The sequence below is a fragment of the Delphinapterus leucas genome, chromosome 1 (genome assembly GCF_059928025.1).
Source record: "Delphinapterus leucas isolate spDelLeu-1000000601 "Yukka" chromosome 1, BTC_Dleu_Yukka2, whole genome shotgun sequence".
In the NCBI taxonomy this organism is placed as follows: Eukaryota; Metazoa; Chordata; class Mammalia; order Artiodactyla; family Monodontidae; genus Delphinapterus; species Delphinapterus leucas.
Window position 1 is genome coordinate 180,606,048 of NC_143129.1, and position 71,716 is coordinate 180,677,763.

The 71,716-nt window shown below is 43.2% G+C and overlaps 3 protein-coding genes and 1 pseudogene across 3 annotated transcripts; all 4 read right to left on the reverse strand.

Moving 5' to 3' along the window:
- Positions 1 to 10,150: 10,150 nt before the first annotated feature.
- LOC111171254 (PRAME family member 8-like) lies at positions 10,151 to 13,132 on the reverse strand. The gene is made up of 2 exons (XM_089900947.1): positions 12,699 to 13,132; positions 10,151 to 10,674 (listed from the first exon to the last, which is right to left on the reverse strand). The coding sequence occupies exons 1-2, from the start codon at positions 12,983 to 12,985 to the stop codon at positions 10,344 to 10,346; spliced, it is 618 nt and encodes a 205-aa protein (XP_089757073.1). The 5' UTR covers positions 12,986 to 13,132; the 3' UTR covers positions 10,151 to 10,343.
- LOC149750832 (PRAME family member 15 pseudogene) lies at positions 11,631 to 12,694 on the reverse strand (annotated as a pseudogene).
- Positions 13,133 to 32,995: 19,863 nt separating the features above from the next.
- On the reverse strand, positions 32,996 to 35,864 carry LOC111171263 (melanoma antigen preferentially expressed in tumors-like). Its single transcript, XM_089900961.1, has 3 exons — positions 35,558 to 35,864; positions 34,567 to 35,136; positions 32,996 to 33,554 (listed from the first exon to the last, which is right to left on the reverse strand). The coding sequence occupies exons 1-3, from the start codon at positions 35,842 to 35,844 to the stop codon at positions 32,996 to 32,998; spliced, it is 1,416 nt and encodes a 471-aa protein (XP_089757087.1). The 5' UTR covers positions 35,845 to 35,864.
- A 15,303-nt stretch (positions 35,865 to 51,167) lies between these two features.
- On the reverse strand, positions 51,168 to 54,283 carry LOC111187067 (PRAME family member 27-like). Its single transcript, XM_022598353.2, has 3 exons — positions 53,789 to 54,283; positions 52,765 to 53,337; positions 51,168 to 51,748 (listed from the first exon to the last, which is right to left on the reverse strand). The coding sequence occupies exons 1-3, from the start codon at positions 54,073 to 54,075 to the stop codon at positions 51,175 to 51,177; spliced, it is 1,434 nt and encodes a 477-aa protein (XP_022454061.1). The 5' UTR covers positions 54,076 to 54,283; the 3' UTR covers positions 51,168 to 51,174.
- Between the last annotated feature and the right edge of the window lie 17,433 nt (positions 54,284 to 71,716).

Sequence of the window (71,716 nt, forward strand, 5' to 3'; positions counted from 1 at the left end):
ACACCAGCCATTTTACAGGGGCCTTGGATGTGGAACCAAAATCCAATTGGCCCCTTTCCAAGTGTATTTTGATAATTACTGTTTCCTCAAACTTAGGTAAATTCAGTACAGATATTGATCAAGGTGACGCCGTTAGGCACAGAAATAGAATTCTGTTTCCCCTTCATATTAAGCACTGTTCACAAATACCAACACTTTTCCCACACAAAATTCAGAAGTTATATTTGATGTTTAATGGTCTGCCATGTTGAGGGATGTCCCCCACCCTGGACTGGATCACATGGAGCTTTTTTGAAGTTCAGGACCCTAAGAAAGTAAGACCCTCCCTCTATCCCCAGGATTTATTATGCTTCTCTCTCCCCGCTCTATTCAATGTGATGCCCAAACAATTTTTATATACCACTGGTCACCAAGACTAGGATTCTTTGAAGGTGTTCTCCATCTTGATATCTTTCTGGAAGATTCCTTTCACCACATTTCTAACCCTTGTAGGGCCTTTGCGTAAAATTGGGTTAAACTGAATTGCACTCAATAGGTATTTTAACTCCAAGGCCACCAAACACCTTTATTAATAAGCTGCAATAGAGTGAGATTAGTAACAATGAGAATCATCAACATCTCTGTTTATTGAACACCAACTGGGTGAGCAATGGTGCCAGTACATTTTTTTAACACTACCTCAAATAACCTTCACAGAAAATGTAAAGTTCTCTGCTTTTTTCCCAATTGTTAGGTTGGTGGATTCAGGGATGGCCTTGGGAGAGGAACCTGCCCACTTCCACCCAGTGAATAACTGGTAGATTCCCTCAGGTGAGGGGTTCAGAAGGTCACCGGAATTGTCAGACAACTTAAGTGTTAGGAAGGACTGAAAGATAGACTTCACATGATGTCAGTGGAAATGGGGAAACTGCAGACTCCAAGCTGGGGATGTTTCTATGGGATCCCAGCTTCCATGAGATCCAACTAGGTAAGAAGGGTCAAAGTGTTGGAATGTTCTAGAAGTTATAAAAACCCAGCAACCTCCCTTCCCCCTGAGGGTGGGGACCACCTCTCTCCTCCTTCACTGAGAGCCTGTTTGCTCTGGGGACACACTGGGTTTCCAGGAGGAGGGAGCACGTGTGCACAGAGGTGACATCCTTCCTGCCCAATTCTGGGCCAGCAGGACTCCCAGGGTCAGGTGAGAAGCCTGGGTTTGGCATTTCTACCCTGTCCTGATTCCCTGTCCTCATGACCTCATTTGCTGCCCAGGTCAGAGCAGCTGTCTGAGCCCACCAGCGGGACATCCTGATCCCCTTCTCCAGTCAAAGGGTCTCAAGTGAGATTCCAAAACGTCTGCTCCTGGGTCCCTGCTTTGGGTTTTAGAATATTTCTGTGCATCCAGTTTCCTCTTCCAGCATGAACTGACTCAGTAGCCCTCTCTTTCTGCAGCCCACCAACATCACCTCTCCTGGAACCTGAAGCCTGGCTTCAGTGTTAGGACACCCTTCCACTGGGATCAGCAGAAATCAAGGAATTCTTCTCAAGTTCTACTGAGCTATTGTGGAAATATGACTAACCCCAAGGCATAGAGTTTCCCTGCTGCATTTCTGGATCAACTGAAGCACCCAGGAATGCTGGAGGTTGACCCCTCTTGGGTTACAGAGGTGGACCCTGACTCCTCTGGTCTTCCTGGGGGTGACAGCTGATGGGAGAACCTGGGGACCAGTCCCTTACAGAGGTTCTCCCCTCTGTGGCTCTCTTGAGCCAGTCCTTGAGCTGACAAAGTTCTCCTCAGGCCCAGTAAGCCTTTTTTCTTTCCCAAGTTAGATCCCTGCTGGCCCTGAAATATCTTGCCCTCTGTGCCTTTTAAAATGTCCAGGTCCCTGTGTTGACCATCCTTGCCCCCTCCAGTACTTAACAAGGTCTGGCTACACTTCAGATCCACTGTCTTGCTATAAACAAGGAGCTGTTGATCTTTCTTCCTCATCAATAAAGATTTGATTATGACATCACCCTGAGTCCAGACAATCCCAAAGGACAGGCTTGTAGATACATGGTGGGTGGGGAGGATGTCTGTGACTCTCTCCAGGCAGGACTGGGCCACAGAGAATGAAGGAACGGAGAGGTGTTAGTGAGTCAAAGCTCATACTGCTCACCGCCTGACAGGCTAGAAAATTGAGAGACAAGTTGCTGGGGCAAGGAATAGTGACTTTATTGGGAAAGCTGGCTGACAGAGAAGCTGGTGGACTCATGTCCCAAAGAACCATCTTACCTGAGTTAGAATTCAGGCTTCTTTTATATTAAGGGGAGGCAATAAAGTCGAACATTTCCTGGTTCTGTTCAGACTCTGGAGGGAATGTATTAATTTCTTCCTTCCTGTAGTCATTCACAGGTGGGCCTGGTCAGGATGTTTCCTGTGAGCTAAACAAATGTATTTTAGCTTAATGCTCACTACCGGGGAGACAGGGTCCCCAGAGATGTGCCATTATGTATAATTTAAGTTTATAGGCAACATCACTTTAGTGATTCACTTGTAATAGAATACAAAGCTTCCACCCTGTTACAGAGGGACAAGAGGAGAGAATGTCCATAGGAGCTGGTGTGTTGCCCAGAATAAGGGGGAAGGAGAGAAATCACAGACCACCTAGAGACCATGTCCTCTGGCTGTCACAGAGCTGTGTCCTTTCAAGCCTTGGGACTTGTGTCTAGATCACTGGGGGGTCACTGAGGGCCTGTATTTGGGGCTGTGAGTTCCCAATGAACTGGATTTGCTTGCCCTGACCTGCATTAGGCTCCAGTGGCTGCCCCCACCCCCTGCCCAAGGGCATGGAGTCTGGCCAATGGACAGTCTGGAAAGAGAGAGAGAGCGAATAGCATCCATTGTGGATGAAAAGATGAGGGGCAGGTTAGGTGGGAAGTGGAGGGTCCCCATCTTGGCATTCAGGCCAGGAAAGGATGCTCTTTGGAAATTTTTCAGTTTAGTCTCCTTACTCATCACAGCCTCCAGACTTTGAGAATTGTGCTTTTTAGGAGGATGTCTTTCTCATCCAAGTGACACCAGATTGCCTACTTTGATCCGTAGAAAGGTCATGGGAGATGAAAGTCAAACCAAGACCTATTGGTTGCCTGGCACAAATGAAGGAGGAGCACAGCGGCCTCAGGGGCACTGGCCTTTTGTGGGAAAAATCTTCTAATGTCAGGGTTGAGGACTTGCAGAACCCCCTGGGGGCAGGGACTCTGTGGACCAGTTCCCTGGGATGTCCCCAAAACATGTGACACCCCCTAGTACTCAATATCCAATAATGCCCCCTCACCTCTCTCTCCTTGATTCATTTAAAGATTTTATTTATTATTTTTATAACTGAAAATTGTACCATTTGGATCTATATCATCCCATTTCTCCCTTCTCCAGCCCCTAGCAACCACCATTATATTCTGCTTCTGAGAAATTTCTTTTCTTTTCTTTTCTTTCTTTCTTTTTTTTTAGATTGTACTCATAAGTGATACCATATAGTATTTGCCTTTCTCTCTCTGGCTTACTTCTCTTAGCATAAAATCCTCCAGATCCAAACATAATTTTACAAATGGCAGGCTTTCCTTCTTTTCATGGATGAATAATATACCATTATGTATATATACCACTTTTTCTTTATCCATTCATCCATCAAAGGACATTTAGGTTGTTTCCATATCTCGGCTATTGTGAATAATGCTGCAGTGAACATGGGTGTTCAGATATCTATCTCTTCAAGTACCTAATACACCCGCAGTGACTATAGCTATTAATATAATATTGTATAGTTGAAATTTGCTGACAGTGGATCTTAAGCATCCTCACCCTCCCCCCGCCAACACACACACACACACACACATAACCTCCCCACCCACCATGTATCTACAAAAAGAGTCAACTATGTGGTGATGGATATCTTAATTATCCTGATCTTGGTAATCATTTCACAATGTATATGTATATCACATCATCACATTCCACATTTGATTTATCTACAATTATATTTGTCAGTTATTACTCAATTAGAAAAATGCATTTACTGAGTAGCTAGGGTGTGCCAACTGCTATTCTGGGTGATGGGGAAACATCCAATGAATATAACATGGTCCTGCTCTCATGTTATCCCATATGTACAAACCTTACATTCTACTGAGGCAGACAAAAAATACCACATAATCAGAAAAATAAATTTAACACAGGCAGACCTGTACCTAGACTATAGTAGTTCAGAATGAGCCCCTCCACCCCCAAAATGTGCTACTTTGGTATGCATATTATTTTGAGCTATAGGCAATCAAGACCCAGCAGACTGAAACAAACAAAGAAAACCTTTTACCTCTCTCTGAACTACCTAAATAAATTTAGAAGGGGAGTCTGGGCCAGAGAGAGAGCTATTACCAAGAGATAACTTTATCTGAATGAAGTACCTATATGGCAGGACAACTATCTAATTACCAAACACCTGCTCTTCTGTGAATCACCTTCCTGCCCTTTGAAGCCCAGGCCCCCTCTCCCATTCCGTGTCCTGAGATCACACATAAGCCTCAACTGCTTGGCTTCTCCTCGGTCTTACTGTGCTGAACATTCCCATTTAAACTTCTTTTTTTCTCCTGTTAATCTGTCCTATGTCAACTTGATTATTAGACCAGTTGAAGAACGTTTAAGGGTAGAGGAAACGTGTCTCCTCCTGGACAATGACAAAAATGAATGTGCAAACTGAAACTACAACCCAATCTTAATAATCAAAAAGAAAAACTATGGTTATCCTGTGGCCTTTAAAAAATTAAAGAACTTTCTTGCTGTGGTTATAAATATATAGGTAAATTCAAACTAGCACTTAGTACACTGTAATTTAAAACATTTAGAGCTAAAGTATTTTGTTTCTTTGTGAGAAAATTACCAAGAGTAGTGTGAAAGGGTGACTGCCTTCTTCTTATGGCATACCTGATGACAGGGAGCCAACATCTCTTCTCTACTTTGGAAATTGTCATCCTCCTTTCTAAGTCTGGATCAGCCTCCCACCTTTGGTCTTTCGTCCATCTGATATCATGGGTTCTGTGAGTGTGAAGGACAACTATTCCTTAAAAGGCTAAATTCCCTAATTACTTTCAGGGAAAGTCTTTCAAAGACAGGAGAGTGTTGTGGGGTGTATGATTAGCTCCTGGACATTCTTCTGATTGGCTGATGGTGACGTAATTGGGAGTCAGCATCATCAACCTTCTGGTTCCGACTGGTCTGTGGTGTATGTGCTTGTGGTCTGGATACAATTAACTTCTTCCACCTGATGGGAGGTTCTGTATCTGCAAAACAGCTCAAAGGCTATGGCTCAGAATATGATCTATATCTTGTGAGGAGGAACTAAATGTTCTATACTTTGTTTAATGGCTGAAGTGTTATTATTTTGTCTTGCTTGACTGTTTTCCTTTGTTTCTGCATTTTCTCATATTTTGTTATTCAATGTATTCTTTGTAACTTGGGGAAGCGCTAGGAGGCTAAAGATTCTCTGCAAACAAGAGGCAGGAGGAGAATATGGTGGGGATCTGCCCCGGGAAGGCCCAGAGAGTCCTGCTTGGTTACACGTTCATGTACAATTTATAGGTTCAAATAGAACACAAGTGCTATTCCTTCCATATCCAACTTGCTTATGTTAACAGTTGCCTGCTAATGCTGACTTTCCCCAGATGTGCACTGCAGTACAAAATAACATTTGGCTATAAACTGATGTTAAAATGTTCCATGCACCTGCAGTTATAGACATTTACTGCCTCACTGGGCTTCTTGTTCAGTTGTGGGACCACAAGGTGATAAAGACACAGTCCCTTCCCTTTATGAGATAATCTCTAACGGGTAAGATTGTCAAGGTAGAAAAACAATTGTAACACATAACTTTTTCATATGATCCAGCAATCTTGCTCCTTGGTATCTACCCAAATGAGTGGAAAACTTATGTCCACACCATTGTGCACATAGATACTCATGGTGGCAAACCAAGAAAGCAACCAAGATGTTGTTCAGTAGATGACTAAATAAACTCTGGTATGTTTAGACAGTGGAATGTTATCAAAACATGAAAAGACATGGAGGAAGCTTACATGTATATCATTAACTGAGAAGCCAATCTGAAAAGTCTACATACTGGATGATTCCAATTATATAACATTTTGGATAAAGCAAAGCTCTAGGGAAATAAAAACTATAAGTGGTTGCCAGGGTTGCAGGAATGGAGAGATAAATAGCAGAGTAAAGAGGATTTTTACGGCAGTAAAACTACTCTGTAGGGTATACAATTATGTATTTGCCAAAACTCAGAGAATACACAATACCAAGGTTGAACCTTAGTGTAAACTATGAAATTTGGGTGATAATGATGTCTCAGTGTAGACTCATGATTTATAGTAAATCTTCTACTCTGGTGGAGATGTTGATAGAGTGGCAGTGCATATGGTGGGGGCATGAGTTAAATGAGAACTCTCTGTACTTTCTGCTGTTTTACTATGAATCAAAAATTGCTCTAAGAAATAAAATCTGGGGCTTCCCTGGTGGCGCAGTGGTTGGGAGTCCACCTGCCAGTGCAGGGGACACAGGTTCGAGCCCTGGTCCGGGAGGATCCCAGATGCCGCGGAGCAACTAGGCTCGTGTGCCACAACTACTGAAGCCTGTGCGCCTAGAGCCTGTGCTCCGCGACGGGAGAGGCCGCCGTAGTGAGGGGCCCGCGCGCCGCAGCGAGGAGTGGCCCCCGTTCGCCGCAGCTAGAGGGAGCCCGCGTGCAGCAACGAAGACCCAACGCAGTCAAAAACAAATTTTAAAACTTAAAATAAAATAAATAAATAAAATCTATTATTATAAATATAATTGTAATCCTTCTAGCTCTAAAATTTTATTTTAAATGTGTTCTAAAGGAGAAAAAAATTAATGCTCATTGTTTGTTTGTTTTTGGCTGCGTCAGGTCTTAGTTGCGGCACTTGGGATCTTCCTTGAGGCACGCGGGATCTTTTGCTGCAGCGCAGGCTCTTTGTTGTGGCACACGGGCTTCTCTCTAGTTGTGGTGTTCAGGTTTTCCCTCTCTAGTTGTGGCCCGTGGGCTTAGTTGCCCTGTGGCATGTGGGTGGGATCTTAGTTCCCCAACCAGGGATCAAACACGTGTCCCCTGAATTGGAAGGAGGATTCTTTACCACTGGACCACCAGGGAAGTCCCAATGCTCATTGATTTTTAAAATCAGTTTTTAAGTCCTATTTGTTTTGAGACTCCAAACCAAGTTAAACATTTTTTTAAAACCCACATGCATTCTTTAAAATACTAAATTTCCTTTATAGTTTTATTAGAACATTTATATCTTTAATATTTAAATGATTCACAGCACAATTATTTAGTCAACTAGCATTTACATAACAGCAGATTTTTTAAAAAATACTGAACCGTGCTGTCCTGTCTGCCAAACAGGCCAAATTTATATCTTCTGGCCTGATCAACAGCAGGTGGCCTACAAGACTTGAGGCTCAGAATGTCTATAACTAGAGATGAATCCAATCACTCCTATGTCCACGCCCAACCCTCCCTGCACTGGCTACTAGAGCAGCTTGGTAAATCATGATTCATTGGTGGCCACATGTAAATGCTGAGACACATTTCATGTCCTGGGTTTGTTCTCCTCCCCTGTTGTAAGGAATAGAGGGTAAGCTAGAGGGATAAAGAACCCTGGGGGCTTCTGCTATGAAGGAAAAGACTCATTTAATAATGTCTTACTGTTTGTCAGGTTGGGTGCCAAGCCCCCAAGTGCATCACCTCATTGGATCCTACAAAAATCCCAGAAACTAAAAAAAAAAAAAAATCCCAGAAACTAGGTTTGTAACATTGTCTTTCTTTCACAAGAAAACTGAGCTTTTACCTAAGGTCCCCCAACCCTATATCCCCTCCCTTACTGAGTCAACAACACCAGACCCTGAATCCTCAGCAGGGAGCTTTGCTGTGAATGCCCTTTGTTAGGGTCACTATGATGGTTAAATTTTTTGTGTATGAATATTGCTGTGCAAAAAAATGATGGTAAAGAATGAATTCTGGATGAGGGTGTTTCTAGAAGAAATTAACATTGGAAACAGTAGACTGAGTGAAGAGATTTGCCCTCATCAATATGGGTGGGCATCATGCAATCCTTGGGTTCTGCATGCAACAGAGAGGACAAATTCTCTCCTCCTCTCTCTTCTCACCCATGAATATCAAAGCTTCTGGCTCTCAAGCTTCCATACTGTGAAACTTAAACCAGTGTCCCCTGGTTCTCAGGTCTTTGGCCTCAGACTTGGAGTAACACCATCAGCTTACCTGATTCTCAGCCTTAATCCTCAGTCTGAGTTATACCACTGGCTTTGTTGAATCTCTAGTTTACAGATAGCAAGCTGTGGGACTTCTCAGCCTCTGTAATCATGTAAGCCCATTCCCATAATAAATCTCCTTTAATATATATACAGGTGACCCTGGAAAACACTGGTTTGAAATGATCAGCTTCACTTACACACAGTTTTTCAGGAGTGAATATAGTTCTACAGGATCTAGTTAGTGGAACCAAGGATGTGGGAATGAGGCTATGGAGGGCAGATGATAAGTTATATGGGGATTTTTCAACTGAGAAGGGGGTGGTAACCCTCACTGACACATTGCTCAGCAATCAGACGTACCCTGTTGGTTACTCAGGAGAACCCTGACAAATACAGTCTTACCACAGGCAAGGAGGTCACCTACACCCACAAGTGTTTTGTTATACATTATACGTCCTGATTATTTGATGGCAAAACATGCTATTCTAGTCTTCCCTGTTGGTGAGAAATAGGTTTTATGGGAATAAATTCAATCTCTCATTGATATAATCTAACCCCTGAAAGGATATAATTTTTTTAAATAAATTTATTTATTTTTGGCTGTGTTGAGTCTTCGTTGCTGCTCTCGGGCTTTCTCTAGTTGCAGCGAGCGGGGCTTCTCATTGTGGTGGCTTCTCTTGTTGTGGAGCTCGGGCTCTAGGTGCACAGGCTTCAATAGTTGTGGCACACGGGCTCAGTAGTTATGGCTCACAGGCTCTCGAGTGCAGGCTCAGTAGTTGTGGTGCACAGGCTTAGTTGCTCCACGGCATGTGGGATCTTCCCGGACCAGGGCTCGAACCCGTGTCCCCTGCATTGTCAGGAGGATTCTAAACCACTGCTCCACCAGGGAAGTCCTGAAAGGATATAATTTTTAATGAGGTATAAAAACACTAAAACCATGTTACATGCCTGTATGATTTTAGTAGTTAGCTAAAAAAAATTTGTATAACTTCCCTGGTCCAACTGGATTAATTCAGGAAGGACCATTACTCACCATGGGTCCAGAGGTTCAGCTTATCTGCAGTGTGGATGACCCCTTCCAGAACTGGGAGCCATGCCTTGTGCAGTAAAGCCCATTCCCCCCACACTGAAAAGTCAAGAACTGAGAGTTATGGACCCACCAGGAGAACCGTGAGGACTGCTCATGTCCAGGGTCATGGCCTGAGCCAGCAGTGAGGGCCCTGCCAAGAACTCTTCACTCCAGTGGTTCACTGACCATGAGTATGTTCCCCTTTGTGTGTATTAACCCACTGAACAGCCACAGAAATAAGCAAGGAAGTATGAGATGCTCCATACTAAAGAACTGGTGGGAATGGTAAGATCAGAGATCATAGACAATTCAGAGCCATTGTTTTCTTCCATCAGTAACTGGATTCCTGCGGTATAAACTGAGAAATCAGGATAATACAGCATGGAGGGCAGCAGTCAGTTTACACTGAGGGTCTCTTTATTTCTGACCATTCGTTTACAACCATCTACCCAGGGATAACTCCAACACGTGGGTCTCAAGACTCAACCCGCCTCCAGAAATTTAGGTTCATATTTCTGACTCTATAAGACACATGTCCCCAAAAGGCCTGTTACCTGTCAGAGTCAACTTTTCCCTCTGCATTCCTGCACCCTCGCTTAATCACTTTTTCTTCTCCCATTCACACTGAGCAGATGTCTGAAACCATGGGTCCGTTTTCCCTTTACGATTCAACTATGTCCTAGATATCAGTTTCCAAGGGCTCAGAAGAAAGCTTTTAGACATACCCAAGTAGTTAGGGGTATTTCAGCGGTATACGATGGGCTGGGGATGAGAGAATGTGTTATCTCCACAGTGCAGACAGGGGCTGGAACTAATCCAAATGATCCTGGGATGTCCTAAGACTCTCAGAATCTCAAACAGTTCAGCCCGACACTGTGCAAGTCTCCCAGGTTGGAGGATTCGCTGAGAGCTGTAACTCTCCTGAGGGACAGGATACAGCTCTTGACTTAAACTGGGCAGCCCGGAGGTGTGTCACAGCAGCTTCTCCATGACGGCCATGGAGATGAGGTTTCCCCGCAGGCTAAAGAACATGAGCTGGGAGCAGTGGCTCAGGGGCTGCAGGATGGTCTCGAGGTGAGAGTCCATGATCCCACATTGCTCTAAATACAGTTCCTGGAGGGTGGCTGCAACTTTCTCCAACAGAACCGGGAGGAGCTCAGGACTAGAGTAGGTCAGGGTGATGCCACTCAGATCCAGGCCCTTTAGCTGACTGATGTTCGGACACTGGGACAGATGGCTCAAGTCTGAATCCGAAAGGAGGCAGTGAGTTATTGCAAGGTTGTCCAAGGGGGTTGTCAGACACCTGGGGAGAAACAGAGCAATTAGGTCTTGGAAACCGAGGTGGAAGTTGACCTCAAGTAGGGAGACAACTGATTTGCCCAGCCCCAAGTTTAATCTGATCATCTGATAACGATCAATACCCAGAATGCCCAGTCTCATTTTATCCTGAGTCCTTTCACCTTCCTGTGTGACTGAGTCAAGTTGAAAGCTCTCTTTCCTCATGAGTCAAGCAGACAAAAACTTACTACACTTCTTATGAGGATGAACGAAGATAATGGAGTACGCTAGAACACGCTCAGGGGAGAGCCTGACACTTTGTCTCAGTAAAGAGTGGGCATCACTGAATTTTAATAGTAAGATACATGCATAAAATGCTTCCTACTCAGGTTTCCTTCAGCCCACGTTTGGGTCACAGGCACGCATATCTCAGGCCAGGTAAGGCTTCTGGGTGATGTGCATAGTGGACCCACCAGGGCAAGATCTCAGGACATCAATTGAGGTTGCCAGTCTGCAGGGGCTCAGTTACATTCCTGCATCTGCAAACCATCTACCAGTTTTTATTCTGCTTTAGGCTCCTGCTCTATTACCAGCATCTCCAGAACCACGCATTATCCATATATTAATTACCTTATCAGGAGGAAAAAACAACCTTTTGCAAACAGGGAATTTGAGATAGGCTCATTGTGGTCACAACGCTGGTGAGCACAGAGCTTCCATTTAGAAATGCTAAGGCCTGATGGAGTTTTCCCTCTTCAATGCCCCCTTCCCTTAGTTATTTTCTTAATTCATCTAAACCAAGCTATCTCTTCCTAAAGAAGAAATCATATACCCACACCACTAGATCCTAACCCCTAGTCCATAGCTTCCTAGCAGGGTGTCCCTTTCTAGAGGCTCTATCCCAGTTTGGGCCCCTACCTTGATTTGCATGGTTATGTGATACCACAGTTCAGGATAGACAAGCAAAAGGGACAGTGCTTTGGATATTCTAGTGTTGTGTTTGCTGTTACCTGAACAATGGTGCACACTCACCTGAGCATCTGGTCCAGGCATCCTTCAAGGAAGGAGTGAGATTCCAGATGGAGATCCCGGAGGTGGTGCAGCCTGAGGAACTGAGAGGTAATTTGGACAACGTGCTGCTGTTCCTGCCTCTCAAGTGCAGAGACGTGGATGTGGGAGAGAAGGAGTCTCTGCACTTTATTCATCTGGCCCAGGAGAGGAGCAAACATGGCCAGGGTGGACAGATGCCAGGTGCAGTTCACTTGCACCTCCTGGATACAGTCCAACTGTACCATACTCAGGACCTTCATAATATTTTCCATGGGAAATGAAAGAATCCTCAGCTTCTTACAGCACAGGTGTATGGAAGCTTTTCTCTGCTCCACCCACCTGATGAGGTAGGTGAGGAATCCATCCAAGGTCCTTTCCTTGAGATGAAGTTCTATGAATACCTCCAAGGGAGCCCTGGGCTGTTTTGTCCTTGACCTGTCCTCAGCCACTTGTGCCATCAGTGAGCTTGAACATCCATGGACCCTGTATCCAGACCACATTCTCCAGAAGTCCTGGCTGGTATTTCTTAAATCCAGCACCCGCAGTTTGCACCTCCTGTGGGAAAACAGCAGATTGGCAGCTATGGCTTAAGATCCACACATAATGAAACCACAGTCTCAGCATTTAGGCAACACTCAGACTACCCACCCGAGCTTTTACTTCTCATCCCTGACATCACCTGCTGTCTTGCCCTCTTCTTCCCTCTCTGCTTCACATTCCTCCATCTCCTTTCCCCTTCCATCCTTCCTGGCTTTCTACACCTATTACCCTTACGCATCCCTGGCTGAGACATGTAATTTCAGGCTCCCCTGCATCTTAGGCACTCATACACTGCTGGAAGGCATTTCCCCAAATGAGCTCAGCAATGGCCAAGTCTCTGTGTCTCTTCATTGGCATCATCGAAGCCTCTGTTCCATCCCTTGTCCATCCACTCTCCTGACTTCAGCTTTCTCTTCAGAGCTGCCCAAAACCTTACTAGGCTCCCTTGATCAGACTCACCTGGGATGATCTTTCTGTGCAAGCAGGATATCAAGCCCAGCCAGCACTGCTTGTAAGGTTCCCAGATGAGGCACCTTCATCAGGCCCCCCAGAGGCAGGCGTACAAAGGGCCAGGCTTGCACCATGGCCTTCAGGGTCTCGCTGTATCTCCCATAGAAGGCCTCCATGAACACTGGGGGGAAGAGCTCTGTGGGCAGATCCTTCAGAGCCGTGATGGTCGAGGCCTCATCCCTCAGCAAGCTCATTCCCGCCAGGTCCAGGAGTCTCAGGGGGTTCTGGACACTCATCGTGACTCTGCTCCTAAAGGAGTCCTGTGGAAACTTTCAGGGAACAAGGAATCTTTCTCAGGTTAAGCATGAGCACCCCTTACTCGGTCTCCCCACCCTTCAGAAGAACCAACTCAGAGCCAAAGTCACTGCTCTGGCAGTGGTGGAAGAGCCTCAGTTTCGCAGAATTCCACTCTGGGCTCAGTGGGCCCAAAAGCCATAGCTTTGCCCTTGTGGGCACCAGAACAAGCTTCTCACAAGTACCAAGGAGGAAGAAACCCAACCACTCGTCCATCCATTTCCATTCACTGCTTTGCTCAATTAGGTTGCACTGGGAAGTGGGTACCATGAGCCTGAAGGCTGACCCCAGTCTTTTTTGGGGGAAACCTTTCAGACCACCACTTGGGACCCTAAAACTATGGGAATAGGAGCATCTTGTGGCCCAACACAGTCTCCAATCTCAGTTTCCACAGTTAACTGCACTGGGGAAGATGAAGCAGATATGCCTAAAATGAATGCCATTTGTGCAAACTAAATGTTTTTGTTTTTTTTTTTAATCTTTTGGCCGCACCACAAGGCATAGGGATCTTAGTTCCCCAGCCAGGGATTGAACCCGTACCCCCTGCATTGGGGGCGTGGAGTCTTAACCACTGGACCACCAGGGAAGTCCCTGTGCAAACTAAGGCTTTTTAATGTAAAAAAATAAAATTCCAAACAGATGTTTTCATTAAAAAATAAAATCTGGTTGGTTAAGAGATTTTTAAATGATATAAACCAAAGTACAAATCAAGATGTTTGGGATTAAGGCAAAATTACACTTAGAGGCAAAATCAAAGCCTTACATTTGTACATCTGAAGAGAAAGAAAAATCTCCCTGCCATCCATAGCTACATGCCATCATTCAAAACCTGCTGACCATAGATAAGATGAGAGTGTCTTTAGCTGAGGTCTGTAACTTACCAGCTCTGATGTGACAGGGTGCTCAGACCTCAGATGGGGTGGAGAACCCAGGCAGTGACTCCAGAGAAAGAAGTTTCTGCATATCTTCTTTGGTGCCTGAGGCTTTTATAGGCCTTTTTAATCACATCTTCCCCCTTTGCAACTACTGCCATCCAATCAGAATGCGATGCCTGGTTGGATTCCAGACTGTCCATCAGGTTAATCCTGATTGGATCTTTGCCTATAACCAGGTGAATTGATTGAATCTGGTATTCATTCAGGAGGGAATAAATGGGGGGAGGGGATTGGAGGAGTCAATCATTGATTCACTGCACAAACACTGATTGAGTTTTACTAATAGGGTCAGTTATAGCCAAGGGTGTGTGACAGGGAAGAGATAATTGGTTCCTGACATTGAAAAGATAAAACAAAACTTGAAAGCATCATTGTTGGGGAATCTTTGGTCAGATCAACTTGATCAAAATGTCCCACAATTAAAGCGACTTCAAAAACACATTGGGGTCATTCCCAAAGGAAACAACATAAACTCCTGTCTGTATCAAGTTGTCACTTAGATTTTACATCAGAAACATAACAAATCATGAACCTATTCAGGGAGCAAGGGAAATGCAATTGGAGATGTTCACGATCCCCCAGGCTAAAGTCAGGGCTCCTCTGAAAGAAGTCAGGTCAAAATCACAATAAGGAGGAAGGGTGGGGACTGAGCAGTGTGGAGTAGGCCATTCTTAAAGGCACCCTTTGAATGACCCAAACAGTGTGAAATATTTTTTTTTCTCTTGGGGAAGAGGGAGACTAAATGACTTTTCTCTTGGTGGAGTTTAGCAATTAAAAAGGGAAACAGTGTCATGTTTGGGGTGTTTCCTTACAGAAAGATGGGCTCAGCACAGCAAACTGGCATGAAAAGATTAAATATGAGAATGTGAGCAGAGGCAGAGGCTGGGAGCCCTGGGAAGTCAGACATTTCCAAGACTGAGACCCCTGAGGATGGGCACTGTGGGCTGTTCGGGAGCTTGGATACAAGGGGAGACATGAACGTGGATAAGGTGCACCAAACCCTGTCCTCATCGTGGTGGCTGCTACCAGTAAACATTTTCTTTTAGGTTCTTCCCACAGAGGACGCTCCCCAATGGCAATTAACCACAGCCTTTGTCCAGGACCTCTGGCAGCTGAACCACCACCCCACTGGCTCCTGTCCGAGTATATGTTGATAATTACTATTTCCTCAAAATTAAGAAAATTCAACACAAGTTCTGATCAAAGTGACACCATTAGGCACAGAAATAAAATTCTGCTCTTCTCATATTAAGCACTCTTCACAAATACCAACACCTTTCCCTACAAAGTTCAGAAGCTATATTTGGTGTTTAAGGATCTGCCACAGTCAGGGATGACTCCCACCTCGGGTTTCATCACATGGAGATTGTTTTGCAGTTTCAGGATGCAAAGAAAGTGTGACCCTCCCTCCACCCCTAAGAGTTCTTCTTGCCTTCCTTTCCTCCATTCACTGCGATGTCCAAGTAATTCAATTATAAAACTGCCAAAGAAGGCTAAGAGTTTTGAAGAGTGTTCGCCACCTTGGTATCTTTCCGGAAGATTCCTTTCACCACATTCCTGCTATGGGTATAAATGCCTTGTGCATAAAATTAGGTTAAACTGGATTGCACTCGATAGGTATTTTAACTCCCAGGCCACCAAACCCTTTTATTAATAAGCTGCAATAGAGCGAGATTAGTAACAATGAGAATCGTAAACCTCTCTGTTTATTGAACACAACGTGGTGAGCAATGATGTCAGCACTGTTTATCCACTACCTCGATTAACCTTCACAGGAAATGAAAGGTTCACTGCTCTTTCTCCATTTTTAGCCTGATGGACCTGGGTCTGGGCTTGGGATAGAAACCTGCCCACTTCCATCCACTGAATAATTGGTAGATTCCCTCATGTGAGGGGTTCAGAAGGCCCCCCGAGTTGTCAGACAACCTAAGTGGTAGGAAGGACTGACTGACGGACTTTAGGTTATGTCAGTGTAAATGGGCAAATAGCAGAGTCCAAGCCGGGGATGTCTCTATAGGATCATAGCTTCTGTGAGATCCAAGGAGCTATGAGGGGTCAAAGTGTTGGAATGTTCTAGAAAAAAGCCCAGACCTCTCCCTTCCCCCTGGGTAGAGTGTAACCTCCTCTGTCCACCTCCACTCAGAGCCTGTTTGCTCAGGGGACACACTGAGCATCGAGGAGGAGGGAGCACAGGTGCATAGAGGTGCCGTCCTTCCCGCCCAATTCTGGGCCCAGCAGGACTCCCAGGGTCAGGTGAGGAGCCTGGATTTCGCATTTCTACCCTGTCTTCATGACCTCATTTGCAGCCCAGGTCAGAGCAGCCCTCTGAACCCATCAGGGGCACGTCCTGTCCTGCTTTTCCAGTCACAGGATCTCAAGTGAGATTCCAAAACATTGCTCCAGGGTCTTTGTTCAGGGGTTTAGAATGTTTCTGTGCATCCAGTTCCCTTTCCAGGATGAAGCAACTCGGCAGTCCTCTCTTTCTGCAGCCCACCAACATCACCTCTTCTAGAAACTGGAGGCTGGCTACAATGCTGGGACACCCTTCCGCTGGGATCAGCAGAAATCCAGGAATTCTGCTTTAATTCCTCTGAGTTATTTTGGAGTTTATGACTAACCCCAAGGCATAGAGTTCCCCTCTGGATCCATTGAGGCACCCAGGAATGCTGGGGGGAGACCCCCCCCAGGTTACAGAGGAGGATCTTGACTCTTCTGGTCTTCCTAGAGATGACAGCTGATGGGAGGCCCTGGGGACCAGTCCCCTGCAGAGGCTCTCCCCTCCGTGGCTCTCTTGTTCCAGCCCTTGAGCTGACAAAGTTCTCCTCAAGCCCAGTAAGTCTTTTTTCTCTCCCAACTCAGATCCCTTCTTGCCCTGAGATGTCTTGTCCCCTGTGCCTTTTTAAAAGTTCAGGTCTCTGTGTTGGCCTTCCTTGCCCCCTCTAGTTCTCAACAGGCTCTGGTTCCACTCTAGATCCACTAATATCTTGCTATAAACAAGGAGCTGTTGCTCTTTCTTCCTCATCAATAAAGGTTTGATGAGAACATCACCCTGGGTCCAGGCAATTAATCCCGAGGGACAGGTTTGTAGAGACATGGTGGGTGGGGAGGATGTCTGGGACCCTCTCCAGGAGGGATTGGACCATAGGGACTGAAGGAAGGAAGAGGGAGAGGGCAGAGAATTTCCAGAGGACCTGCTGTAGGGCCCAGAATGAGGGAGGGAAAAGAGAAATGGCAGCTGAGCAGGAGACCATGCCCTCAGCACTCACAGGGCTGTGTCCCTTCAAGACTGGGGACTTGTGTCTGAGGCCACTGGGAGCACTGAGGGCCAGTGCTTGGGACTGGGAGTTCCCAAGAGACTGGATTTGCTTGGCCTGACCTGCCTTAGGCTCCAGTGGCTACCCCTACCCCCAGCCCAAAGTCACAGGGTCTGTCCAATGGGCAGTCTGGAGAGAGCGGGTAAATAGCAACCATTCTTGATGTAAAGATGACGAGCAAGTTAGGTGGGAAGTGGAGGGTCCCCGTCTTGGTATTTAGGCCAAGGAAAGGGATGCTCTTTGGAAATTTTGCCATTTAGTGTCGTCACACAACACAGCGTCCATACTTTGAGAATTGTGCTTTTCAGGAGGAAATGAGAAAGGAAGTCTGACACTGTCTTTGTCATCCAAGTGACACCAGATTGTCTACTTTGACCCATAGAAAGGTCATGGGAAATAAAAGTCAAACCAGGATCCATTGCTTGCCCAGCACAAATGAAGGAGGAGCGCAGGGACGACCTGCAATGGCCTCAGGGTCACTGGCCTCCCGTGTGTGGGAAAACTCCTCTAATGACTGGGTTGAGGACAGCAGGAACCCATCGAGGTGGGGACCCTGTGGGCACTTTCACTAGGAAGTATCTAGCACACATGACACCCCCTAATACCCAATACTGCCTCCTCACTGCTTTCTACTTGATCCATTTAAATGTACTTACTTATTCTTCATATAACTGAAAATTGTTACCCTTCTCCCCATTCCCCCTGGCCGAGGGCCTGGCAACCACCATCCTATTCTATTTCTGTGAAATTGTTCTTTTCTTTTTTGATTCTACATATAAAGATTCCATATAATCGTAGTCTTTTGGCAGGATTTCCTTCTTTTTATGGCTGAATAATATACCATTATGTACATATACCGCCTTTTCTTTATTCATTCATCCATCAAAGGACATTTAGGTGTTTCCATGTTGTGGCTATTATGAATAATGCTGCAATAAACATGGGTGTTCAGTTATCTCTTCAAAAATCTAAGACACACACAGTGACTATAGTTAATATAATATTGTATACTTGAAATTGCTGAGAGTAGACCTTAAGCATTCTCACTCCACACACAAAAAGAGTTAACTATTAGGTGATGGATGTCTTAATTATCCTGATCTTGGTAACCTTTTCACAATGTATATGTGCAATATATCACATCATCATCATTGTGCAATTTAAATATCTACGATTGTATTTGTCAATCATTACTCAATTAGAAAAATGTATTTACTTAGTATCTAGAGTGTGCCAGCTGCTACTCTGGATGTCGGGGAAGCATCCAATGAATGTGACCCACTCTTATGTTAGGTCACATGTACAGACCTTACATTCTATTGAGGTAGGCAAAAAACACATAACCTGAAAACATAAATTTAATACAAGCAGAGCTGTACCTAGACCACAGTAGTGCAGGAGGGTGAAGGGATTAAAAACGCCACCCCCAAAATGTGCCACGTTGTTATGCATATTTTTGGAGCTATAGGCGATCAAGACACAGCCAATTGAAACAAAGAAAACCTTTTCCCTCTCTCTGCACTACCTAAAAGAATTTAGAAAGGGGGCCTGGCCAGAGAGAGAGAGTTATTATCAAGAGATAACTTTAACTGAATGAGGTACCTGTATGGCTGGACAAACATCTAATTACCAAACACCTGCTCTTCTGTGAATCACCCTCTCCCCTTTGAAGCCTGGGGCCCCTCTCGCATTCTGTGTCATGAGATCACACATAAGCCTCCATTGCTTGGCTTCTCCTGGGGTCTCACTGTGCTTGTGGGACTCCTGAACTTTCCCAATTAAACTTCTTTTTCTCTTGTGTTAATCTGTCTTATGTCAACTTGATTATTAGATGAGTTGAAGAAAGTAGAAGGTTAGAGGAATTATTCTTCCCCAACAATAATAAAAATGAATGTGCAAACTGAAACTACAACACAATCTTAATAATCAGAAGAAAAAATTATGATTATCCCCTGACCTTTAAAAAAGTTAAGAACACTTGGGCTTCCCTGGTGGTGCAGTGGTTGAGAATCCACCTGCCGATGCAGGGGACACGGGTTCGCGCCCCGGTCCGGGAAGATCCACATGCCGCGGTGCGGCTGGGCCCGTGAGCCATGGCCGCTGAGCCTGCGCGTCCAGAGCCTGTGCTGCGCAACGGGAGAGGCCACAACAGTGAGAGGCCCGCGTACCGCAAAAAAAAACAAAAAAAAATTAAGAACTCTTTTGCTGTGATTATAAATATACAGATAAATAAAAACTAGTCAACTACCATTGACTTAGCACACTGTAATTTAAGATGTTGAGAATTAAAGTGTTTTATTTCCTTGTGAGAAACTCATCAGGAGTAGTATGAGCAGTGGCTGCCTCCTTCTCATAACTGATGACAGGACATCTGCATCTTCTCTATGCTTTGTAAATTGTCATCCTCCTTACTAAGTTGGTATCAGCCTCCCACATTTGATCCTTTGGACTTCCAATGTCATGAAATTCCCCCAGAGTTCTGTGAGTGTGAACTTTCTGACCAGTGTCACCTCGTCTGGAGCTTCTTCATTCTTTTCTTCACACACTTTCCTCTTTCCTGCATCTCTGGGAGATACCGGCTGTGAGCCTGAGAGGAACAGAGACCATGGAGAGAGGGGATCCCTTGACTGGTTCAAGGTCACACATGGGAAAATGGAGGGAGAAGGGTCTGGATTTACCTGCATTTTATCCACATGAGGCACCTCACCAGTGCAGGTTGGCTCCATTTGAAGGAGAAAGGTCCTGGATCAGCAAGTCCCTGGAACAGCAGATGGGAAATATTCCTAACAGTATTAATATTGTGTACCTGATCAAAGCTGGTTTCTGTTTCCCGGCGGAAACTCAGGACCATGGGGATCAAGGACCAGATTGACCAGGGAGCTGGGAGGAGTTTGTTCTCCTTGGGCTGGGAACCCAGGGGATCGGGGTAAGGTTTGAGGCCACACCCACTGGACTCTGGATCTCGGGAAGGGAGAGGATGAGACGCTGAGACCAGGACCCACACCGGGGCCTGCGGTGCAGGTGAGCCCTTTCCCTCTATCAGGTGCAGAGTCAGGGAACAGCTGGCTCTGGGTTCCTCACATATTCCTGTGTCCCTCCTCTAGAGAAGTCTCAGCTGCAGGACAGCTGCACCTGTCCCTGTGCAGGAGAGGACCCCAGCACCCACCTGGGTGCAAAGCCCATAAGGGGACCAGAGGCATTTGGCAGTGGGTGGGGGAGTGTGGGAGAGGTTGTCTCCCTGGCGCTTCCCCCTCCCTTGAGTTCACGGCAGGTTTCCTTCCCTCCAAGTCCTCCTGGGATACTTGCACCTGGAAGTCAGGCAAGGGTCAGCCAAGGTCCAGTGTGGAGGAGAACTCTACTCAATATTCTTTCATAACCTATATGGGAAAAGAATCTGAAGAAGAATGGATGTATGTATATGTGTAACTGAATCACTTTGCTGTACACCTGAAACTAGCACAACATTGTAAATCAACCATACTCCAATATAAAATAAAAATTAAATTACCAAAAAAGATGAACTGCATAGTAGTAAATTATGTCCCAATAAAGAGTTTATATTTTTTAAATAAGACACTTCACATTACTTTAAAAAAATTTTTTATTTATAGTTTTGGAAAACATAACAACTTATGGTAAAAATGTGTTATTTATGTCACAGGTTGGTATTGTTATGCATAATTGAATTGATAAATGAGTTTTAAATATTTTCCCATTGTAACTAGATGACAAATATTGATAAATATAACCCAGATACTCAAAAGCTCTTTAGGATCATCGATATATTTTTAAAATATAAAGGCATCTTGAGACTGAAAATTTGAGAACAGTGGCTCTAGGAAGAAAATTTACCAATAATGAAAGCAGTGGTTTTTCCCTACTGGTGAGAAAAGTGAAGTTTCTTTCCCCCTTATACTGTTATTTAATCCTGCACACACCATCCAAACATGCGAGTTATGGTCTGTGTGGTGAGGGTGAGCACAGGGTGGTACAGCCACACTCTCTCTACTGCTTCTCCGCTGGCTATCATAGTTCACACAGCTAAGCCAGTCAGACATGCAAATATTTGTGGTTTTTTTTCTTTTTCACTGTAAAAGCCCTGTCTCCTTATTTTTTTTTCATTTTTCTTTTGGCATATTTTCCTAGAAGAATTTTTCCAGTTTTATTGAGGTATAATTGACCTATAACATTGTATTCCTTTTCCAGTGTACAACATAACGATGTGACATGTATACATTGTGAAATGATCACCACAAGAAGTTTAGTTATCATACATCACATCACATAAATATGTTTTTTTCTCATGATGAGAATTTTAAAGATCTACTCTCTTAGCAATTTTCATACACAACACACAATGTTTTTAACTTTTGTCACTGTGCTATGACAGACACATTCCATCCCCTTGACTTATTTATTTTGTGACTGGAAGTTTGCACCTTTTAACCACTTTATGTCTTTCCCCATAGGTCTTTCTTTACTTATTTCACTTAGCACAATGCCGTCATGGTCCATCCATGTTACCGAAAGTGGCAGGACTTCTTTCTTTTTTATGGATTTATGGCTGAATAATATTCATATATATATATAAATATATACATTCATATTTTCTCCATCATCCATTGATGGACCCTTAGATTGTTTACATGTCTTGCTACTGTAAACAATGCTTCAGTGAAACTGTGGCTGCAGATTTTTTTTGAGATACCGATTTCATTTCACTCATATATATACCCAGAAGTGGAATAGCTGGATTATACGGTAGTTGTATATTTAATTTTTTGAGGAACCTCCGTACTGTTTTCCACAGTGGCTGCATCAACTTACATTCCCAGCAACAGTTTCAAGGGCTCCCTTTTCTCCACGTCCTCATCAACACTTGTTATCTCTTGTCTTTATAACAGCCATACTAAATGTTCCGAGGTGATATCTCCTTGTGGAGTTTTTTCTCTTTTTTTAAATTTTTATTGGAGTAGAGTTGATTTACAATGTTGTGTTAGTTTCAGGTGTACAGCAAAGTGATTCAGTTATACATATACATATACATATGTCCATTCTTTTTCAGATTCTTTTCCCATATAGGTCATTACAGAGTATTGAGTAGAGTTCCCTGTGTTATACAGTAGGTTCTTATTAGTTATCTTTTTTATATATAGTAGTGTGTATATGTCAATCCCAAACTTCTAATTTATCCCTCCCTATCCCTTTCCTCCTTGGCAACCATAAGTTTGTTTTCTACATCTATAACTCTATTTCTGTTTTTAAAGTAAGTTCATTTGTACCATTTTTTTTAGATTCCACATATAAGTGATATCATATGATATTGGTCTTTCTCTGTCTGACTTACTTCACTCAGTATGACAATCTCTAGGTCTATCCATGTTGCTGCAAATGACATTATTTCATTCTTTTTTATGGCTGAGTAATATTCCACTGTATATATGTACCACATCTTCTTTATCCATTCCTTTATCAATGGACATTTAGGTTGCCTCCAGGTCCTGGCTATTGTAAATAGTGTTGCAATGAACACTGGGGTACATGTATCTTTTCAAATTATGGTTTTCTGCAGATATATGCCCAGGAGTGGGCTTGCTGGATCATATGGTAGCTCTATTTTGAGTTTTTAAGAAACTTTTATGCTGTTCTCCATAGTGGCTATGCCAATTTACATTCCCACCAACAGTGTAAGAGGGCTCCCTTTTTTCCACATCCCCTCCAGCATTTATCGTTTGTAGATTTTTTTGATGATGGCCATTCTGACTGGTGTGAGGTGATACCTCATTGTAGTTTTGATTTGCATTTCTCTAATAATTAGTGATGTTGAGCAGCTTTTCGTGTGCTTCTTGGCCATCTGTATGTCTTCTTTGGAGAAATGTCTATTTAGGTCTTCTGTGCATTTTTTGATTCAGTGATTTGTTTTTTTGATATTGAGCTGCATGAGCTCTTTGTATATTTTGGAGATTAATCCCTTATTGGTTTCTTCATTTGCAAATATTTTCTCCTATTCTGTGGGTTGTCTTTTCATTTTGTTTATGGTTTCCTTTGCCGTGCAAAAGCTTTTAAGTTTAATTAGGTCTCATTTCTTTATTTTTGCTCTTATTTTCATTACTTCATGAGGTGCATCAAAAAGATCTTGCTGTTATTTATGTCAGAGGGTGTTCTACCTGTTTTCCTCTAAGAGCTTTATAGTATCCAGCCTTACATTTAGTTCTTTAATCCATTCTGAATTTATTTTTGTGTATGGTATTAGGGAATGTTCTAATTTCATTCTTTTACATGGAGCTGTCCAGTTTTCCCAGCACCACTTACTGAAGAGACTGTCTTCTCTCCATTGTGTCGATATACTCTTGCCTCCTTTGTCATAGCTTAGGTGACCATTGGCACATGGGTTTATCTCAGGACTTTCTATCTTGTTCCATGGTTCTATATTTCTGATTTTGTGCCAGTACCATACTGTCTTGATTACTGTACCTTTGTGTATAGTCTGAAGTCAGGGAGCCTGTTTCCTCCAGCTCCGTTTTTCTTTCTCAGGGCTGCTTTGGTGATTCGGGGTCTTTTGAGTTTCTATACAAATTGTAAGATATTTTGTTCTAAATCTGTGAAAAATGTCATTGGTAATTTGATAGGGATTGCATTAAATCTGTAGGTTCCTTTGTGTAGTATAGTCGTTTTCACAATATGGATTCTTCCAATCCAAGAACATGGTATATCTCTCTATCTGCTTGATTTCTTTCATCAGTATCTTATAGTTTTCTGAGTACAGGTCTTTTGCCTCCTTAAGTAGATTTATTCCTAGGTATTTTATTATTTTTGTTGTGATGGTAAATGGGATTGTTTCCTTAATTTCTCTTTCTGATATTTTGTTGTTAGTGTATAGGAATGCAACAGATCTCTGTGCATTAATTTTGTATCCTGCAACCTTACCAAATTCATTGATTAGTTCTAGTAGTTTTCTGGTGGCATCTTTAGGATTCTCTATGTATAGTATCATGTCACCTGCAAACAGTGACAGTTTTACTTCTTCTTTTCCAATTTGTATTCCTTTTATTTCCTTTTCTTCTCTGATTGCCGTGGCTAACACTTCCAAAACTATGTTGAATAATAGTGGTGAGAGTGGACATCCTTGTCTTGTTCCTGATCTTAGAGGAAATGCTTTCAGTTTTTCAGCATTGAGAATGATGTTTGCTGTGGGTTTCTCGCATATGGCCTTTATTATGTTGAGGTAGTTTCCCTCTATGCCCATTTTCTGGAGAGTTTTTACCATAAATGGGTGTTGAATTTTATCAAAAGATTTTTCTGCATCTATTGAGATGATCGTATGGTTTTAATTCTTTAATTTGTTAATATGGTATATCACATTGATTGATTTGCATATACTGAAGAATCCTTGCATCCCTGGGATAAATCCCACTTGATCATGGTGTATGATGCTTTTAATGTGTTGTTGGATTCTGTTTGCTAGGATTCTATTTTGTTGAGGATTTCTGCGTTTATGTTCAACAGTGATGTTCATCTGTAATTTTCTTCTTTTCGTGCTATCACCGGTTTTGGTATCAGGATGATGGTGCATTGTAGAATGAACTTGGGAGTGTTTCTTCCTCTGCAGCTTTGTGGAATAGTTTCAGAAGGATAAGTGTTAACTCTTCTCTAAATGTTTGATAGAACTCGCCTGTGAAGCCATATGGTCCTGGAGTTTTGTTTGTTGGAAGCTTTTTATTATTATTATTTGTATGCTCTTATTTATTTATTTTTTGTATTGAACAAATATTTACTTTAAAAATGGTGCTAACCATTTTTTAACATCTTTATTGGACTATAATTGCTTTACAATGGTGTGTTAGTTTCTGCTTTATAACAAAGTGAATCAGTTATACATATACATATGTTCCCATAGCTCTTCCCTCTTGCGTCTCGCTCCCTCCCACCCTCCCTGTTGGAAGCTTTTTAATCACAGTTTCAATTTCATTACTCGTGATTGATCTGTTCATATTTTCTATTTATTCCTGGTTCAGTCTTGGAAGGTTGTACCTTTCTAAGAATTTGTCCATTTCTTCCAGATTGTCCATTTTGTTAGCATATAGTTGCTTGTAGTAGTCTCTTATGATCCTTTGTATTTCTGTGGTGTCAGTTGCAATTTCTCCTTTTCCATTTCTAATTTTATTGATTTGAGTCCTCTTCCTTTTTTTCTTGATGAGTCTGGCTAAAGGTTTATGAGTTTTGTTTATCTTCTCAAAGAACCAGCTTTGAATTTGATTGATCTTTGCTATTGTTTTCTTTGTTTCTATTTCATTTATTTCTGCTCTGATCTTTATGATTTCTTTCCTTCTACTAACTTTGGGTTTTGTTTGTTCTTCTTTCTCTAGTTGCTTTAGGTGTAAGGTTAGGTTGTTCATTTGAGATGTTTCTTGCTTCTTAAGGTAGGAGTGTATTGCTATAAACTTCCCTCTTAGAACTGCTTTTGCTGCATCCCATAGGTTTTAGGTTATGTTTTCATTGTCATTGCGGTATTTTTTTTATTTCTTCAGTGAGCTCTTAGTTATTTAGCAGCATGTTGTTTAGCCTCCATGTGTTTGTGTTTTTTACAGTTTTTTTTTCCTGTAATTGATTTCTAATCTCATAGTGTTGTGATCAGAAAAGATGCTTGATATGAGTTCAATTTTCTTAAATTTACCGAGGCTTGATTTGTGACCCAAGATGTGATCTATCCTGGAGAATGTTCCGTGTGCACTTGAGAAGAAAGTGTATTCTGCTGTTTTCTGATGGAATGTTCTATAAATATCAATTAAATCTATCTGGTCTAATGTGTCATTTAAGCCTTGCGTTTCCTTATTTATTTTCTGTCTGGATGATCTGTCCATTGGTGTAAGTGGGGTGTTAAAATCCACCAGTGTTATTGTGTTACTGTGAGTTTCCCTTTTTATGGCTGTTAGCATTTGCCTTATGTAATGAGGTGCTCCTCTGTTGGATGCATAAGTATTTACAATTGTTATATCTTCTTCTTGGATGGATCCCTTGATCATTGTGTTGTTTCCTTCTTGTCTTGTCTCTTGTAACAGTCTTTATTTTTAAGTCTATTTTGTCTGATATGAGTATTGCTACTCCAGCTTTCTTTTGATTTCCATTTGCACCGAGTATCTTTACCATCACCTCACTTTCAGTCTGTATGTATCCCTAGGTCTGAAGTGGGTCTCTCGTAGACAGCATATATATAGGTCCTGTTTTTGTATCCATTCAGCCAGTCTGTGTCTTCTGGTTGGAGCATTTAATCCATTTACATTTAAGGTAATTATTGATATGTATGTTCCTATTACCTTTTCTTAACTGTTTTGAGTTTGTTTTTGTAGGTCTTTTTTTTCTTCTCTTGTGTTTCCTGCCTAGAAACTTTCCTTTAGCATTTGTTGTAAAGGTGGTTTTGTGGTGCTGAATTCTCTTATCTTTTGCTTGTCTGTAAAGCTTTTGATTTCTCCATGGAATCTGAATGAGATCCTTGCTGGGTAGAGTAATCTTGGTTGTAGGTTTTTCCCTTTCATTTCTTTAAATATATCTTACCACTCCCTTCTTGCCTACAGAGTTTCTGTTGAAAAATCAGCTGATAACCTTACGGGGATTCCCTTTGTTATTTGTTGCTTTTCCCTTGCTTCCTTTTTTTTTTGCAGTACACGGGCCTATCACTGTTGTGGCCTCTCCCGTTGCGGAGCACAGGCTCCGGACGCGCAGGCTCAGCGGCCATGGCTCACGGGCCCAGCCGCTCCATGGCATGTGGGATCTTCCCGGACCAGGGCACAGACCCGTGTCCCCTGCATCGTCAGGTAGACTCTCAACCACTGCACCACCAGGGAAGCCCCATCCCTTGATTCTTTTAATATTTTTCTCTGTATTTAATTTTTGTCAGTTTGAATAACATGTGTCTCAACCTGTTTCTCCTTGTGTTTATTCTGTATGGGACTCTCTGTACTTTCTGGATTGACTATTTCCTTTCCCATGTTAGGGAAGTTTTTGACTCTAATCTTTTTAAATATTTTCTCAGACGCTTTCTCTTTCTCCTCTTCTTCTGTGACACCTATTATTTGAACGTTGGTGTGTTTAATGCTGTTCCAGAGGTCTCTGACTCCCCATTTCTTTTCATTCTTTTTTTTTTTTGAATTCTGCTCCCTGGCAGTTATTTTCACCATTCTATCTTCCAGCTCACTTATCCGTTCTTCTGCCTCAGTTATTCTGCTATTGATCCCTTCTAGTGTATTTTTATTTTCAGTTATTGTGTTGTTTATCACTGTCTGTTCTTTAGTTCTTCTAGGTCCTTGTTAAACATTTCTTTTCGAACTGTGCCTCCATTCTTTCATCAAGATTTTGGTTCATCTTTACTATTATTATTCTGAATTCTTTTTCAGGTAGATTGCTTATCTCCTCTTCATTTAGTTCTTCTTGTGGGTTTTTATTTTGTTCCTTCATTTGCAACATGTTTCTCTGTTTCTCATGTTTTGTCTAGCTTTCTGTGTTCATGGTTTCCTTTCTGCAGGCTGCAGGACTGTAGATCCTCTTGCTTCTGGTGTCTGCCCCCTGGTGGGTGAGGCTGGTCCGTGGGCTTATGCAGACTTCTCAGTGAGGGAGGACTGGTGCTTGCCCTCTGGTGGGTGGAACTGGGTCTTGTCCCTCCGGTGGGCAGGCTGTGTCAAGGAGTGTGTTTTGAGGTAGTTGTGAGGACAGTACGACTTTATGCAGCCTGTTTGCTGATGGGTGGGGCTGTGTCCCTGTCTTGCTGGTTGTTTGGCCTGAGGGGTTCCAGCTCTGGAGCCTGTAGGCTATTGGGTGGGACCAAGTCTTGGTGCCAAAACGGGGACCTCTGGGAGAGTTCACACTGATCAATATTCCCTGGGGCCTCTGGGGCCTGTGTCCTTGCCCCCACAGTGAGTTACAGCCACCCCCCACCAACCTAGGAGACCCTCCAGGACACCTAGTTAGGTCTACCCTGGTTCCTATGGAAGTATTGCTTTGTGCTGGGTCACGGTGCCTGTGAGTTCTTGTGTGCACCCTACAGGAGTGGAGACTCAGCTTCTCCCAGCCCTGTGGAGCTATTGCACTCAGGCCCCACTGGCCTTTAAAGCCAAATGCTCTGGGGGTTCTTCCTTTCAATTCCTGACCCCCAGACTGTCTTGGAGGGCATTTTTGTAGGTGGGAATGTCCCTGTGTAGCCAGCGTGGTTTTAATATTTTGGGGGGTGAGGGCTGTTTTTAATATGTATATCTGCCTCCTCTTTCCTCAGTGTATGCTGGCTATTATCCCATTGATAGGAGGTGTGACTGATGTTGTGGTGACCTGAGCCTGCACTGGATATTGAAAGGGGCCTCCTTTTTACTCTGTGGTTGTCACTACCCTGTCAGGGGCAGGGCTTGCTCCATAGTTGTTGGAGTAGAGGCCCCCAAATCTGTTTCTGAGCTATGTTTCTCATCTGTGATGTGAGGTAGGTGGGATTGGAGCACTCCCACTGGGAGAGAAGCCACGGAGTTTTCCTCCTCTGGAGGTGTTCACCTGTGAGGGTACTCTGTTGTCACTTTTCACCCATTGTGCTGGCCAACACATTACACTGCTTTTGGAACAGCTCTCAGCCCCACCTAACTGTGGGTATGCCGGCAATTGGTCCTGATGTCTGTCACGTGTTGTTTTCACCAGGCTACCAGTGCAGATCCACCAAAGTCAGGTCCCAGGACTGCAGTAATCATGCACCTGGACCTGCTGTGGGAGCTATGATGGCAGCTCAGATTCTGGCCTGAACCAATCCCCATGTGTACATGTCCACAAAGACCACAGCTGCTAAAGCTAGACCAGTCTCAGCTGCAGGAGCACTCGTTTGTTCAGATGTTCTGCACACGCTGAGTTTACAAAGCCGGCCGTGGGTGTGTAAATCCGTGGTTCCTACAGTTGCACAGACAGATTTCAGCTCTTCTTCCTTAGTTGCACAGTCCCTGGAGCTCAGCTGTGGTTTCAACCCCACCTCTGCTTGTCAGCCTCTCACCAGCATCTGCTCCAGATGCTGCCCCAGAGCACATGTGCCCACCCAGGTGTACATTGCAGGCGGCAGCAGGTGGGGAGTGTGAGCCTGCTCAGGTGGGAGCTGCTCCTTGTGCCCATGAAGGCAGGGGTCAGCATGTGGGGAAGAGGGCTCCCATGGAGGGCCCGCCCCTTGTGTGCAACTCAGTAGTGGCACCCTGCTTTTATGGTGGTCCAGGCTTCTTCCACGAACATTCCTGGCTGCGGAGCTCCTTACTCCTGTGCCTTCAGGCTGTCTCTTTGCAACCAACAGCAGTCCCCTCACTGTGTTTGCTCTCCAAACCCCACGTTCCAGAACCCAGCCTCCATCCACAATAGCAGACACACATCTCAGGCTGGGGTGTGCAGGGCTGTGGCATGGACTTTCAGTGTAGGTCTTACTCTGTCCTGCCTGCCACAGACCGGTTGCTGCGCTGTCCTCTAAGCCCCCAAATCTTCCCTTCTGTCCCAGCTGATCTCCCCGTCAGTGAGGGGGCTTCCCTGGGTGTAGGAACCTCTCGTCTCCTTTAGGTTCCCCCCCAAAGGTGCAGGTCCCATCCCATTTTCTCTTTTCTTTTTTTTCCCTTTTTTCATCTTACCTGGTTGCCTGGGTATTTTTCTTGTCCTTGTAGGTGTCCAAGGTCCTCTGCTAGTGTTCAGCAGTGCTCTGTGAGAACCGTTCCATTCGTAGATGTAGTCTTGATGTACTTGTGGGGAGAGGCGAACTCCACATCCTCCTATTCTGCCATCTTGACTCCACATCAAGAGGTTTTAAAGGTCCTTGAATTTGATTAATGTCTAAACTACTATTATTTGTCTTGCTTCACTGTTTCCCCGTTGTCTCTTATTTTCTGATTAAGTTTTTCTTTGGAATTCAGGGAAGGCCTAGGAAGCTAAGTGTTTTCTACAAACGAGAGGCAGGAGGAGAACATGGGGAGATCTGCCCTGGGACGGCCTCACAGTGTCCTGCTTAGTTACACTTCCATGTTCAATTCACACGTACAAATGTATTGACCACAAGGTCTGTTGCTTCCATATCCAATTAATTTATGTAATTGGTAGACAGCTAATGTTGATTTCCCCCAAATTTGCACTGCAGTGCAAAATAACATTTGGGTACAAACTGATGTTAATGATGTCCATGCACCCCCAGTAAGAAGCATTTACTGCCACACCAGGCTTTTTTTTCAGTTGTGGGATCACAGGGTGATAGAGACACAGTCCCTGCCCTTTATGAGACAATCTCTAACAGGTAAAATTGTCAAAGGAGAAAAATAATTGCAATGCACACCTTTTTTATTTATTTATGTATTTATTTATTTAATTTATTTATTTTTCTGTGGTACACGGGCCTCTCACTGTTGTGGCCTCTCCCGTTGCGGAGCACAGGCTCCGGACGCGCAGGCTCAGCGGCCATGGCTCATGGGCCTAGCCACTCCATGGCATGTGGGATCTTCCCGGACCGGGGCACGAACCCGTGTCCGCTGCATTGGCAGGCAGACTCTCAACCACTGCGCCACAAGGGAAGCCCAATGCACACCTTTTTTATATGATCCAGCAATCTCACTCCTTGGTATCTACCCAAATGTGTTGAAAACTTACATCCATATCAAATGTGCACACAGATGCTTATAGCAGCAAACCAAGGAAGCAACCAAGATGTCCTTCAGTAGATGAATGAATAAATAAACTCTGATATATTCAGACGATGGAATATTATCAAAACATGAAAAGACATGGAGGAAACTTACATGCTTATTACTAACTGAGAAGCCAATCCGAAAAGGCTACATACCAGATGATTCCATTTATATAATATTTTAGAAAAAGCAAAGCTCTGGGGAAAGCAAAAAGATCAGTGGTTGCCAGGGTTGCAGGAATGGAAAGATAAATAGCAGAGTAAAGAGGATTTTTAGGGCAGTAAAACTACTCTATAGGACACAACTAAATATTTGCCAAAACTCATAGAATATACAACTCCAAGAGTGAACCTCAGTGTAAACTATGAAATTTGGGTGATAATGATGCCTCAGTGTATGTTCGAGAATTGTAACAAATGTATTCCTGTGGTGGAGACACCAATAGAGTGGCTATGCACGTATAGGGGCAGCAGTTAGATGGGAACTCTCGGTACTTCCTGCTCAGCTTTACTATGAATCTAAAACTGCTCTGAAAAATAAAGTCTACTTTAAAAACTATAACTGTAATCCTTCCAGCTCTAAAATTTGATTATTCTAAATATTTTTAAGGGAGAAAAATAATCCGTGTTCATTGATTTTTAAAATCGGTTTTAAAATCCTATTTGTTTTGAGGCTCCAAACCAAATAAAACATTTTTTTAAATCCACATCTATTCTTTAAAAGTACTAAATATTTTTTATAATTTTAAAATGACACGTATCTTTAATAGATAGATCACAGCACAATGATTTAGTCAGCTGACATTTACATAGCAGCAGGGTTTTGGTTTGTTTTTTGTGTTTTTAAAAAAATTAATTAATTAATTTATTATTATTTTTTTAGATGTTGGGGGTAGGAGTTTATTAATTTATTTATTTATTTTTGCTGTGTTGCGTCTTCGTTTCCGTGCGAGGGCTTTCTCTAGTTGTGGCAAGCGGGGGCCACTCTTCATCGTGGTGCGCGGGCCTCTCACTATCGCGGTCTCTCTCGTTGCGGAGCACAGGTTCCAGACGCGCAGGCTCAGTAGTTGTGGCTCACGGACCTAGTTGCTCCGTGGCATGTGGGATCCTCCCAGACCAGGGCTCGAACCCGTGTCCCCTGCATTAGCAGGCAGATTCTCAACCACTGCGCCATCAGGGAAGCCCTAATTTATTTTTTTAATACTGAACTGTAGAGTCCTGCTTACCAAACTAATTTTTATCCTCTGGTCTGATCTACCAACAGGTGGCCTAGGAGACCTGAGGCTCAGAATGTCTATCACCAGAGATGACTCCGATCTCTCTTATGCCCTCCCCACGCCCTTCCTGCCCTGGCTGAGACATATGGACCCACAAGGAGAACCATGAGGGCTGCTCATATCCAGGGTCATGGTCTGGATGAGCAGTGAGGGCCCTGCCAAGAACTCTCATTCCAGTGGCTCATTGACCACTGAGTATGTTCGCCTTTGTGTGTATTAACCTACTGAGCAGCCACAGAAATAAGGATGGAAGAAAGAGATGCCCCAGACAGAATAAAGAACTTGCTTGAATGGTAACATTTCAGATCACAGACAACTCAGTGCCTTTTTTTTTTTTTTCCATCAGTACCCAGGATTTTGCTGAGTTATAAACTGAGAAAGCTGAATAATACGTCATGGAGGGCAGCAGTCAGTTTACACTGAGGGTCTCTTTATTTCTGACCATTTCTTTACAAAATCCACCCAGGGAGAGCTCCAACATACGTGTCTCAAGCCCGAATCCACCTAAAGAAACTTAGATTCATATTTCTGACTCTATAGGACACATGTCCCCTAAAGGCCTATTACCTGTCAGAGTTAACTTTTCCCTCTGCATTCCTGCACCCTCGCTTAATCACTTTTTCTTTTCACATTTACATTGAGCAGATATCTGAAACCCTGGGTCTGTTTTCCCTTTACGATTCAACTATGTCCTAGATTTCAATTTCCAAGTGCTCAGAAGAAAGCTTTTGACAGATGCACCCAAGTAGTTAGGGGTATTTCAGCGGTATATGATGGGCTGGGGATGAGAGAATGTGTTATCTCCACAGTGCAGACAGGGGCTGGAACTAATCCAAATGATCCTGGGACGTCCTAAGACTCTCAGAATCTCAAACAGTTCAGCCCGACACTGTGCAAGTCTCCCAGGTTGGAGGATTCGCTGAGAGCTGTAACTCTCCTGAGGGACAGGATACAGCTCTTGACTTAAACTGGGCAGCCCGGAGGTGTGTCGCAGCAGCTTCTCCATGACGGCCATGGAGATGAGGTTTCCCCGCAGGCTAAAGAACATGAGCTGGGAGCAGTGGCTCAGGGGCTGCAGGATGGTCTCGAGGTGAGAGTCCATGATCCCACATTGCTCTAAATACAGTTCCTGGAGGGTGGCTGCAACTTTCTCCAACAGAACCGGGAGGAGCTCAGGACTAGAGTAGGTCAGGGTGATGCCACTCAGATCCAGGCCCTTTAGCTGACTGATGTTCGGACACTGGGACAGATGGCTCAAGTCTGAATCCGAAAGGAGGCAGTGAGTTATTGCAAGGTTGTCCAAGGGGGTTGTCAGACACCTGGGGAGAAACAGAGCAATTAGGTCTTGGAAACCGAGGTGGAAGTTGACCTCAAGTAGGGAGACAACTGATTTGCCCAGCCCCAAGTTTAATCTGATCATCTGATAACGATCAATACCCAGAATGCCCAGTCTCATTTTATCCTGAGTTCTTTCACCTTCTTTGTGTGACTGGATCAAGTCCACAGAACTTGAAAGCTCTCTTTCCTCATCTGCTAAAAGTGTACAACATACTCCACTTTCTTTTGAGGATGAATGAAGATAATGGAATGCACTAGAACATGCTCAGCGGAGAGCCTGACACCATGTGTCAATCAAGAGTGGGCATCACTGAATTTTAATAGTAAGTGACATCCCTAAAATTCTTCCTACTCAGGCTTCCTTCAGCCCATGCTTGGGCCACAGGCACCCATAACTCAGGCCAGGTGAGGCTTCTGGGTAACATGCATAGTGGACCAACATGGGCAAGATCTCACAACATCAGCTGGGGTTGCCGGTCTACAGGGTCTTAGTTACATCCCTGAATCACCTGCAAACCATCTTCCAGTTTTTATTATCCCTTTGGCTCCTGCTCTATTACCAGCATCTCCAGAATCACGCATTTCCCATATATTAAGTACCTTATCTGGAGCAAAAAACAACCTTTTACAGACAGGGACTCTGAGACAGGCTCAATGTGGTCACAACACTGGTGAGCACAGAGCTTCCATTTAGAAATGTTCAGGCCTGATGGAGTTTTCATTCTTTAAGGCCCCCTATTTTCCTAAGTCATCTAAACAAAGATATCTCTTCCTAAAGAAGAAATCACATACTCACACCCACTAGATCCTAACCCCTAGTCCATAGCTTCCTAGCATGGTGTCCCTTTCCAGAGCCCCTATCCCAGTTTGGGTCCCTACCTTGATTTGTATGGTTATGTGATACCACACTTCAGGATAGAGCAGCAAAGCAGACAGTGTGTTTCACATTCTAGTGCTGTGTTCATCATTACCTGGTCAGTGGTGCACACTCACCTGAGCATCTCATCCAGACAGCCTTCAAGGAAGGAGGGAGATTCCATGCAGAGATCCCGGAGGTGGTGCAGCCTGAGGAACTGAGAGGTAATTTGGACAACGTGCTGCTGTTCCTGCTCCTCAAGTGCAGAGACGTGGATGTGGGAGAGAAGGAATCTCTGCACTTTATTCATCTGGCCCAGGAGAGGAGCAAACGTGGCCAGGGTGGACAGATGCCAGGTGCAGTTCACTTGCACCTCCTGGATACAGTCCAGTTGCACCCTACTCAGGACCTTCATAATATTTTCCATGGGCATTGAAAGTATCTTCAATTTCTTACAGCACAGGTGTACGGAAGCTTTCCTCTCCTCCACCCACCTGATGAGGTAGGTGAGGAATCTATCCATGGTCCTTTCTTTGAGGTGAAGTTCTATGAACACCACCACGGGAGCCAAGGACTGCTCTGCCCTTGACCTGTCCTCAGCCACTGGTGCCATCAGAGTGCTTGAGTACCCATGGGCCCCATCTCCACACCACTTTCTCCAGAAGTCTTGTCCAGTATGCCTTAAATCCAGCACCCGCAGTTTGCACCTCCTGTGGGGAAACAGCAGATTGGCAGAGAGGGTTTAAGAGCCACACATAATGAAACCACAGTCTCAGCATTTAGGCAGCATTCATTTCCCACCTGAGCTTTTACTTCTCATCCCTGACATCACCTGCTGCCTTGCCCTCTTCTTCCCTCTCCGCCTCACCTTCCTCCATCTTGTTTCCCCTTCCATCCTTCCTGGTTCTCCACTTCTAGTACCTTAAGCATCACTAGAAAGATGTGGGGACGTGTTCCTTCAGGTGCCCTTTCATCTTAGGCACTCCTACATTTCTGGAAGTCAGCGATGGCCAAGGCCTCTGAGCCTCTTCACCTGGCATCAGAAGCCTCTGGGCCATCCGCTCTTGTGACACCAGCTGCCTCTCAAGGATGTCTAGGACTCTACCAGGATGCTTGGATCAGACTCACCTGGGGTGACCCTGCTGGGCAACTAGGACATCAACACCATCCAACACTGCTCGTAAGGTCCCCCGGTGAGGCGTCTGCATCAGACCCCCCAGAGGCAGGCGGACAAAGGGCCAGGCTTGCACCATGGCCTTCAGGGCCTCACTGTGTCTCCCATAGAAGGCCAAAATGAACAGTGGTGGGAAGAGCTCGGTGGGCAGATACTCCAAAATGGAGATGACCGAGGTCTCATCCCTCAGCAGGCTCATTCCCGCCAGGCCGAGGAGTCTGAGTGGGTTCCAGACACTCATGCTGACTCTGCTCCAAAAGGAATCCTGTGAATATTTGCAGGGAATAAGTCATCCTTCTCAAGCCAAACATGAGCACCCCTTAATCTGTCTTCTCACCCTGCAGAGGAACAAACTCATAGCCAAATCACTGCTCCCACAGTAGTGGAAGAGCCTCTGTTTAGCAGAATTCTACTCTAGTCTCTGTGGGCACAAATCCATAATGCTGCCTCTACAGGAACCAGAGCAAGCCTCCTTCCAAGGAGGTAGAAAACCAACGACTTGCCCATTCATTTCCATTCACCACTTTGCTCAATTGTATTGCACTGGGAAGTGGGTATCATGAGCCTGAAGGCTGACCCCAATCTTTTTGGTGAAAACTTTTATAAAATCGCTTAGGTCCCTAAAACTATGGGAATAAGAGCATTATGTGGCCCAACACAGCCTCCATCCACAATTCCCACTGTTAACTTGGGCTGGAAAAGATGAAGGACATACGCCTAAAATGAACGCTCTTTTGTGTACAGACTAAATATTTTAAATGTCAAGAAATAAAATTCTAAACAGTTAGATGTTTTCATTAAAAGGAAAATCTTCTTGGTTAAGATAATTAAAAATGATATAAACCAAAGGACAAATCAAAATGTTGAGAGTGAGGCAAAACTACACTGAGAGGCAAAACCAAAGCATTAAATTCGTTCATCGGAAAAGAAATAACTAAAGAAACCACTCTCCCTGCCATCCTGAGCTACGTGGCACAATTCAAGACCAGCTGACCATACCTAAGAGGAGAGTGTCCTTAACTGAGGTCTATAACTTACCAGCTCTGATGTGGTTGGCAGGGTGCTCAGTCCTAAGACCGGGTAGAGAACCCAGACAGTGACTCCAGAGGAAGAAGTTTCTGCATCTCTTCTTTGATGCCTGAGGCTTTTATAGGCCTTTCTAGTCACGTCTTCCCCATTTCCAACTACTAATAACCAATCAGAAAGCGAAGCCTGATTGGATTCCAGACTGTCCATCAGGTTAGTCATGATTGGATCTTCGCCTACATCCTGATGAATTGATTGAATCTGATTTTCATTCAGGAGGGAATAAATGGGGGTAGGGGATTCAAGGACTCAATCATTGATTCACTGCACAAACATGGATTGAGTTTTACTAATAGGGTCAGTTATGGCCATGGGTGTGGGAAGAGATTATTGGTTCCTGATATCGGACAGAAACAACGAAACTAGAAAGCATCATTGTTGGAGAATCTTTGCGCAGATCAAACTCATCAAGATGTCCAACAATTAAAACATTATAAAAATATGGTTATGTCATTCCCAAAGGAAACAACATAAACTTCTATCTGCATCAAGTTGTCCCTTAGGTGTTATATAAGAAACATAGCAGATCATGAGCGTATTCAGGGAGCAAGGGAAATGCAATGGGGGATATGCTTGGCACTCCGGGCTTAAGTCAGGGCTTCTCTGAAGCAGGTCAGGTCAAAATCACAATAAGAAGGAAGGGTGGGGACCGGGCAGTGCAGAGCTGGGCATTCCTAAAGGGACACTGTGAATGAATCAAGACAGTGTATAGTATGGGTATATTCTTTTTCTCTTGGGAAAATGGAGACTAAAAGACTTTTCTCTGGGTGGAGTTTAGAAATTAAAAAGGGAACCAGTGTTTGTTTGAGGTGTTTCCTCCCAGAAAGATGGGATCAGCACAGCAAACTGGCATGAAAAGATTAAATATGAGAATGTGAGCAGAGGGAGAGGCTGGGAGCCCTGGGAAGTCAGACATTTCCAAGACTGAGAGCCACTGAGGGTGGGCACTGTGGGCTGTTCGGGAATTTGGATACAAGGGGAGACATGAACGTGGATAAGGTGCACCAAACCCTGCCTTCATCGTGGTGGCTGCTACCAGTAAATATTTTCTTTTAGGTTCTTCCCACAGAGGACGCTCCCAGATGGCAATTAGCTCCAGCCATTTTCCTGGGGCTTGGTAGCCAAATCATAATCCCATTGGCCCCTTTCCACGTATATTATGATAATTACTATTTCCTCAAAATTAGGAAAGTTCAGCAGAAATTCTGACCAAAGTGACATCATTAGCCACAGAAATAAAATTCTGCTCTTCTCATATTAAGCACTCTTCACAAATACCAACACCTTTCCCTACAAAGTTCAGAAGCTATATTTGGTGTTTAAGGATCTGCTCATGGGTGACACCCACCCTGGGCTTCATCACATGGAGATTTTTTTTCCAGTTTCAGGATACAAAGAAAGTGTGACCCTCCCTCTACCCCTAAGAGTTCTTCATGCCTTCCTTTCCTCCATTCACTGCGATGTCCAAGTAATTCAATTATAAAACTGCCAAAGAAGGCTAAGAGTTTTGAAGAGTGTTCGCCACCTTGGTATCTTTCCGGAAGATTCCTTTCACCACATTCCTGCTATGGGTATAAATGCCTTGTGCATAAAATTAGGTTAAACTGGATTGCACTCAATAGGTATTTTAACTCCCAGGCCACCAAACCCTTTTATTAATAAGCTGCAATAGAGCGAGATTAGTAACAATGAGAATCGTAAACCTCTCTGTTTATTGAACACAACGTGGTGAGCAATGATGTCAGCACTTTTTATCCACTACCTCGATTAACCTTCACAGGAAATGAAAGGTTCACTGCTCTTTCTCCATTTTTAGCCTGATGGACCTGGGTCTGGGCTTGGGATAGAAACCTGCCCACTTCCATCCACTGAATAATTGGTAGATTCCCTCAGGTGAGGGGTTCAGAAGGTCCCCTGAGTGTTAGGAAGGACTGACTGACAGACTTCACATGATGTCAGTGGAAAGGGGGAAACTGCAGACTCCAAGCTGCGGATGTTTCCCAGTTTCTGTGAAATCAAAGGAGGTAGGAGGGGTCAAAGTGTTGGAATGTTCTAGAAATTATAAAAGCCCAGCCCTCTCCCTTCCCCCTGAGTAGAGGGCACCTCCTCTGTCCAGCTCCACATAGAGCCTGTTTGCTCAGGGGACATACTGGGTGATAAGGAGGAGGGAGCACATGTGCACAGAGGTGCCATCCTTCCCACCCAATTTGGGGCCTGCAGGACTCCTGGGGTCTGGTGAGAAGCCTGGGTTTGACATTTCTACCCTGTCCTGATTGCCTGTTTCAAGACCTTGTTTGCTGCCCAGGTCAGAGCAGCTCCCTGAGCCCATCAGGGGGTTGTCCTTCCCGCTTCTACTGTCACACAATCCCAAGTGACATTCTAAAACATTGCTCCAGGGTCTTTGCTCAGGGGGTTAGCATGTTTCTGTGCATCCAGTTCCCCCTCCCAGCATGAACTGACTTGGCAGCCCTCTCTTTCTGCAGCCCACCAACATTACCTCTCCGGGAACCTGGAGCCTGGTTACAATGCTGGGACACACTTCCAATGGGATCAGCAAAAATCAAGTACTTCTTTTCTAATTCCTCTGTGCTATTTTGGACAAATTGACTAACCCCAATGCATAGAGTTCCCCTGTTGCTTCTCTGGATCCATCGAAGCACCCAGGAATGCTGGGGGGCGACACATCCTGGGTTACAGAAGAGGACCCTGACTCCTCTGGTCTTCCTAGACATGACAGCTGATGGGAGGCCTTAGGGACCAGTCCCTTGCAGAGGCTCTCCCCTTTGTGGCTCTCTTGGTCCAGTACTTGGGCTGACAATATTCTCCTCAGGTTCAGTAAGTTTTTTTTCTCTCCCAACTCAGATCTCTTCTTGCCCTGAAATGTCTCACTCTCTATGCCTTTTTAAAAGTCCAGCTGTCTGTGTTGGCCCCCTTGCCTTCTCCCCCAGTACTCAACAGGGTCTGGTTCCACTTTAGATCCACTAATATCTTGCTATAAACAAGGAGCTGTTGCTCTTTCTTCCTCATCAATAAAGGCTTGATGACAACAGTCCCCTGGGTCCAGGCAATTAATCCCAAAGGACAGGCTTGCGGAGACATGGTGGGTAGGGAGGATGTCTGGGACTCTCTCCAGGTGGGACTGGGCCACAGGGAATGAAGGAAAGAAGAGAGAGGAGTGCAGAGAATGTCCAGAGGAGCTGCTGTAGGGCCCAGAATGAGCGGGGGAGTAGAGAAATGGCAGCCTAGCAGGAGACCATGTCCTCTGGCTCTCACAGGACTGTGTCCCATCAAGTCTGGGGACTTGTGTCTGAGGCCACTGCAGACACTGAGGCCCTGGATTGGGGGCTGTGAGTTCCCAGGGTCTGGATTGCTTTGCCCTGACTGGCATTAGGCTCCAGTGGCTGCTCTCGCACTCACCGCAAGGGCACAGTGTCTGGCCAGCGAAGAGTCTGGAGAGAGAAAGAGCGGTGAGCATCCAGTCTGGATGCAAATACCAGGGGCAGGTTAGGAGGGAAGGCGAGGACCCTCACCTTGACATTTATGCCAGAGGAAGGGATGCTGTTTGGAAATTTTGCAGTTTTGCCTCCTCACTCATCACAGCTTCCAGACTTTGAGAATTGTGTTTTTCAGGAGAAAATGAGAAATAATGAGATCTGTTACTGTGTCTCCGTCATCCAAATGACAGCAAATTGCCTACTTTAATCCTTATGAAGGTCATAGGAGATGAAAGTCAAAGCAGTACCCATTGCTTGTCCAGCACAAATGAAGGAGGAGCGCAGGGACCTGTACTGGCCTCCCTCTTGTGGGAAAACTCTCTAATGTCCCAGGCTGAGGACCGGCAGGAACTTCTGGTGGTGGCGGTGGGGGGAGGGCTCTGTGGACAAGTTCACTGGGGTGTCTCCAGCACATGTGACACAGCCTAATACTCTTACCCAGTATTGCCCTCTCACTTTTCTCCTTGATTCACTTAAAAGTATTATTTAGGGCTTCCCTGGTGGCGCAGTGGTTGAGAGTCTGCCTGTCAATGCAGGGGACACGGGTTCGTGCCCCGGTCCGGGAAGATCCCACATGCCGCGGAGCGGCTGGACCCGTGAGCCATGGCCGCTGAGCCTGCGCGTCCGGAGCCTGTGCTCCGCAACGGGAGAGGCCCGCGTACTGTAAAAAAAAAAAAAAAAAATATTATTTATTCTTCTCGTAACTGAAAATTTGTACCCTTTGACGTATTTCTCTCCATTCCCTCTGGCCCAGCCCCTGTCAACCACCATTTTATTCTCTGTTCATGAGAAATTGATTTTCTTTTCCTTTTTTTGAGTCTACATATATATGATACGATGTAGTATTTGTCTTTCTCTCTCTGGCTTTCTTCACTTAGCATAACGTCCTCCAAGTTTATCCATATTTTCACAAATGGCAGAATTTCCTTTTTATGGCTGAATAATATACCAATATGAACATATGCAACTTTTCCTTTATTCATTCGTCCATCAAAGGACTTTTAGGTTGTTTCCATATTGTGGCTATTGTGAATAACGCTGCAGTGAACATGGGTGTTCGGACGTCTCTTCAAGGACCTAGTTCACTCACAGTGACCATAGTTAATAATATAATATTGTATATTTAAAATTTGCTGAGAGTAGATCTTATAAGCATTCTCACCACACACACACAAAGAGTTAACTATGAGGTTGTGGATGTCTTAATTATCTCGACCTTGGTAATCATTTCACAGTGTATACGTATATCACATCACCACATTGCACACTTTAAATATCTACAATTATATTTGTCACTTATCAAATTAAAATGTGTTTACTGAGTATCTACAGTGTACCAACTGCTATTCTGGGTATCAGGGAAACATCCAATTAATGTGATATGTCCCACTACCACGTTATCTCATGTGTACAGACTTTACATTCTATTGAGGCAGACAAAAACCACATAAGCTGAAACATGAATTTAATACAGGCAGATGTGTACCTAGACCACAGTAGTGCAGGAAGGTAAAGGGACTAAAAAAGAGCCCTTCCCAATGCGCAACACTGGTATACTTATTGTTTTGAGCTGTAGGCAATCAAGACACAGCAGACTGAAACAAAGGAAACCTTTTACCTCTCTCTGAACTACCTAAAAGAATTTAGAAAGGGGGCCTGGGCCAGAGAGAGAGCTATTACCAAGAGATAACTTTATCTGAGTGGTGTATCTGTACGGCAGGACAAACATCTAATTACCAAACAAATTACTAGCTCTTCTGTGAATCACATTCTTCCCCGTTGAAGACCTGGCACTCTCTCCCATCCCGTGTCCTGATATCACACATGAGCCTCAATTGTTTGGCTTCTCCTTGGGTTTCACTGCACTTGTCTGACTCCTGTAGGTTTGTAATTAATTTTGTTCTGTTTTTCTCTGATTAACTTGATTATTATACCAGCTGAAGAACATTGAAGGGTACAGAAAACATTTTTCCTCCCCAATAAAAATAAACATGCAAACTGAAGTTACAGCACAATTTTAATAATCAATAGTAAAAATGATTATTACATAACCTTTAGACAAGTTAAGCACTCACTTGCTGTAGTTATAAATATTTAGGTAAATGTAAAACCAGTAAAAGGAATATTTATTTAGTACACTGGATTTTAAAACTTTGAGAATTAAAGTGCTGTATTTCTTTGTAATAAACTTATCAAGAGTAGTATGATCAGGGACTGCTTTCTTCCCATGGCATAATTGTCAACGGGGAGCCAACATCGTTTCTATGCTTTGTAAATTGTCATCCTCCTTTCTGAGTTTGTATCAGCCGCCAACATTTGATCCTTCATCCTTCTGACGTCATGAAATTCCCGGAGGGTTTCGTTAGTCTGAAATTTCCAGCCCGTGTCACTTCCTCCGGGGCTTCTTCATCTTTTCTTCAGGTGCTTTCCTCCTTTCTGAACCTCTGGGAGAAGAGGGGTGTGAGCCTGAGAGGAACAGAGACCATGGAGAGAGGGTCGCCCTTGACTGGTTCAAGGTCACATGCAAGAAAATGGAGGGAGCAGGGTCTGAATTTACGTGCCTTTTATCCACATAAGGCACCTCACCAGGTTGTCTCCCTGTGAAGGTTGGCTCCTTTGAAGGAGAAAGGGCTCTAGTCAGCAAGTTGCTGGAACAGCAGGAGGGAAACATTCCTACCAGTATTAGTGTGGTGTATCTGACCAACCAGAATAATATATATTGTATATTATTCACATTTTCTTCATCATCCATTGACAAGCACTTAGATTGTTTCCATATCTTGCTACTGTGAATAATGCTTCAGTGAACATGGGGGTGGAGATATCTTTTTGAGACAGTGATTTCATTTCCTTCCCAGAAGTGGAATTGCTGGATCAAATGGTAGTTCTATTTTTTATTTAAAATTCACATCCATGCTGTTTTCCATACTGGCTGCACCAAACTACATCCCCAACAACAGTGCAGGAGGGCTCCCTTTTCTCCACACCCTCATCAGCACTTCTTGTCTCTTGTCCTTTTGATAACAGCCATTCCAAATTTTGTGAGGTGATATTTCATTGTAGTTTTGATATGCATTTCCCTGATTAGTGATGCTGAGCATTTTTTCAAGTACCTGTTGGCCATCCATCTGCATGTCTTCTTTGCCAGAATGATATCTAGTATGAATTGTGAGGTCAGAAACATGCAGTCCCCTGCAAATAGGCAGAATGTAGAGAAATATGGGTTGCAGGTGAACTTGAAATGTGTTTTCTGTAGGATAAGGCAAACCAGGCAGAAACTTGTGGTCTGCGGTAAGAGGGTAACTCCCCCTGGAGGCCTCTCCATGGTGGGACCCAAGAGACTCTGTTCCAATCCCTTGGCTCTGACCCAGAACCACACACCTAGCCTGGTGGTGCCTGAACTAGTCACCTGCACTGCAATTTTATTATTGTGGATTACTCTTGGGACACACATTCCCTCCTGGAGCACCACCAAAACAGCAATTCGACAAAAGTCACTGGTCTTGGGAAGTAAATTATGCCCCCTGAACTTATTAATAGAAGCACAAATCCTCGTCTCTGTAAACGAAATTTCATCCTTAGCACCCCTAGATCTCACTGTGCACAGTTATTGAGGCCACCTCAGAACACTTCTCATCCATGTTCTCAGGACGCAGCTCTTCAGACTTTGGAAAAGTGGACACATGAGGAGTACTGGGATGCTGCGACACTGCTGACGAGTCAGCCCCAAACTCCCATCCTCCATTCCTGTTAGCATCATTGACCCCCTGTGTAGTATTCTGATGATACCTCTTTTTTCAGGAGCCCCTCATACCAGCCTCTGTCCATTGAAGAGAAGAACCTGCAGGAAGAAGGTGACTTAGAGCCCAGGACCCAGGATGTGGCTGACAACTAACCCAGACACAGCCCAGTGTGCTCTCCTGCATAGACATAAATGCTGCTCTGATGGAAGGTTCTGGAGAAGAGCTTTATATTGTTAATCAATAGTAACCCTGAGGCCAACTGCTCTCCAGTTCCAGCTCTATTTCCATAACCCCAGCAATCTGGCACCATTCCAGAGGGGACTGAATTAGAGGTTCCTCACTCAGTAACACTCTTGGTCTTCTTCTAAGCTTTTGCTCTTCCAAGGCCTGTCCCTAGTCCAGTGTCCTATCCTCTCTCATCTGGCTACCTCTGGGCTTCACCCCTTGCCCAGTTGTCCAGAAGATCTTGGGTCTCCAGCCAGAAACTAACACAAACAGATGTAAAGATATACCATGTTCATGGATTAGAAGAATCAATATTGTTAAAATGACCATACTTCCCAAGGCAATCTAGGAATTCAGTGCAACCCCTACCAAAGTAACAACAACATTTTTCAGAGAACTAGAATTATTTTAAAATTTGTACAGAAACAGAAAAAGACCACAACTAGCCAAAACAATCTTGAGAAAGAAAAACAGAGCTGGAGGTATCATGCTGCTGCTTTAGACTACATTGCACAGCTACACTAATCAAAACAGTATGGTACTGGCAAAACAAACAAACCCAGAGACATAAAAATATGGAACAGAATAGAGAGCACAGAAAAAAATCCTACACACTTATGGTCAATTGATCTATGACAAAGGAGGCAAGAATATACAATGGAGAAAAGACAATCTCTTCAATAATCGGTGCTGGTAAAATTGGACACCTACATGTAAAAGAATGAAATTAGAACATTTTATAACACCACACACAAAAATAAGCAAAAAATGGATTAAAGGCCTAAATGTAAGGTCCAAAACCATAAAACTCCCAGAAGAAAACTTAGGTGGAACACTCTTTGACACAAATCATAGCAATATTTTTTTTTGATATGTCTCCTAAAACAAAGGAAACAAGAGCAAAAATAAACAAATGTTCCCTCATTAAACTTAAAAGCTTTTGCACAGCAAAGGAAACCATGGACAAAATAAAAAGACAACCTGCTGAATGGGAGAAAATATTTGCCAATGATATGACCAATAAGGAGATAATATCCAAAATAACATATAGACAGCTGATACAACTCAACAGCAAAAAAAAAAAAAAAAATGGGCAGAAGACTTGAATAGACATTTTCCCAAAGAAGACATACAGATGGCCAACAGTCACATTGAAAGATGTTCAGTGTTGTTAATCATCAGGGCAATGCAAATAAAAAACACAATGAGATATCACTTCACACCTGTCGGAAGGACGATCACCAAAAAAACCACAGATCGCAAATGTCGGCCAGGGGTGGAGAAAAGGGAACCCTCATACACTGTAGGTTGGAATGTGAATTGGTGCAGCCGCTGCGGAAAACAGGACAGAGGTTTCTCTAAAAACTAAAAATATAACTGTCAGATGACTCAGCAATTTCACTACTGGGTATATACCTAAAAACCCCAAGTACAATCATTCCAAAAGATACACGCATCCCAATGTGCACAGCAGCATTATTTAAAAAGCCAAGATATGGAAGCAGCCTAAGTGCCCATCAACATTTGAATGGATAAAGAAGTGGTATATTCCACACACACAATGGAATACTACTCAGTCATAAAAAAGAAAGAAATTTTAACATTTGCAACAACATGGATGGACTTGGAGTGTATTATGTATAATGAAATGTCAGACAGAAAATATAAATACTGTATGACATCACTTATATGTGGAATCTGAAAAATAAAATGAACTAGTAAATATAACAAAAGAGAAACAGACTCACAGATACAGAGAACAAACTAGTGTTTACCAGTAGGGAGAGGGAAGGGAGAGGGGTAAGATAGGGTTAGGGGATTAAGAGATACTAAGTACAATGTATAAAATAAATAAGCTAGGAGTATATATTGTACAGCACAGAGAATATAGCCAATATTTTATCATAATAACTATAAAAGTAGTATAAACTTTAAAAATTGTGATTTAGTATGTTGTACACCTGAAACTTACATAACATTGTACTTCAACTATGCCTCAATTAAAATGAAAAGTAAAGCAGCTCAGCCTACTGATAGAAGCACTGGAGGATGATTTGAAATCCAGTGACATTTTCTTTTCTCCCTTTTTGCTAATTACAAAAATAGAATATAGTGGTGAGCTTGACATAAGTTGAGGAAAATTATCTTCTAAGAGGATGAAATGGATAATTCAGGAACAACAGGGCTATATACAGGGAGAAAGCATTGAGAAACCAAAGAGAAGCTTTGGGGAGTACAAGGATTTTTATTACTCTATGGTTGGCAAGAACAGCAAAACATTGGAGCAACTTAAATTTACATAAGGAGACAAAGTGTTCAAATGTGGGCCATTCATTTTATGGACTACTATATACCCGCTGATATGAAGGAGGACTGATCCTTAAGACCCACCCTTAAACATAAAAAAGCAAGATGATCTGAATCACTAAGACACCGTTTCTATAAGGGAAGCTGAACCAGATGTTAGCACATGCAAAAATAAATGTACAGAAAGTCAGAGAGAAGTCTGGAAAGTACACTAAACTGAACTCTCTGGAGAGGGGCCTGGGATGAAGAGGAAGTTCAGGGGAGATGTTTCTTCTCTCTGTATTGTTGGGATGTTTTACATTGAGAGTATAGTCCTGTCTTACTTGGGCAAAACCAACAGAAGTATGGGAAACAAATGAAGGTTTCTTTTGTTACTGAGCCAAACTCAGGTCCACTGATCTGTGTGCAGTGAAGCCAATCTACTGATACTGAGAGTGGTGAAGGAAAGTGTAGCATTTATTGCAGGCACCAAGCAAAGAACAGGGGCAACGGTTGCTCAAAAGGCCCCAATTCCCTGATGACTTTCAGGAGAAGATTTTTAAAGACAGGGTGAGAGAGAGTGTTGTAGGGTGTGTGATCAGCTCATGGACATTCTTCTGGCTGTAGGTGATGAGGTCATCAGGAATAAATATCATTAAACTTCTGCTTCCAACCCCTCTGGTCTCTGTGTGCTTGTAGTCAGCCTGGAGTTCACTTCATTCAGTGTTTTCAAAGTAGCTCAAGGATATGGCTCAGAATGTTATCTATAGTCCTTGAAGAGGAACTAAAGGTCTTTGAATTTGTTTAACGGCTAAGCTATTATTATTTTGTCCTGCTTGATTATTTTCCTTTGTTTCTGCATTTTGTCATATTTTCTGTGTATTCTTTGGAACTCAGGATAGGCCTAGGAGGATAAAGGTTTGCTACCAACAAGAGGCAGGTGCAGGACATGAGGGGGAGTCTGTCCTGGGAAGGGCCCATAGGGTTCTGCTCAGTTACACTTCCAAGTACAACTTATATGTACAGATGCATTGACCACAAGTGCTATTTCTTCCGTATCCAATTTATTTGTTCTTGGTAGACAGCTAGTGTTGACTTTCCCCAAATGTGCATTTCAGTGCAAAATAACGTTTGGCTATAAACCGTTGTTAAATATGTCCATGCACCCACAGTTATAAGCATTTACTGCCACACCAGGCTTCTTGTTCAGCTGCAGGACCACAGGGTGATAGAGACACAGTGCCTGCACTTTATGAGACTATTAATGTTGTTGATGAAAATTCAATTAACCCTCAAGTTAAGAAGAAAAGAAAGGGAATTTTATTTGAGTCAAACTGAGGATTATAACCCAGGAAGCAGATTCTCAAAAAGCCCTGCGAACTGTTCCATGTGTTAGAAGTCAAAGGCACAGTCATATACATTTCTGAGTCAAAGGATCGTACATCAAAATGACATCCTGATATTGTACATAAAGTTCACCAAGGATACATAGTCCAGGTAAGCACGTACAAAGTGAGCAGCAAGTCACCATGAACCCCTACAGAGCTGGGAAAGAACACTGTTCTTTTAAGAAGTTACATTGCTGGCATCAGAAGAAAAAAAATTGATCTTTAACGTTGAGCAGGCACTCCCATCTTTGAGGAGCTCATTGCATATTAGGTAGGCAGGAGGCCCAAACAAACACAGAGAGAGACTTTTCTGTTTAATTTTTTTCTTGTCCTGCCTTAAAATATAAATTTTATTCCATCATTGTCTAACAGGTAAGTTTGTCAACAGAAAAAATTGTAATACGTACCCTTTTCATATGATCCAGCAGCCTCGTTCCTTGGTATCTATCCAAATGAGTTGAAAACGTATGTCCAAACCAAACATGCACATAGATGATTTTAGCAGCAAACCAAAGAAGCAAGAAAGCTGTCCTTCAGTATATGAGTGAGCAAATAAACCGTCGCGTATTCAGACAAGGAATGGGATCAAAACATGAAAAGACATGGAGGAAACTTAATAAGCGAAAGAAGTCAATCTGAAAAGGCTACATACTGTATGATTCCAGAAATATGACATTTTTTCTTTTCTAAAAATTTTTATTGGAGCATACATGATTTACAATGTTGTGTTACTTTCTGCTGTACAGCAAAGTGAATCAGTTCTACATATACATATATCCATTCTTTTTTAGATTCTTTTCCCATATAGGTCATTACAAAGTATTGAGTAGAGTTCCCTGTGCTATAAAGTGGGTTCTTACTAGTTATCTATTTTATATATAGCAGTGTGTATATGTCAATCCCAATCTCCCAATTTATCCCTCCCCCACCTTTCCACCCTGGAAACCATAACATTGTTTCCTACATCTGTAACTCTATATGACAATTTGGAAAAGGCAAAGCTCTGGGGAAAGCAAAAATATCAGTGGTGGCCAGGGACTGGGGGGTGGAAAAGATAAATAGGCAAAGAAAAGAGGATTTTTTAAAAAAAATCTTATTGGAGTATAGTTGATTTACGATGTTGTGTTAGTTTCAGGTGTACAGCAAAGTGAATCAGTTATACATATACATATATCCACTCTCTCTCTCTCTTTTTTTTTTTACATTTGTTTCCCATACAGGCCATTGCAGAGTATTGAGTAGAGTTCCCTGTGCTATACAGCAGGTTCTTATAAGTTAGGACAGTGAAAATACTCCATATGATACTACACTAGTAGATACATGCAACTATACATTTGTCAAAACCCATAGAACGTACAACCCTAAGAGTGAACCTTGGTGTAAACGATGAAGTTTGGTTGATAAGGATGTCTCAATGTAGATTCATGAATTATAACAAATGTACTCTTCTGGTGGGAGATTTGGATATCCAGGGAGGCTGTACACGTGGGGGCAAGAGACAAATGGGAACTCTCTGTACTTTCTGTTCAATTTCACTGTGAATCTAAAACTGCTCTAAAAAATAAAGTCTAGTTTAAAAAATATAATTGTAACCCTAGCTCTAAAATTTTATTATTGTAAATATTTTTAAAGGAGAAAAAAATCTCATTCATTGATCTCTAAAATCAGTTTTCATGTCTTATTTGTCTTGAGACGCCAAAGGAAGTTCAACATTTTTTTAAAAATCCACATGCATTCTTTACAAGTACTAAATTACCTCTATAATTTTCAAAGAAATTTCATGTATTTAATATTCATATAAATGTGCAAATATTTAAACTCAACTAGTATTAACAGGACAGCAAAATTTTTAAAAAGTACTGACGTATACAGTCCTGCTTACAAAACCGATTTATATCCTCCTGTCTGATCTACCAGCTGGTGGCCTAGGAGACCTGAGGCTCAGAATGTCTATCACTAGAGATGAATCCAATCTCTCCTATGCCCTCCCTTCCTCCTCCCTGCACTGCCTGAGAGAGCAGCTTGAGTGAACCATGATTCATTGGTGTCCACATGTGAAAGGTGAGACCCATTTCAGGCCCTGGGTTTGCTCTCCACCCTGTTGTAAGGAATAGAGGGTAAGCTAGAGGAATGTAGACACTGAGGTTTCCACTAGGAGAGAAAAAGAAGGGAAAGACTCATTTAATTATCTCTTAGTGTATGCTAGCTCCAGGGCCAAGCCCTCAAGTGCATTATCTCATTGGAACTTACAAATGTCTAATGAGCTGGGTTTGTATCATTATCTTCCTTTTGCAAAGGCAACCGAGGCTTTTGATTAATGTTCCTCCACCCCTATATCCACTCCATCCCTGGAGCACCAACACCCTGAATTTCCCATCAACTCCTTGAGTCAACTTTTCCCCTTCAACCTTTTTTTTTTTTTCACTTTGAGGCAATTTTATATATATATATATATATATATATATATATATATATATATATATATATATATTTAACATCTTTATTGGGGTAAAATTGCTTTACAATAGTGTGTTAGTTTCTGCTTTATAGCAAAGTGAATCTGTTATACATATACATATGTTCCCATATGTCTTCCCTCTTGCGTCTCCCTCCCTCCCACCCTCTCTATCCCACCCCTCCAGGCGGTCACAAAGCACCGAGCCGATATTCCTGTGCCATGAGGCTGCTTCCCACTAGCTATCTACCTTACGTTTGTTAGTGTATATATGTCCATGCCTCTCTCTCGCCCTGTCACAGCTCACCCTTCCCCCTCCCCATATCCTCAAGTCCGTTCACCAGTAGGTCTGTGTCTTTATTCCTGTTTTACCCCTAGCTTCTTCATGACATTTTCTTTTTCTTAAATTCCATATATATGTGTTAGCATACGGTATTTGTCTTTCTCTTTCTGACTTACTTCACTCTGTATGACAGACTCTAGGTCTATCCACCTCATTACAAATAGCTCAATTTCGTTTCTTTTTATGGCTGAGTAACATTCCATTGTATATATGTGCCACATCTTCTTTATCCATTCATCCGATGATGGGCACTACAAATAGAACTACCATATGACCCAGCGATCCCACTACTGGGCATATACCCTGAGAAAACCAAAATTCAAAAAGAGTCATGTACCAAAAGGTTCATTGCAGCTCTATTTGCAATAGCCCAGAGATGGAAACAACCTAAGTCCCCTTCAATCTTGTACCCCTGCTGGGTCACCTTTCCTTTTCACATTCACGCTGAGCAGATGCCTGAAACCATAGGTCTGTGTTGTCTTCACAATGCACCTGTTTCCTAGGTTCCAGTTTCCAGTGCCCAGAAGAAAGCTTTTCATAGAGGCAACCAACTAGGGAGGGACAAAACAGCAGTATATAATGGTCTTCTCATGACAGAATATCTCATTGCCCCAGCGAGGACAGGGGCTAGAGCTGATCCAGATGGTCCTGGGCCTTCCTAAGTTCCTCATAATCTCAATCAGTTCAGCCTGAAGCTGGGCAAGTCGCCCCAGGTGTAGAATTCTCTGAGAGCTGTAACTCTCCCTTGGGGCAGGATACAGCTCTAGAATTAAACTGGGCAGTCCATCAGTATGACGCAGCAGCTTCTCCATGACGGCCATGGAGAGGAGGTTCCCACAAATGCTGAAGGTCTTGAGCTGGGAGCAGTGGCTCAGGGCAGGCAGGATGGCCTCAAGTTGACAGTCCATGATTCCACACAGATTTAAGTCCAGTTCCTGGAGCGTGGCGGCAACTTTCTCCAGCAGAACTTCGAGGAGCTCAGGACTGGAGTCAGTCAGTGTGACACCACTCAGATCCAGGCCCTTTAGCTGACTGATGTTCAGGCACTGGGACAGATGTTTCAAGTCTGATTCTGTAATCAGACAGTGAGTTATTGTGAGGTTCTCCAAGGGAGTCTTCAGGCACCTGGGAAAGAAACTTAGGAATTAGGTCTTGGAAACTGGGATGGAATGTGACCTCAAAGTGGGAGATAAGTGATTTACCCAAGGCCAAGGTCATTTTGACCATCTGATAACAATCAATACCCAGAAGGCCCAATCTCATTTTAGCCTGACCCCTGTCATCTTCTTTGTCTGGCTGAGATAAGTACACAGAATCTTGAAAGCTCTCTCCTCATCTGTCAAGCGGGGTACAACATACTGCACTTCCTTTTGCGGATGAACGAAAGTAGTGGAATTCACTAGAACATGCTCAGAGGAGAGCCTAGCACAGAGTCTCAATCAAGAGTGGGCATCACTGAATTTTCATATTTAGAGTTGAAACAAACAAAAACTACTCTCAAATCAGGGTGCTTTTAGCTCACTACTTGAGCCCCAGGTGCCCATATCTCTGGGCCAGATGAGGCTGGAGGGAGACATGCACAGAGAACCAACCTGGACAAGATCCCACATCATCAACTGGGGTTTCCAGTCTGCAGGGGCTCAGGTACATCCCTGCACCATCTGCAAACCACCTACCACTTTTTATTTTGCTTTCGGCTCCCCATTCCTTACCACCAGAATCATGCATTTCTCGTATATTAATTACCTAATCTGGAGCACAAGCAACATTTTACAGATGGGGAATTAGAGACAGGCTCACTGTGGTCACAAAACGGTTGAGCGCAGAGTTCCTCTAGAAATACTCAGGTCTGAGATTCTTTCCCCTCTTCAGTGCCCTCTTCCCTGTTTTTTTTTTTAAGTCACCTGAACAAAGACATCTCTTCCTGAGAAAGAAATCACAAACACTGATACATCTGAACCCTCCAATCTATAGCTTCCTAACATTGTGTCCCTTTCCAGAGCCTCTATCGCACTTTGTCCCTCTACCTTGATTTGTGTGGTTATGTGATGCCACACTTCAAGGTAGAGCAACAAAGGAAACAATGCATGTGACGTTCTAGTTTTGTGTTCTCTGTTACTCGGTCAGTGGTGCACACTCACCTGAGCATCTTGTCCAGGCGACCTTGGAGGAAGGAGGGAGATTCCATACGGAGATCCCGGAGGTGGTGCAGCCTGAGGAACTGAGAGGTAATTTGGACAACGTGCTGCTGTTCCTGCCTCTCAAGTGCAGAGACGTGGATGTGGGAGAGAAGGAGTCTCTGCACTTTATTCATCTGGCCCAGGAGAGGAGCAAACACGGCCAGGGTGGACAGATGCCAGGTACAATTCACTTGCACCTCCTGGATACAGTCCAGTTGCACCATACTCAGGACTTTCATAATATTTTCCGTGGACATTGTAACAATTTTCAGCTTCTTACAGCACAGGTGTATGGAAACTTTTCTCTTCTCCACCCACTGCATGAGGTAGATAAAGAATTCATCCATGGTCCCTTCATTGAGGCAAAGTTCTATAAACACCTCCAAGGGAGCCAAGGGCTGCTCTGTCCTTGACCTGTCCTCAGCCACTGGTGCCATTGATGAGCTTGAGGACACACGGACATTGGATCCAGACCACATGCTCCAGAAGTCCTGGCCAGTATTCCTTAAATCCAGCACCCGCAGTTTGCACCTCCTGTGGGGGAAACAGCAGATTGGCAGGGATGGTTTAAGATCCACACTGAATGAAACCACAGTCTCAGAATTTAGGCAACACTCACTTCCCACGTGTGCTTTTACTTCACGTTCCTGACGTCACCTGCTGCCTTGTCCTCTTCTTCCCTCTCTGCCTTTCTTTCCTCCATCTCCTTTCCCACTTCCATTCTTTCTGGTTTTCTACTTCTAGTACCTTTAATCATCACTAACAGGCTGTGGGGGCATGTTCTTTCAGGCTCCCCTGCATCTCAGGCACTCCTACACTTCCAGAAGGCATTTCCCGAAGTGAGCTCAGCAATGGCCAAGGCCTCTGAGCTTCTTCCTTGGCATCGTCAGAAGCCTCTGGTCCATCCCTTGGCTATCTACTCTTATGACACGAGCTGTCTCTTCAACAATGTCTAGGACCCTACCAGCCTACCTGGCAGACTCACCTGGGGCAATCCTTCTGGGCAAGCAGGACATCAAGCCCATCCAACACTGCTTGTAAGGTCCCCACATGAGGCATCTCCATCAGGCCTCCCAGAGGTAGGCGGACAAAGGGCCAGGCTTGCACCATGGCCTTCAGGGTCTCACTGTGTCTCCCATGGAAGGCCTCCATGAACAGTGATGGGAAGAATTCTGTTGGTAGATCCTCCAGAGGAGCAAAGGCCAAGGCCTCATCCCTCAGCAGGCTCATTCCCACCAGGTCCAGGAGTCTGGGTGGATTCCAGATACTCATTCTGATCTTTTCCAAAAGGAAACCTGTGGACAAGACATCCTTTTCATGACAAGCATGAGCAAGCCTCCATTGTCTCCCCACCCTTCAGAGGGACTTAGCGCAGTGGTAGAAGTGCCTCAATTTTCCCCAATTCTACTCTAGGTTCAGCGGGCACAAAGCCATAACTCTTTCCCTACTAGCAGCAGAACAAGTATCTCACAAGTACTGAGGAAAAGGAAAGGCAACCACTAGTCCATCCATTTCCACCCACTGCTTTGCTTAATTCATGTCCCAGTGGTAAGTGTGTACCATGAGCCTTAACAATGTCCCTTATCTTCCTTGGGGGAAAACTTTCAGAGCATCACTTAGGGCACCAAAACTATGGGAATAGGAGCATCATGTGGTCCAGAAGAGCCGCCATCCTCAGTTCCCACCGTTAACTTGGCTGAGGAAGATGAAGGAGATACCCCTAACATGAATGCTATTTGCACAAAGTAAATATTTTAAACGCCAAGAAATAAAATTCCAAAGAGATACTTTTCATTAAAAAGAATATCTGTTTGGTTAAGACATTTAAAAATAATATAAACCAGGCTTCCCTGGTGGCGCAGTGGTTGCGAGTCCGCCTGCCGATGCAGGGGACACGGGTTCGTGCCCCAGTCCGGGAAGATCCCACATGCCGCGGAGCGGCTGGGCCCGTGAGCCATGGCCGCTGAGCCTGCGCGTCCGGAGCCTGTGCTCCTCAACGGGAGAGGCCACAACAGTGAGAGGCCCATGTACCGCCAAAAAAAAAAAAAGAAAAAAGAATATCCGTTTGGTTAAGACATTTAAAAATAATATAAACCAAAACACAAATCAAAGTATTTGGGATTAAGGCAAAATTATACTTAGAGGTAAAACCAAAATCTTAAACCAGTTTATCTGAAAAGAAATAAGAAACCTTCCATACCAAGCTACATGCCACCATTCAAGACACAGAGATCATGGGTAAGATGAGGGTGTCCTTTGCTGAGGTATGTAACTGACCAGCTCTGATGATATGGACCTCAGACTCCTTGGAAAATCCAGGAGGTGACTGGATTCTGCATCTCTTCTTTGGTACATGAAGATTTTATATACCTTTCTAATCACAACTTCCTTCTTTCCAACTACTAACTTCCAATCAGAAAGCATACCTGATTAGATTCCAGACTGTCCATCAGGTTAATCCTGATCGGATCTTTGTCTATCTCAGGAGGAATGGATTGAGTCAGATATTCATTCAGGAAAGAGAAAGAACGAAGGAGGGGTATTGGAGTCAAAGGCACGTTCCTTGATTCACTCCACAAATATTCATTGGCTTTGACCAATACCAATAGTTATACCTGTGGGTATGAGACAGGGAAGGGGCTATTGATTTGTGATATTGGATAGGAAAAACAAAAATTTAAAGCATCAGTGTTGGGGGATCTTTGGCCACATCACAATTATCAAAATGTCCCAGAATAAAAACAGCTTCATGAGGACAGTGGTGTTGTTCCCAACGGAAACACAATAAATCCATCCCTGTATCAAGTGTCACTTATGTGTTATGTCAGAAACATGGGAGATCATGAGTTTATTCGGGCAGCAAGGGAAGTTCTTTGGGGGATGTGGTTGGTTTTCCAGCCTTATGTCAAGGCTTCTCTGAAGGAGGTCAGGTCAAAATCACAGTGAGAAGGGTGGGGCTGGGCAGCATGGAGCTGGGCATTCTTAAAGGGACCATGTGAATGAGCCAAACAGTGGAAAACATAGTTGTTGTTGTTGTTTTCTCCTGAGAAGGGAGAAGATTTAAAGGCTATTCTCTGGGTGGAGTTTAGAAATTAAAAGGGAGTGGCTAAGAGGAGGCAGTGTCATCTCTGACGGTGTTTCCTCCCAGAAAGATGGTGTCAGCACAGCAAACAGGCATGAAAAGGTTAATCTGAGAATGTGAGAAGAGGGAGAGGCTGGGAACCCTGGGAAGTCAGGCATTTCCAAGACTGAGACCCACTGAGGGTGGGCACTGTGGGCTGTTTGGGAACTTGGAACCAGGGGGAGACATGAACGTGGTCAGTCACAAATAACCCTGTCATCCAGGGGCAGCTGCTAAAAAGAGATGTTTTCCTTTAGGTTTTTTCCCTACAGAGGATAATTCCCAGATGGCAAATAGCCCCACCCATTTTCCAGGGGTCTTGGAAGCTGAACTATAGTCCCATTGTCCCCTTTCCAAGTATATTTTGATAATTACTGTTTTCTAAAACTTAACTCAGTTCAGCACAGATTCTGATCAAGGTAATAGCAATGGGCACAGAAATAAAATTCTGTTTTTCTCTTCATATTAAGCACCGTTCACAAATACCAACACCTCTTCCAAACAAAATTCAGAAGCTGTATTTGGTGTTTAAGGATCTGCCATGTTCAGGTATGAGTTCCACCCCAGCTACACCACACAGAGATTCTTTTGAAGTTTCAGGACACAAAGAAAGCTGGACCTTCTCTCCACCCCCAGAATTTTCCATGCCTCCCACCCCCCATTCAATACAGTGCCCAAACAGTTCTTGTATACCACTGGCTGCCAAGGCAAGGATTATTTGAGATTGTTCTCCATCTTGGTATCTTTCCTGAAGATTCTTTTCACCATATTTCTACCATGGGTATAAATGGCTTTTACATAAAATGGGGCTAAACCAAATTGTACTCAGTAGACTTTTAACTCCCAGGCCACCAAGCACCTTTATTAATGAGTTGCAGTATAGTGAGATTTGCAACAACAGTAATCATAACCATCTCTGTTTATTGAACACAAACTGGGTGAGCACTGGTGCTGACACTTTTTATCCACTAGTTCAGATATTAACCTTCACAGAGAATCTAGAGGTCACTGCTATTTCTCTGCATTTTTAACCTGGTGGATTGGGGTTTTACTCAGTAGAGGAATCTGTCCACTGCCATGCAGTGAATAACTGGTAGATTCCCTTTGTTGACGGGATCAGAAGGAACCAAGGAACCCTGAGTTGTCAAACAACCTAAATTTTGGAGAGGACTGACTGAGAGACTTCACTCGAATGTTAGTGGAAATGGGGAAAGTGCAGTGTCTCAGGTGGGGATGTTTCTATGGGTTTGCAGCTTCCATGAGATCCAAAAAGACCACTGTTTTATTTTATTTATTTATTTTTGAGGTACGCGGGGCTCTCACTGTTGTGGCCTCTCCTGTTGCGGAGCACAGGCTCCGGACGCGCAGGCGCTGAGCGGCCATGGCTCACGGGCCCAGCCGCTCCGCGGCATGTGGAATCTTCCCGGACCTGGGCACGAACCCACGTCCCCTGCATCGGCAGGCGGACTCTCAACCACTGCGCCACCAGGGAAGCCCAAGGCCATTGTTTTAAAGTGGCAGGTTGTAACTAATTCTCTGAAGAAAACTCCAGGGATGAAATGGAAAGGTCCAAAGTGGGCAGACTCGAAGTTGAGCCTCTCTGGGATATTTGGGAATTTGCAGGATACTGGGAAGGAGCTTTCTTGCCTGAGCAGTAATCAACTGTGGGAGCTGTGTCAGAGAAAACCAGAGACAGACACAGGTTTATACGGTAAAGGCGAATTTCATTCAGGATTATTGCAACAGAGGAAAAGATACACCAGTATGGAACTGGTCTCCATTCACAATACAATGAAGACATTTGGGGATTCACAACCAACAAGCAGGGGGTTCTGTGGCTGGAGAATTACTATGAGGAGACTTCAGTTCTGGGGGAAATCTGGCTAAACCAGTGTAACAGGATTCCTACCGAAGGCTGTCCAGGGTGATCAGACACCAAGAGTGGGGAGTCAGGAATTTGGATCAGATATTATTGGAATATCAGGTATCAAAAGTGTGGATTCTTCTAAAACTGACTAATCAGGGTTCTTCCTAAAGCTGGATTTTACAAGGATGTGCACAGATGGGCCTAGCAGAAGGTCAGGAGACTGACTTAGAGTTTTCAAGTGTACATGCCAGTTGAGGGGATCGTGTTGGAGCCATGGATGCATTGTGCAAATCCTGATGTAGTGAAGAGCTTGGCCAACTTGAGAACAGGAAGAAAGCCACTGAGGCTGGGCAAAGAGGTGCAGGCAGTTCAGGAAGGATCCATCGGAAGATTTTCATGATCTTATTAATTCTTTCCCTACTGGTGAAGAAAGTTAGGGGAAGATTGTTTTATTCTTATATTGTTATTTATTCTGGTACACACCATCCAAGCACACCTGGTATGGTCTGAGTGGTGAGGGTTAGCACAGGGTGATACAGCCACACTCTCTCTTTTCCTTCTCAGTTGGTTCTTTTAAGTTTATACAGCTAAATCAACCCTAAGTGCAAATATTTGTTTTTCTCTTTTCCATTGTAAAAGCCTTGACTCTTTTCTTTTTTCAGTTTTCTTTTGGCATATTTTCCTAGAAGATTTTTTCCAGTTTTATTGAGATATGATTGACCTCTTTTTCAGTGTACAACATAATGATTTGATATATGTATACACTGTGAAATTATCACCACAATAAATTTAGTTATCATCCATCACGTCACGTAGTTAAAATTTTTTCCTGTGGTAAGAACTTTAAAGATCTACTCTCCTAGCATTTTTTTTCAAGTACACAATACAGAATTGTTAACTTTTGTCACTGTGCTATACATTACATCCCTATGACACATTTATTTTATAACTAGAAGTTTGTACCTTTTGACCGCCTTTATTCATTTCCCCATAAATCTTTCTTTGACTTGTTTCACTTAACATAATGCCCTAATGATCTGTCCATATTGTTGAAGATGGCAGGATTTTCTTCTTTTTATGGTTTTAATCCTGAATAATATTCATATATATATATTCACATTTTCTTCATCATTCATTGATGGACCCTTAGGTTGTTTCCCTTTCTTGACTATTGTAAATAATGCTGCAGAGAGCTTAGGGCTGCAGATATCTTTTTGAGAAAGTGATTTCATTATCTTCATATATATACCCAGAACTGAAATTGCTGGATCTTATGGTACCTCCATACTGTTTTCCACATTGTCTGCACATTCTTACGTCCCCAGCACAGTGGCTACACAAGGGCTCCTTTTTCTTCACACCCTCACGTCACTCGTTATCTCTTGTCTTCTTGATAACAGCCATTCTAAAAGGTGTGAGGTGATATCTCCTTGTGGTTGTGATTTGCGTTTCCCTGATTAGCGATGCTGAGCATCTTTTCAAGTACCTGTTGGCCATCTGCATGTCTTCTTGGCCAGAGTGAAGTCAGCAATGGACAGTCCCCTGCAAATAGGTAGAGTGTAGAGAAATACAGGATACAGGTCAAGCAGAAGTGTGTTTTTTCTGTAGGATACGGCAAACCAGGTGGAGAACTTGGGGTCTGGGGTGGGGGGTAGTTCCCCTGGAGGCCTCTCAACAGTGGGGCTCAAGAGACTCAGTTCCATCCCCTGGCTTCAAGCCAGCCCGGGAGTACCTGAACGTCTCATCTGTTCTGCCCTTTCATTATTGTGCTTTACCCTTGGAACACACACTGCCTCCTGGAATGCCACCAAAAAAGCAAATCAACAAAAGTTGCAAGTGTCTTGGGAAGTAAACGCTGTCCCCTGAACTAATGAATAGAAGCACAAGACCTCATCTCTATAACTGGAATTTCCTCCCAAGCATCCCTGGTTCTCACTGTGCACGCTCACTGAGGCTGCCTCAGAACTCTTCCCATCCCTGTTCTCAGGACACAGTTCTTCAGATCTTGCAAAATCAGGCACATGGGGAGGGTTGCAAGGTTGTCCTCAGGGCTGTCTCAAATCCCCAAACTCCCATCCCCCATTCCTGTTACCATCACTGACCCTCTGTGTAATATGCTGATAAGGAAGGAGGTCACTCAGTCCAAGACACAGAAAGTTCCTTGATAACTGACCCGGACACAGTCCAGTGTCCTCTCCTGCACAGACATGGGTGCTGGCCTGATGGGAGGTCCTGGAGAAGAGCTATAGGCCCATCCTGAGGCCAACAGCATTCTTGTTCCAGCTCCATTTCCGTAACCCAGAGAGTAGGGCCATCCCAGAGGGGACTCAGTTAGACTTTCCTCTCTGTCTGACGCTCTTGGTCTTCTCCTAAGCTTTTGCTCTTCCAAGTCTTTTCCCAAATCTACTATCCTGTCCTCTCTCACCTTTCTTCCTCCAGGCCTCACCCCTTGTCCAGCAGTCTAGATGATCTTGCATCTCCAGCCACCAGGGGACACTGTGGGCCCAGAATTGGCTGCAGTGCAGGGTTCCAGGAGGGAGGCGAGAGAGATTGCATGACCTTGAACTAGGGGGCAGCCAGGGAGTGGAGGCTGGGGTGATGGGGGGAGACTGCCCAGGCGGGGGCTTGTTAGGGGACCCTGGAATTTTGTAAGTAGGGTTGTGACATAACCTGATGGGTGTTTCCCAGCCCCCCGGTTACTGTTGGTTAGTGTTCTGGGGGAGTTAGCAAGGAAGCAGGGATGCCAGAAAGAGACCCTTGGTGGCTCCTGGCGGCAGATCCTGGCTTGCACTTTAGATACCTTGGGGACAACTTCAGGGATACTTGGAGGCAGAATCAACAGCACTTCGCTCTTAGAGTGAAGGTGGGGCATGAGGGTAAAACAGGGATTGAGGGACCTCCTAGAGCCTTGTGGTGACTTCTTAAAATTGGGAGGAATGGGAAAGGAGCAGGTATGAAAAAAAGGTAAAGAGTCTGCTGGGCCATGTTATTCTTCAGACGATTACATCATTTTATGAAAAAAGATGAAGTACAGAGTAACACCTGAAATATATATATATATATATATATACATACATATATAATCATATATATTCTTATTCAAGAGCTATTTGCAAATGCCTCCCATGGACTTTATATTTATACATGGTGTTGCAGTACTGTGGGGTGCAAAGGGGATATAGGCCCTGCAGTTTCAAAGCCAGGCTCCTGACTAAGGTCAATCTCTGGCCCAGAAAAACAAAGTCATGTGGTTTCTTTTCTGTTGTCTTCAGCGTCACTGTGGGTCAGGTCAGAATGCTATGCAGGACATTTTTTTCTCCATATTAGAGGCTGCAGGGTGGCACTCCAGAAGTCAAATGTATCCTACAGACATGTTTTGGGACAATGTTTTAACAAATAAGATTTGTGGCCAGAGGTTAAAAATCAAGTTTTGTATCATAATTTACTCCCCAATATCCCTTGAAGAAAAAAATCTTAAAAGAAAAATGTAGCATCACTGAACCCACATCCCCAAGGGGTATCACTGGGCATGAACTGCGAGGCAGCTTACCAGATGTGGGGAGCCATGCCCTCCAGGTCTCCATGGTCCCTGCCTGCAATCCTCCACTCACCCCCTGCCTGGCCCTGGGTTCTGTGGGGTTTGTGTCTCATGTAGGAAGATGCCCAGGCAATTTGCCCTGAGACTGGGAGAGAAGGAAACTCTTCACCCACTCCTGCGGTGGACAAAGGGTGGGAAGACCCCAAAGTGGGATTTGGGGACCTGGGCTACAGAAACTGCATGTATCCAAGTTGTTCCTACTCCAGTGACTATGGGAACCTTAGTTCAAGAAAAAAAAAAAAGAAATCTAGCACAAAATCCAGATTCAGGAGTATATCTGGAAACTCCAGTGAACTGGGGACCTCAGAGACGGTTTCTTTTCAGACAAAGAACCGGAGGCCCAGAGCATGAAATGTGCCAGCAAGAAATGTCTCACCAGAACTGGGACCTCGGAGTGAGCCCCACAGGGTTTGCAGGTCAACACGGCTATGCCTTCAAATTCATGGATGAATTTTCTGAGCATTGGCGCACCCGAGTTCACCAACAGCCCCCCAGATGTTTGCCAAGAAGAAACAGAAAATCGCTGGGGGCAGGGGGCAATCAGGTGTTGACTTATTTTCACATCTGCTCCCATGAGTTAGCGCCAATCAGACAGACCCTGATCCTGAAGCCATAGCCACCTGCAAATTGGTGTCAAATTGGCCACCAGGGGGCTTGTGCCAGCCAATGGGCTGAACTCTAGGGGTTGACCCAGGCTTGGCTCCTAAGGTGCTGGGTTCCACAGTCAAGCCAGCACATCTTGGCAGAGGGACCAGCTGGCAGGTTACTGGACGCTACTGCAGAGCCGGGCCATTCCCTGGGGCCTGGCTACTTATGCCTGTGGTCTTTGAATGTCAAGAAACAGCTGCTGCCATTTTTGGAGGATTTATTCGGCAACAAGTTCTGGGCTCAGTGTTTGTATCTGAGTTAGAGATCATCATGGTACCCATTCAATAGGGGAAGACATAGATTCAGAGAAGGACAGAAACTTCTTCAAGGACATACACCAGTAAGTGTTAAAACTGGAATTCTGGGGCTTCCCTGGTGGCGCAGTGGTTGAGAGTCCGCCTGCCGATGTAGGGGATGCGGGTTCGTGTCCCGGTCCGGGAAGATCCCATATGCCGTGGAGTCGCTGGGCCCAGTGAGCCATGGCCGCTGAGCCTGCACGCCCGGAGCCTGTGCTCCGCAACGGGAGAGGCCACAACAGTGAGAGGCCCGCGTACCGCAAAAAAACAAAAAACAAAAAACAAAAAACTGGAATTCTGTCCCGTCTGTCTGTCAGTGCTCTTGAATATTGCACCCTGCTGCCCAGATCCTGGCAATGCACTGCTCACTTTAACATTTGTAATAAAATTTTCAGTCATTTGACTCCTACCTTGCTGGAAGACCTGAGAGAGAATCTGGTCCAGATATTTACTACCTTGTTTTAACCGCAGAATCCATTATTTCAAAGAAATTGCACAGATTAAAAAAATAAAAGTAGAGCAGTTCAGCCCATGGATACAAGAACTGGAGGATGAGATGAAGTCATGTGAGGATTTTCTTTTCTTCCTTCTTGCTATTTTTTTTTTAATGGAAGATAGTGGAGAGCCTGCCATAAATTGATGAAATTGATCTAAGATAGGATAAAATGAATAATTTAGAGAGATGGAGAAAACATTGAGAAACCAAAGAGAAGCTTTCCTGAGCATAAGGATTTTTGTAGTATATGGTTGGTAAATAACAACAAGAACAAAAATGGAACAAACTAAATTTACACAAACAGGCAAAGGGTTAAACTGTAGACCATTCATTTTTATGGAATACAATATGCAAGTTCATACGAATAAGGACAGATTTTTAAGACCTACCCTTAAGTGAAAAAAGCAAGATGATCAAAATCACACTAAGACTTCTTCTCTATGAGGGAAGACAAACCAGATATTTCTACATGCATGTATAAATGTATAGAAAGTCAGAGAGAAGTCTGGAAAATACACTAAACTTTGCCCTCTGGAAAGGGGACTGAGGAGGAAGTTCAGTGGAGATGCCTGCTCTATCTGTACTATTGGAATGTTGTACATTGAGAATGTGTCCTGTATTGCTTTGGGCAAAACCAAAAAAGGTATGGGTCTTCCCTGGTGGCTCAGTGGTTGAGAGTCTGCCTGCCAGTGCAGGGGACATGGGTTCGAGCCCTGGTCTGGGAAGATCCCACATGCCGTGGAGCAACTAGGCCTGTGAGCCACAACTACTGAGCCTGCGCGTCTGGAGCCCGTGCTCCGCAACAAGAGAGGCCGCGATAGTGAGAGGCCCGCACACCGTGATGAAGAGTGGACCCCGCTTGCCGCAACTAGAGAAAGCCCTCGCACAGAAACGAAGACCCAACACAGCCAAAAATAAATAAATAAATAAATAAATTTTTTAAAAGTATGGAAAACAAAACTTTTCTTTCATGTCCATTTACATGTACAAATATATAGACTACAATTGCTATTTCTTCCATATCAACTTATCTACGTTATTGGTAGCCAGAAAATGTTGATTTTGCACAAATCTGCATTTCAGTGAAAAGTATCATTTGGCTATAAACTGATGTTAAAGATTTCCACACACCATGCAGTTCAGGCTTTGTGTTCAGCTGTACTACCACAGTGTGAGAGACACAGTACCTTCCCTTTATGGGACAATCTCTAACAGGTGAGATTGTCAAGGTAAATCATTGTAATACACACCCTAATCATACAGTCCAGCAACCTCACTCCCTGGTAGCTACCCAAATGAGTTTAAACCTTATGTCCACAACAAATGTGCACACAGATGCTTATAACAGCTTTATTCATAATTGCCAAAACTTGGAAGAAACTAAGGTGTCCTTCAGTAGGTAAATGAATAAATAAATTGCACTATTCAGACAATGGTATGTTATCAAACCATGAAAATACTTGGAGGAAACTTAAATTTGTATTAATAATTCAAAGAAGCCTATCTGAAAAGGCTACATATTGTATGATTCCAACTATGTGACATTGTGGAAAAGACCAATCTCTGGGGACAGCAAAAGAGATCAGTGGTTGCCAGAGAATGGGGGAGAGGGAGGGATGAAAAAGAGCAAATAGGACTTTTATGGCAGTGAAACTCCTCTCTATGATATAATAATGATGGATATATGTCATTATATGATGGCCAAAACCCATAGAAACTACACCGCCAAGAGTGAACCTTAATGTAAACTATGGACTTTGGGTGATAATGATGTGTCAATGTAGGTTCATCAATGTAACAAATGTACCAACCTGGTGAAGGAAGTTTATAGTCCTGAAGGCTGTACACGTGGTGGGGTAGGAGTTAAATGGGAGCTCTTTGTACTTTCTGCTCATTTTCAAGATGAACCTAAAACTGCCCCAAGAAATAAAGTCTACTGTAAAAAAATATAACTGTAAACTTTCCAGCCCTAAAATTTTATTATTCTAAATTTTTTTAAAGAAGAAACCATTCTTGTTCATTAATGTTTAAAATCAGTTTTAAAGTCTCGTTTGTTTAGAGGCTCCAAATCAAGTTAAACTTTTCCTAAAAGTAAACATTCATTCTTTAAAAGTATTAAATTTACATTATAATTTTTTTCTTAACATTTTTATTGGAGTATAATTCCTTTACAATGGTGTGTTAGTTTCTGCTGTATAACAAAGTGAATCAGCTATATGTATACATATATCCTCATATCTCCTCCCTCTTGCGTCTCCCTCCTTCCCTCCCTATCCCACCCCTCTAGGTGGTCACAAAGCACCGAGCTGATCTCCCTGTGCTATGCAGCTTCTTCCCACTAGCTATCTATTTTACATTTGGTAGTGTATATATGTCCATGCCACTCTCTCACTTTGTACCAGCTTACCCTTCCCCCTCCCCGTGTCCTCAAGTCCATTCTCTAGTACGTCTGGGTCTTTATTCCTGTCTTGCCCCTAGGCTCTTCATGACTTTTTTTTTTTTTTTTAGATTCCATGTATATGTGTTAGCATACGGTATTTGTTTTTCTCTTTCTGACTTACTTCACTCTGTATGACAGACTCTAGATACAACCACCTCACTACAGATAACTCAGTTTCATTTCTTTTTATGGCTGAGTAATGTTCCATTGTATATATGTGCCACATCTTCTTTATTTTTTTTTTAACATCTTTATTGGAGTATAATTGCTTTACAATGGTGTGTTAGTTTCTGCTTTACAACAAAGTGAATCAGTTATACATATACATGTGTTCCCATATCTCTTCCCTCTTGCATCTCCCTCCCTCCCACCCTCCCTATCCCACCCCTCTAGGTGGTCACAAAACACCTAGCTGATCTCCCTGTGCCATGTGGTTGCTTCCCACTACCTATCCACCCTACGTTTGATAATGTATATATGTCCATGCCAATCTCTCACTTTGTTACAGCTTACCCTTCCCCCTCCCCATATCCTCAAGTCCATGCTCTAGTAGGTCTGTGTCTTTATTCCCGTCCTACCCCTAGACTCTTCATGACATTTATTTTTCTTAGATTCCATATATATGTGTTAGCATACTTTATTTGTTTTCCTCCTTCTGACTTACTTCACTCTGTATGACAGACTCCAGGTCCATCCACCTCACTACAAATAACTCAATTTCGTTTCTTTTTACGGCTGAGTAATATTCCATTGTATATATGTGCCAAATCTTCTTTATCCATTCACCTGTCAATGGACACTTAGGTTGCTTCCATGTCCTGGCTATTGTAAATAGAGCTGCAATGAACATTTTGGTACATGACTCTTTTCGAATTATGGTTTGCTCAAGATATATGCCCAGTAGTGAGATTGCTGGGTCACATGGTAGTTCTGTTTTTAGTTTTTTAAGGAACCTCCATACTGTTCTCCATAGTGGCTGTATCAGTTTACATTCCCACCAACAGTGCAAGAGGGTTCCCTTTTATCCACACCCTCTCCAGCATTTATCGTTTCTAGATTTTTTGATGATGGCCATTCTGACCAGTGTAATATGATATCGCATTGACATTTTGATTTGCATTTCTCTAATGATTAATGATGTTGAGCATTCTTTCATGTGTTTGTTGGCAATCTGTATATCTTCTTTGGAGAAATGCCTGTTTATGTCTTCTGCCTATTTTTGGATTGGGTTATTCGGTTTTTTGATATTGAGCTGCATGAGCTGCTTGTAAATTTTGGAGATTAATCCTTTGTCAGTTGCTTCATTTGCAAATACTTTCTCCCATTCTGAAGGTTGCCTTTTCGTCTTGTTTATTGTTTCCTTTGCTGTGTAAAAGCTTTTAAGTTTCATTAGGTCCCATTTGTTTATTTTTGTTTTTATTTCCATTTCCCTAGGAGCTGTGTCAAAAAGAATCTTGCTGTGATTTATGTCATAGAGTGTTCTGCTATGTTTTCTCTGAATTTGATAGTGTCTGGCCTTACATTTAGGTCTTTAATCCATTTTGAGTTTATTATTGTGTAGGGAGTGTTCTAATTTCATTCTTTTACATGAAGCTGTCCAGTTTGCCCAGCACCACGTATTGAAGAGGTTGTCTTTTCTCCATTGTATATTCTTGCCTCCTTTATCAAGACACATATTAATCAAAGTATCAAAAATTAAATACAAAGAAAAAATATTAAAAGCAACAAGGGAAAAACCACAAATAACATACAAGGGAATCCCCATAAGTTTAACAGCTGATATTTTCAGCAGAAACTCTGCAAGCCAGAAGGGAGTGGCAGGACATATTTAAAGTGATGAAAGGGAGAAATCTACAACCAAGATTACTCTACCCAGCAAGGATCTCATTCAGATCTCACAGAGAAATTAAAACCTTTACAGACAAGCAAAACCTAAGAGGATTCAGCACAACCAAACCAGCTTTACAACAAATGCTAAAGGAACTTCTCTAGGCAGGAAACACCAGAGAAGGGAAAGACCTACAATAACAAACCCAAAACAATTAAGAAATGGTCATAGGAACATACATATCAATAATTACCTTAAATGTAAATGGATTAAATGCTCCAACCAAAAGACTAGACTGGCTGAATGGATATAAAAACAAGACCCGTATATATGCTCTCTACAAGAGACCCACTTCAGACCTAAGGACACATACAGACTGAAAGTGAAGGGATGGAAAAAGATATTCCATGCAAATGGAAATCAAAAGAAAGCTGGAGTAGCAATTCTCATATCAGACAAAATAGACTTTAAAGCAAAGGCTATTAGAAGAGACAAAGAAGGACACTACATAATGATCAAGGGATCAATCCAAGAAGAAGATATAACAATTGTAAATATTTATGCATCCAATATAGGAGCACCTCAATACATAAGGCTAATACAGCCATAAAAGGGGAAACTGACAGTAACACAATCATAGTAGGGGACTTTAACACCCCACTTTCTCCAATGGGCAGATCATCCAAAATGAAAATAATAAGGAAACACAAGCTTTAAATGATACATTAAACAAGATGGACTTAATTGATGTTTATAGGACATTCCATCCAAAAACAACAGAATACACTTTCTTCTCAAGTGCTCATGGAACATTCTCCAGGATAGATCATATCTTGGGTCACAAATCAAGCCTTGGTAAACTTAAGAAAATTGAAATCATATCAAGTACCTTTTCCGACCACAATGCTATGGGACTAAATATCAATTACAGGGGAAAAAAACTGTATAGAATACAAACACATGGAGGCTAAACAATACACTACTAAATAACCAAGAGATCACTGAAGAAATCAAAGAGGAAATCAAAAAATACTTAGACACAAATGACAATGAAAACGATGACAACTCAAAACCTATGGGATGCAGCAAAAGCAGTTCTAAGAGGGAATTTTAGAGCAACACAATCCTACCTCAAGAAACAAGAAACATCTGAAATAAACAACCTAACCTTACACCTAAAGCAATTAGAGAAAGAAGAACAAAAATAAAACACCAAAGTTAGCAGAAGAAAAGAAACCATAAAGATCAGATCAGAAATAAATGAAAAAGAAATGAAGGAAACAATAGCAAAGATAAATAAAACTAAAAGCTGGTTCTTTGAGAAGATAAACAGATTGATAAACCATTAGCCAGACTCACCAAGAAATAAAGGGAGAAGACTCACGTCAACAGATTTAGAAATGAAAAAGGAGAAGTAACAACTGACACTGCAAAAATACAAAGGACCATGAGAGATTACTACAAGCAACTCTATGCCAATAAAATGGACAACCTGGAAGAAATGGACAAATTCTTAGAAATGCACAACCTTCTGAGACTGAACCAGGAAGAAGTAGAAAATATGAACAGACCAATCACAAACACTGAAATTGAGACTGTGATTAAAAATCTTCCAACAAACAAAAGCCCAGGACCAGATGGCTTCACAGGCGCATTCTATCAAACGTTTAGAGAAGAGCTAACACCTATCCTTCTCATACTCTTCCAAAATATAGCAGAGGGAGGAACACTCCCAAACTCATTCTATGATCCACCATCATCCTGATACCAAAACTAAAGATGTCACAAAGAAAGAAAACTACAGGCCAATATCACTGATGAACATAGATGCAAAAGTCCTCAACAAAATACTAACAAACAGAATCCAACAGCACATTAAAAGGATCATACACCATGATCAAGTGGGGTTTATCCCAGGAATGCAAGGATTCTTCACTATATCAATGTGATACAGCATATTAACAAATTGAAGGAGAAAACCCGTATGATCATCTCAATAGATGCAGAGAAAGCTTTCGACAAAATTCAATACCCATTTATAATAAAAACCCTCCAGATAGTAGGCATAGAGGGAACTTACCTCAACATAATAAAGGCCATATATGACAAACCCACAGCCAACATCATCCTCAATAGTGAAAAACTGAAACCATTTCCACTAAGATCAGGAACAAGACAAGGTTGCCCACTCTCACCACTCTTATTCAACATAGTTTTGGAAGTTTTAGCCACAACACTCAGAGAAGAAAAAGAAATAAAAGGATTCCAAATCGGAAAAGAAGAAGTAAAGCTGTCACTGTTTGCAGGATACTATACATAGAGAATCCTAAAGATGCTACCAGAAAACTACTAGAGCTAATCAATGAATTTGGTAAAGTAACAAGATACAAAATTAATGCACAGAAATCTCTTGCATTCCTATACACTAATGATGAAAAATCTGAAAGTGAAATTAAGAAAACACTCTCACTTACCACTGCAACAAAAAGAATAAAATACCTAGGAATAAACCTACCTAAGGAGACAAAAGACCTGTATGAAGAAAATTATAAGACACTGTTGAAAGAAATTAAAGATGATACAAATAGATGGAGAGATACACCATGTTCTTAGATTGGAAGAATCAACATTGTGAAAATGACTCTACTACCCAAAGCAATCTACAGACTTAATGCAATCCCTTTCAAATTACCACTGGCATTTTTCACAGAACTAGAATTAAAAAATTCACAATTTGTATGGAAACACAAAAGACCCCAAACAGACAAAGCAATCTTGAGAAAGCAAAACAGAGCTAGAGGAATCAGGCTCCCTGGCTCCAGACTATACTACAAAGCTACAGTAATCAAGATAGTATGGTACTGTCACAAAAACAGAAATATATATCAATGGAACAGGATAGAAAGCCCAGAGATAAACCCACGCACATATGGTCACCGTATCTTTGATAAAGGATACTTTATAATTTTTAAGGAACATTTATATCTTTATTATTTATAGAAATCACAGTGCAATTATTTACTCAACTAGCCTTTACATAATATAAGATTGATAGGGACAGAGTAAAGGGACAAAGGGTAAAGGGACAAAGTAGGTAATTAAATAGTTAATCCCACTAGGGGATTAAGTAAAAAAAATATATGGGAACCCCTGTAAGTTAATGATCACTTAAGAAAACAGGTTTGACCACAAAACCAAGCAGGCATGCTTAGCAACAAAACCATGCAACAGAAACATGAGACATGCCCCCAAACAATAAAAAAATGGTGGCATGAGACCCACATCCTTCCCAATGAGCTCAGAATGTTAATGGCCCCTAGGACATGCTCTCTACCCACATGAAAAACAATAATTTATGGAAAGGTGGCATTTCAAAGTGAAAGACCCTCATTGTACTGAGACCTAAAATAATTTTTCCATAGTGCCATGACAGTCCAGGCTTGACCATGTAGGGACAAGAAAACTCCCCTGTCCAACTTGGAGGAGGAGCTGATGATGGAAGCATGACATCTACTTAAGAATGAAGAAGAAGGTGGTCTTTTCTTCCTCCCCACTTTTCCTTTGATTATTAAACTGTAGCCCACTAAGTTCTCCAGGGCAGCACCCTGTTGCCCACCCACTTGTATGCCTCACAAGCATCCTATTTTAATAAATCACTTCTTATCTATCACTTTGCCTCTCACTGAATTCTTTCTGCATGGAGGACATAAAGGACCCAAGCTCTTCAGAGCCCCCCAAAATGCCACATAGCAGTTTCAAGATTTTTTTTAATACTGAATTATATAGTTCTGCTTGCAAAACTAATTTATATCCTCTGGTCTGGTCTACCAGTAGGTGCCTAAAAGTTCTGAGGCTCAGAATGTCTACCTAATAATCACTAGAGATGAATCCAATCTCTTCTCTGTGCCCCTCTCTGCACTGGCTGCTAAAGCACCCTGGGTGAATCAGGATTCTTTGGTGCCACAGGTATAAGCTGAGTCCCACTTCACACCCTGGATTCTGCTCTCCTTGAGGTTGTCAGGAATAGAGGGTAAACTAGAGGATGAAGATAGTGGGTGTGTCCACCAGGAGGAAAAAACAAGGGAAAGACCCTATTGCTGAGCTCTTACTGCATGTCAGGTCCTGTGCCAGGCCACCAACTAACATTGTCTCTTTGATTCGTGCTGAAATCCTGTAACTTGAGTGTGCGCCATTATCTTCATGTTACAGGGAAAATGAGGCCCTTGCCTAAAGTCCTCCCACCCTTATATCCTATTCCTCCCCCGAGCCAATAACACCAGTCTTTGATTTTGTAACGAGGAGTCTTCATATGGGTGCCTTTTGTTTAGGGCGACTGTGGTGGTTAATTTTGAGTCACTTTGTTGAAGGAATGCCCAGATATCTGGTAAAACAATAATTCTGGGTGTGTCTGGGAGGGTGTTTCTGGAAGAGATTAGCATTTTAATCCATAGACTGAGGGAAGAGATCTGCCTTCACCAGTGTAGGTGGGCATAATCCTATCCTTTGGGGGCCTGAATGGAACAAGAAATCCAATTCTCACCTTCTCTCTCTTCTTGCCCATGAACATTGAAGCTTGTGGCTCTAGAGCCTTCATACTCTGAACTTACACCAGGGGTCCT

Bases quoted from the DNA above. Each gene is read 5' to 3' on its own strand.
- LOC111171254 (XM_089900947.1), bottom strand. From the start codon at position 12,985: ATGAGTGTCCAGAACCCCCTGAGACTCCTGGACCTGGCGGGAATGAGC. The intron at 10,675-12,698 runs GTGAGTCTGATC...GTTTCTCCCCAG, and splicing joins GCACAGAAAGATCATCCCAG to GTGTCTGACAACCCCCTTGG.
- LOC111171263 (XM_089900961.1), bottom strand. From the start codon at position 35,844: ATGAGTGTCTGGAACCCACTCAGACTCCTCGGCCTGGCGGGAATGAGC. The intron at 35,137-35,557 runs GTGAGTCTGATC...TCCCCACAGGAG, and splicing joins GCCCAGCAGGGTCACCCCAG to GTGCAAACTGCGGGTGCTGG. The intron at 33,555-34,566 runs GTGAGTGTGCAC...GTTTCTCCCCAG, and splicing joins TGTCTGGATGAGATGCTCAG to GTGTCTGACAACCCCCTTGG.
- LOC111187067 (XM_022598353.2), bottom strand. From the start codon at position 54,075: ATGAGTATCTGGAATCCACCCAGACTCCTGGACCTGGTGGGAATGAGC. The intron at 53,338-53,788 runs GTGAGTCTGCCA...TTTCCCCCACAG, and splicing joins GCCCAGAAGGATTGCCCCAG to GAGGTGCAAACTGCGGGTGC. The intron at 51,749-52,764 runs GTGAGTGTGCAC...TTTCTTTCCCAG, and splicing joins CGCCTGGACAAGATGCTCAG to GTGCCTGAAGACTCCCTTGG.